Here is a 72089-nt window from a genome sequence, read left to right on the forward strand (position 1 = left end):
CAAAAACACTAAAAGTGGATAGTTCTGGGTGATGAACTAGCCAAAACTTGATATCTAGATCTTCCTAGTGATTGTCCTCGAGATGTGGCTTACCAAAGATGTGCAGAAGGACCAACACAAGCTTCTTGCTAGGTGATGTAGTTTGCTCAGCTAGTCCTTCTCATTCCCTATTGCTTCCCTTTTCTTGAAGTCTCCAACGCGGGCTTTTCTTGCTAGAGAGAGAGGGCCTCTCCTTCAAACCCTAGCAAGAAGAATCCTTCTCCTAGGCCTCCATGGTGGCTCCTCCTTGCTATTTTCCTCCTCCAAATGTCCACCTTTGGATGGTTTGGCTTCTAGAGATAGGATGAGCAAGAACAAGAGAGAGAGAGAGGAAATGTGAGAATTAGCACTAAATTCGAAACAAACCTCTACCCCCAATATACACAATCAACTCCAATAGCGAATAACATATGCACTTTAACTTTCAAAGCCAACATAAATCCATTTGACCATTTTAATTATCATGTAGTTTTATTATTGATGTGGCAATAGGGTCCCACATGTTATGTGGTCTGTTTCTTTCTCCTATATTAAAAAAATAATATTTTTATATAAAGTGAGGTAAATAACATTATATCAAAATAATCAAAATGAATGCAATCTACAACCTTTTTTCAAACAAAACCGCGGGGCAATGCCCCCGGTAACTCAACCATGACACAGGAACTTACAACAGAATCAGCACGCAGGAAACTGATTCAACACCGGCACCACACACACACACACAAAAAAAGAAGAAGAAACAATAAAGAAAGAAAGAAAGAAAGAAAAGGGCCAAAGGGCCGTAGAAAACAAAACCCTACACACTACCGAAGACTGCTGAGCCAAGCTGACAACCTTGTAGTTGTAAATTTTTATTTCAAATATTTAGAGACATACATATTTATTTAAACTATTAGATTTTCAAATTCATTTATTTGTATTTTTCAAACCACCACGAATGTTGATATGGTTTACATATCAACGTGACCTACACCTTTTTAGTTGGCAACCTTTTGAGATTGCTCAGATGCCAAATATTCATTATAAGATCTCACATTTTGAAATTGATTTTTTTACATTGGATGCTAACATGGTTTATACTAAATTTGTATCTACCAATCCAACTTACAACTTTGTAGTTCATAACCTTTTTATTTGAGATCGTTTGTAGGCCCAATGTTCATTAAAAGTTATATATCATGGAATTCAATTTTTTAATTTTTTTCAAATGAACTCTGATGGTTTAGCTGTCAACGCAACCTATAACTTTATAGTTAACAATGTTTTTATTTGAGATTGTTTACAAGGGAAAATATTTGTTTTATGCTCCCATATTTTGAGACAACTTTTAAAATTCTTGGATGGAACGACTTCCAATGGAGACGTGCTCTATACCATATTTGTAGTTCTAAACAAGGACTAAAACTTTTCTATTTATTTTTTCATTGCAGAATATTAGGACCCCAAATATTCTATAAATGATGACACGACTAATAAAATCGTCGACATGTGAGGAGTGGGGGGTTTGGAAAAAGTAGTAAGTTCAGGGGGGTGATGGACTTGACTCATAAATTTATGGGCGGAGGGCGTCGTGAAACATTGTTTTTATTATTAGTGAATAATGAGAAGTTGTAATAGTACATAATGGGAAGCAAGATAATTGGTTTGCAAACTAGAGGTTTACTTAAGGTTATTTTCATAGTGGCATAGGTGAAGAATTTAGATTAAAGTCAATGTTTCACTTCATATATTGATGGCTATTTCATAATGGTAAAGATGGTTATTTTTTCAAAAAAAAAATCTAATGGCTGTTGTTGTCAACTCATCAGGGTCTCTGCAGAATTGATGGCTATGTGTTATAGGCCATTTGTGAGATTGCTATCTCTCTTTTTCTTTTAGTGCGTTTCATAAGAATTAACAATGGTCTCATTAGTAATTAAGATTACCTAATTATGATGATGTAGGCTAGGAAAATTGCCCTGGCAACCTTGATAATCCTTGCAGAAGAAAAGTCAGCGCAAACATCAGTGTCGGTGCGATACTGCGAATTATTTTGGTACGGATAGAGCAAAGTCAGCAAGAGCAAAGATGAAGAGTATGTTTGAATGGGCTGGTATGTGAAGTCACCAGCAAGAACTGGAAACAACATCTAACTAATCAGACAAGTGGACAAAAGTCATGTGCTGAAAGTCAAACAATGGACATAGTCATGTAGCAGAAGTCACTGACAATTTCAGTGACGGAGGTGAATCAGAATTAAAGCCGACTGATAAGCCAGTTGAAGTTATTTTGTTGTAAGAGAAAAATACTGTAGATTCTAGTTGATAAGCCGGCTGATAAGTTCACGCGAACAGGCCAATGTGACGAGAAACTCACCGTAGTGGCAGACTGGAGCGGGGTGGGCAGGGCGAACGCGCCGAAGTGGGAGCGGAGGCGCCGGTACGGACTGGAATCTCGGGCACGCCGGGCAGGCCGGAGCGGTGGCGTTCGAGTCCGCCGGACGCAGGGGCCAACTACTGGAGCGGGGGCGTTGGGGTTGGGGGTGCAGGGGCAGAGTTGCCAATTCCTGGAAGGGAAGGAGAGACGCCGAATCCATCGACGGAGTCGCCGATTGCCGGTCATCACAGGGAAAAGAGACGATAAATAATGGTCGCATGCGTGGAGGAGATGCCGAAGTTCCCACGAGGTGGGGAGATGTTGGATAAGGTAGATAGAGAATAGAAAGAAAAGAAGAAAGAAGAAAAATAGAAGGACACTAAAGTCAGACGAAATTGTTTTACCCAACGTTTTTTTAAAATAGCTTTAGTTCCGGCAACAAATCTGCCCCATCACAGAAATCATAGCTACGGCTGTTTTGCCACAGCTGAAGCTCTATCAAACAGCCACATGCTACATACTACAACTTTCATGCCTAGTAATAAGATGGGAAGTTAAATCATAAATGAGAATATACAAAGACACTAGCTGCTTTCTTCTACCGTTTGAGCTACGGGTGCCTAGCACTCCTCTAGCTAGATCAGCATCCGGCAAAAGCTAGATCAGCATCCGGCAAAACATGGTGTTCAGAAACTTTTCAGACCAAGGGGGCCTGACGCCCAGTATCGAATCGATGAGGCTCTACCGGTGCACAGTTTAGGCCCCTTCCGGTAGGGATCCAGATTTTAGGAGAGACGTTTCAGATTTAGATTCTCTAAAAAACGTTTCTTCGAGAAACAGAATCACTTTCTGGAACCATTTGGCTAATTGTCTAGATTTAGATTCTGAATAGAGATGAATGTGGTGGAATAGACCAAATTGCCCTTCATATATGACGAGGTTTTCTTGAGTTACTACAGGGCGAAATAAATCATTTACAACCATGAGCAAAATAAATTGTTTTGTCTAGTACAACCTTCAACAAAATACATTTTTGTCATGCTTCCATGATTACAATACATCCAAACAGAGCTACACTCTAGATTGCATTATGGCCCTCACAATCGGTGCCTCCTCGTGTCATGGCGGTGTCGGGGGAGGGAGGCGCAGAGGAGTCAGCACTCTGGTGTCGCGGCGGCGTCAGGCTCCTAGGGCATGGTCTCCATCGCTCGGAGTCGGAGAGTATCGGTGGATTGGGAACTCCGTCGAATAGATAAGGGAGGCGGTGGTGGCAGTTGTTGTAATTCTAATGAAAGCATGTACGGTGGGCATTAGAAGGCAGATGGAATCGGTGCGAAACCAGGCATCGGCCATTCCAACTTTTTACGAAGGAAAGCGAAACGAAACGGTTCCGATTCTCCAGGCTAGGAACGTGTTCGGAACCGTTTCTGAGAATCCGAAACGTTTTTGTCATCCAAACAGGGCCTTAATCTATGCGCGAAATGTGACCAAACAACTATGGGTCGAACGCTTAGCTGTCAAGACAGGTGTACGAATGCTATAATTTCAGCTTCTAGTGCATTGTAAAGATACTGCACTCTCCCTCTTCCTGCAGTCACCATATCCCCGACGCAGTCCCTAATCACACCAAGCGGCAATTGATCAAGGAATTTCCAACCTTATCTTGGAAACTGATGCTTTGATGGTGAAACAAGCACTGCAATCTGAGGACTTCTCAAACTCGTTGGTGGGTGGTCTAGTGGAGGAACTGCGCTTCCTGGTGACTATGAATTTTAGCTGGTTTCGTTGTGTCTCAATTCCTAGAGAATGTAATAGAGTTGCCCATGAATTGGCAGCTGTTGGGGGTGTAATTGTGACGAAGGAGGTGAGACAATCATCGATTCACTTCCGGCGCACATTCATGTAATTGTTACTGAAGAATCTTCAGCTCATGAGTAATATGAAGTCATCCAATTTCAAAAAAAAAGGACAGGTGTACGAAGGAATTCACCAGCCTAAACTACAGAGATCGACGTGATCTTAATCGTTTTAAGTTATTAGATTAGATCGAAACTCAAGTTGTGTTCAATTTTTCAAACCAACTCGCATGTTGGTATTGTTTACACAAAAATTGTGGTTTTCAACGTGAACTACTACTTTTTAGTTGGCAACTTTTTATTTGAAATTGTTTAGAGGCCTAAACATTTATTTTCTATTGTCAGATCTTTTAAATTCAATTTTTTGAGTTTTTTAACAACCTCAGATGTTGACATAGTTTATACCAAAAATTCTAGTGCTCAACACAAATTACAATTTGTAGCTGGTAATGTTTTATTTGGGGAATATCTAGCACCCGGATGTCCGGCGCGCAGCGCGCGTCCGGATGCCCGCTCAGCCCACCTGCATCCGCCTTCGCCCCACACATAGACGAGCACGCCCCCAGTGCGCCCCCACGAACACAGCACCTCCGTCCATCGGCCCCAGTCCGTTAGCCCTTCGGCGTGCCACGCACCCCTAGCTCGCCGTGCAGCCCGCTATGTCCGCCTTCGCACCACCCCACGCGCGCGACGAGCATGCCCCAGCACCCCCTGACTGCAGCACCCCCATCCGCCGCCCCTAGCGTCCCCGTCCGCTAGCCCTTAAGCGAGCCGCGCGTCCCCGTCCACCGGCCCCCGGCTCGTCCCCGACCGAACAACATAAAACGTTCGAATAAAACACTTGCAACTTGCAACATGGAACAACCTGCTGCAACATAATACTGAAATAGCTGAAACATTTGGAACATATTACTGCAAAATTAATGTGAAGCATATGAAACATCCAGATCAGAATGATTGCAACATAGATCTAGAAACAGGTGAAACATTTTGAACAAATGCTTATAACATGCCTCTCAAACACTTGCAACATATGCAACATGTGCAATAAAACGCTCGAATAAAACACTTGCAACTTGCAACATGGAACAACTTGCTGTAAACATAAGACCGAAAGCTAAAACATTGGAAACATATTATTGCAACATTTGTGTGAAGCATATGACACATCCAGATAAGAACAATTGCAACATACATCTAGAAACAGGTGAAATATTTTGAACAAATGCTTGTAACATACATATGCAACATGTGCAATATCCCCCGATCTACTTTTGCAACATCAAGATGAAATAATTGCAACATACTTCTGAAACGTCGAAAACACTTGAACATGCATTTGCATCATATGGGTCCTCCCTGCCACGGTGTCTTTGGCCGACCGCGGGAGACGATGTCTCGGCTAGCAACTACCTTCTCCCATTGGCACCGGGGGTGGTGGTGGCGGTGCACACCGTGGCCACGACGGTTGAGTGCGGATTGGGCGCACAGTGGTGGCTGGCTGTGCAGAGGCATAGTATGGCGCGTGGAGTCCGAGTTGATGGCCGGCGGAAGATGGAGAGGATGGCCATGAAGAGGCGGAGTGGGTGAGGGGGCGCTGCATGGCGTAGGATGGGTGGGCACATGGGGGATGGCGGAGTGAGCGGCCGAGCATAGGATGGGGGTGCATGGTGGCGGAGTGAGGCAGCTAGGCGCGCGCGGGGATGGCTGCGGCGGCCAGCGGAGTGGACCGAGCAGGAATTTTTTTTGGAGGAGTCGTGCGGGGTGAGATGGGGGAATGGGATGAGTGTAGGAGTGGATGGCCATGGTGATCAACAGAGTGAGTCACTGAAAGCCCTAGTTTAGTTTTGGATAATTGATGAAACCTAGGATTTATTGATAATATGCTTGGACAAGCAACACGAATCTAAAAAGAATTTATTGAATATCTTTATAAATGGGTTGTCATCAATTACCAAAAAGGGGAGATAGAAAGCCCTAGTTTGGTTTTGGATAATTGATGAAACCTAGGACTAACCTTTGATCTAAGTGTGTGAATTAGAAAAGGTGGTCCAATCCAAGTGATGGAGCTAGATGATGGTCATGGTAAAAGTGATGGTCACAAAAAGATGGATCAAGTGCTTCACATTTGGAAAAGAAGAAAGAGAAAAACAAAAACCGAGATGATCAAGGCAAAGGTATATGATAGGTTTTTATTTTGCACTCAAGACACCATAGAGGGTGTGAGTGACTTAGGATCGATAGCCGTACTATAAAGAGGGGAGATCTTTGGCTAAACGGTATATCAAGTGCCACTAGGTGATATGATTCATGCATTGCATTTAGGGACCTAGTGTGCTAACTTCTAACCCTTGTAAAATGCTTTGGAAAATCCTAGCACACGTGGACACAAGTTCTACAATTTGTGGTTAGCAAGTTGGAAGCAATGGCGAAGCGGTTGAGGACTTAAAGAAAAGGAGCGGAAAGTCCTTGACCAGACGCTGGCCGCAGGGTGACCATACTCACCTCGGCGCGTTCGGACATTTATATCTAGGGAAGCAGTGACTGGCCAAGAGCGGGGAAGTGTGACTGAATGCTGCGACCTGACGCTAGGCGTGCGTCTGGTCATTGCGTGTAGTTGAGCTGTAGCGACCAGACTCACCAGTGTGTCCAGTCATCTATGATCTGACGTGTCCGGTCAAAGTTTAATGGCTTTGGAACCTCTCTATTCTTGACCTGACGCTGCATGGCTCACAGTCGATCAATCATGCAGTGAGTTCGGTCATAACTTAATGTTCCGTGCGACTGTGACTTGACCATTGGAGATGAATGGGTGAGGTTTGAAAGAGGACACATGGACGGCCAAGGGTGACTGGATGCTGGGTGACCGGACGCTGGGGTGCATCCGGTCAGTGCGTCCTGTCAGCCCGTGAGTAGAGCAATGGCTCTATTTCAAGGGGATGTCTATAAATAGTATCTGGCCAGCTTGGGGCTCTCTCTCTCGGCACTTTGACATACTTCACATCCTTGTGAGCCTAAGAAAACACCTCCCACTCATCTCAATCATTGATTCATCATCATAGTGAGATTGGGAGTGATTCCAAGTGCATTTGTTTGAGTGATTGCATCTAATGGCACTTCGGGATCGTTGTAGCTGTAGATTTATTGTTTCTCTTGGTGGTTGCCACCACCTAGATGGTTTGGAGTAGTGGAGGAGCTTCGGCATGTGTTGGTGATTGTTCATGGCCAGCTCTGGTGATTGTGAGGGGTCTTGCACCTTCCCCGGCGAAGAGCCTCAAGGTAGCTCTAGTAAATTACTCGTGTCATTGAGTTACCTCACTTGTGGGTAGGATCTTGTGGTGCCTCTTATGGTGGGCTAGGTGTGTGACACCTATTAGCCGCCGAACCGCCAAGTGTTAGTCGACACAATGGGGACTAGCGTGCCGGCAAGCTCGTGAACCTCGGGAGAAAAATTAATTGTCTCTTGCCCCTTGGTATTCTCCCGGTGATTGAATTGGTATTCATCTTATGATTGGTTCACTCCTCTACGTGGTGGTATAATCACTCTACTCACTCATTTACATTCCCGCAAACTAGTTGTAGCAAGCTCTTTAGTGTAGCTAGAATTAAGAGCTTGCTTTGTAGCTTAAGTTTATCTAGTGGAGCTTTTAGTGTAGCAAGTGTGAGAGCTCTTAGTGAGTAGTGACTTATCAAATTGTGTGCCTAGTGATTATAGTAACTAGAATTGTTGGATAGGTGGCTTGCAACCCTTGTAGAGTTAGAGCAAGTTTGCATTTTGCTATTTGTCATACTAATAAAATTGCTCTAGTGATCTTGTAGATTTTTAAATAGGCTATTCACCCCCCCCCCTCTAGCCATATTAGGACCTTTCAAGTGGTATTGGAGCCGTGGTCACCATTTGATTGAAGGCTTAACAACCTTGGTGTCAAATTATGGCTCAAATTGTGTTCAACCATGTGGGGGACAAACCACCGTTCTTTGATGGCACATGCTATGATTATTGGAAGAGAAAGATGAAGATGTATCTTGGTTCAATCAATGACCAAGTGTGGGATATGACCGAGAGTGACTATGTGATTCTTGATCCGGACAATCTCACCAACAACAACAAGGCCAACAAGCAATGCAATACAATGGCTCTCAACACTATCTCCAATGCTATTTATTTCAAGGTGTTTGAGCAAATAAAGGATTGTGAGAAAGCTAGTGAAGTGTGAAAGAGATTAGAGGAGACCTATGAGGGCACACCAATGGTGAAAAGTGCCAAGCTATACATCCTCAAGGACAAGTTGACAAGCTTCAAGATGAAGGATGATGAGAGCATTCTGGAGATGTTCTATAGATTGCAAGTAATTGTAAATGACTTGAAGGCTTTGGGAGAGAAGATCAATGATGATGATGTCTCTCATCGGTTCTTAATGTGCTTACCTCCTAGATTTGAGACATTAAGATTGATCATCATTAGTGGAGGATTGAAGTAACTCACCCCCAACCAAGTACTAGGTGATGTCATGACACAAGAGACATATCATGTGGAAAGGGAGAGGGTGACAAGGATGAGAAGAAGGAAGATGAAGACAAGAAAAAGAAGAGTGTAGCATTCAAGGCTAGCTCATTATCCAAGAACAAGGGCAAGTCAAAGAAGCAAGAATCAAGTGATGATGAAGATGCTAATGACATTGATGATGAGGCCATGGCTCTCTTTATGCGCAAGTTTGGAAAATTCATGAAGAAGAAGGGCTATGGTGCAAGAAAGAGAAGAGACAGCAACAAAAGCAAAGAATATGTAAGAAGATGCTACAATTGCAAGAACCTGAACCATATTGCGGTGGATTGTCCCTACAATAGTGACAATGATGAGGATAAGAAGAAGAAGCAAAAGAAGGAGAAGGAGAAAAAGATGACTTCCAAAAGAAGAAGGGTGGTAGCTGTGGTGACGTGGGATAGTGATGCTTCTTTGAAGGATGATGACTCAAGTGATCATGACAAGAAATCCAAGAAGAAAGTACTTGCAAGCATAGCCATCAACAACAAGCCTTTCATCTTCGATACTTCATCAACTTGCCTCATGGCAAATCCCACCAAGGTAAAATATGATGATAGTGATGATGATGCTTGTGAAAGTGATGATTGTAGGAGTGATGATGATGATAATGATGAGGAGGACTCCAAGGAGGCTCTCATGGACATGTTGGAGAATGCCCACACATGTCTTGAGATGAAGAGAAAGGAGTGCAAAGAATTGCGGAAAGAGCTCAAAGCTCTCAAGCGATCCTTTGATGAGCTAAATACTTCTCATGAGAGTCTAAGGGAAGACCATGAGGAGCTTGGCAATGCTCACACTAAGCTTGAAAGAGCTCACTCCTCTCTTCTCGAGCATGTTAAGAAGGAGGGAGCCAAGAAGGATCATGTGATTGTGACATGTGATGTGGGACTAACATGTGATATTATTGATGAATCTTTTTATAAATCCATTGTTGTTGCTCCCACTAACCCTTCTTGTAGCACCACCACTACTACTTCACCTTTGAGTGATGGTTTCACTTGTGATGCCTCACTAATGATAGAAAATGAGACCCTCAAGAAGGAGGTGAATGAGCTCACTCGTGCCTTAGGCAATGCCTATGGTAGAGATGCCCACATGTTTGGGTAGCCAAAGGTTCTCTCTCAACAAGGAGGGATTAGGCTATACCCCTAAGAAAGGTAAAGTGGCCTTTGTCACTCCTAGAGCTAGTTTTGTAAAGGATAATGGTCGGTTTTGCAATAGATGCAAGCAAGTTAGGTATATAAAGCAATATTGTAGGACTAACAAGAATAAGCAACTTAATGTATCCTCAATTAGATTTGATTCTTGTTACATGCTTGTTAAGGGTGCCAATGGTGTGAAGACTAAGTTCATTGGTACACCAATTATGGGCCCAAAGAAGAAGGTCATTTGGATACCAAAGACCTTGGTAACTAACCTTCAAGGACCCAAGCAAGTTTGGGTACCTAAAAAGAATTGATCTTCTTTTGTAGGTCAATTACAAAGCTGGAGGAAGGCATTGGGTGCTTGATAGTGGGTGCACACAACATATGACCGGTGATTCAAGAATGTTCAATTCAATCAATCAGAATGATAGCAATGGGATTGATAGTATCACATTTGATGACAATGGCAAAGGCAAGGTCAAAGGGCTTGGTAAGATTGCAATATCTAATGACTTGAGCATTTTCAATGTGCTACTAGTAGAGAGCTTGAACTTCAACCTATTATCGGTAGCTCAATTGTGTGATCTTGGTTTCAAGTGCATATTTGGAATTGATGGTGTAGAGATCATAAGTGTAGATGGCTCTAACTTGATATTCAAAGGTTTTAGACATGAGAATCTATACTTGGTTGATTTCAATGCTAGAGAAGCTAAATTATCAACATGTTTGCTCACTAAGTCTAGCATGGGTTGGGGGAGGCATAGAAGGCTTGGTCATGTTGGAATGAAATAATTAAACAAGATGATTAAGCATGATCTAGTCAGAGGCCTAAAAGATGTCACATTTGAGAAGGATAAGCTTTGTAGTGCATGTCAAGCCAGAAAGCAAGTTGGCAACACACACCCTAAGAAGAGCATAATGAGTACATCTAAGGTATTTGAGTTATTGCACATGGATTTATTTGGACCAACCACTTACACTAGCATTAGTCAAAACAAATATGGATTTGTGATTATGGATAATTTCACTAGATATACATCGGTGTTCTTTCTTGTTGACAAAAGTGATGTGTTTGCAACCTTCAAAACTTTCATCAAGAGAATCCGTAATGAGTTTGAAACAACCATCAAGAAAGTAAGAAGTGACAATGGAAGTGAATTTAAGAATACAAGAGTTGATGATTTGTGTGATGAGTTTGGGGTTAGGCATCAATTCTTGGCCAAGTACACTCCACAATCAAATGGCCTAGTTGAGAGGAAGAATAGAACCTTGATAGACATGGCAAGATCAATGTTGAGTGAGTACAATGTGAGTCGTTCATTTTGGGCCGAAGCAATCAACATGGCTTGCTACTATAGCAACCGACTCTATTGTCACCCTATGATGGAGAAGATGCCTTATGAGCTCTTGAATGGAAGAAAGCCCAATATTGCATACTTTTAGGTTTTTGGTTGCACATGGTATATATTGAATAAAAGCATAAGATTGAGCAAGTTTGAGAAGAAATGTGATGAAGGTTTTTTGCTTGGTTACTCAACTACTAGCAAGGCTTATAGAGTTTGGAATTTGGCTATTGATACTCTTGAGGAGGTTCATGATGTGGAATTTGATTAAATAAATAGTTCACAAGAGGAAGATGAGAATCTAGATGATGTAAGAGACACTCAATTGGTAAATGCAATGAAGAATATGGACATTGGTGATATAAGGCCTAGAGAGGTGATTGATGTTGAAGATGACAAGAATCAAGTGCTTTCTAACTCAAATATGCAAGCTAGTGGTTCTCATGATCAAAATCAAGCAAGTGCTAGTGATGACAAAGTGCAAGATCAACAATAAGTAGCTAGTTCATCATCTCAACCAAGTGATAAATCAAATGCAAGCAATCAAGTGCAAGTGCTCCAACCAACCAATGTTGCAAGAGATCATCCATTGGACTCTATAATTGGTGATATCTCTAGAGGTGTGCAAACAGGATCAAGATTGGCATCATTTTATGAACACTTCTCATTTGTCTCATCCATTGAATTAAAGAAGATAGATGAAGCTTTGAAGGATGTTGATTGGTAAATGTTATGCATGAAGAGCTTAACAACTTCACAACAAATCAAGTATTGGAGTTAGTTGAGAGGCCTAAGGATCATAATGTGATTGGAACAAAATGGGCCTTTTGGAACAAGCAAGATCAAGATGGGATAGTTGTAAGGAACAAAGCAAGATTAGTGGCTCAACGTTACACTCAAGTTGAAGGTCTTGACTTTGGAGAGATATATACCCCGGTTGCAAGATTGGAAGCAACTAGGATCTTATTAGCCTATGCTTGTGCCCACAACATCAAGTTGTACCAAATGGATGTGAAGAGTGCATTTCTCAATAGGTACATCAATGAGCTTATGTATGTTGAGCAACATCCTGGTTTAAGAAGCCCAACCATGTTTACAAGTTGAGAAAGGCTTTATATGGCTTGAAGCAAGCACCAAGAGTATGGTATGAAAGATTGAGGGATTTCCTACTCTCTAAGGGATTTAAGATGGGAAAGGTTGACACCACTCTTTTCATCAAGAAGCTAGGAAATGACTTGTTTGTGTTGCAAATCTATGTTAATAATATCATATTTGGATCAACCAATCAAGATTTTTGTGAGTTTAGAAAGATGATAGCAAGTGAATTTGAGATGTCCATGATTGGAGAGCTTAGTTACTTTCTTGGTCTTCAAATCAAGCAAATAAAGAATGACACATTTGTGAGTCAAGGCAAGTACATCAAAGTCATGCTCAAGAAGTTTGGCATGGATGAAAGCAAAGCTATTAGTACACCAATGGGGACAAATGGAAGCTTGGATAGTGATGCTAGTGGCAACATGGTGGATCAAACGATGTATCGGTCTATGATTGGAAGCCTACTCTATATGATCGCATCAAGGCCGGATGTGATGTTTAGTATATGCATATGTATAAGATTTTAAGCCTCATCAAGAGAAAGTCATTTGAAGGCAACAAAGAGAATATTGAGGTCCTTGAAGCATACACAAAATGTTAGATTGTGGTATACCAAAGGAGCAAGATTTGAGCTGATTGGATATTCGAACTCCGATTATGCGGGATGCAAAGTTGAGAGAAAGAGCACATCAGGCACATGTCAACTATTGGGAAGATCACTTGTGTCTTGGTCATCAAAGAAGTAAAATAGTGTAGCACTTTTAACCGCCGAAGCGGAATACATTTCGGCCGGTAGTTGTTGTGCACAATTACTTTAGATGAAGGCTACTTTGAGTGATTTTGAAATCAAGTTCAAGCAAGTGACATTGCTATGTGACAATGAGAGTGCAATCAAGCTTACCAACAATCTGGTTCGACATGTAAGAACAAAGCACATTGATGTCCGCCATCATTTTATAAGAGATCACCAACAAAAAGGGAATATTTGCATTGAGAGTGTGGGCACCGATGATCAACTTACCGATATCTTCACCAAGCCACTTGATGAGAAGAGGTTTTGCAAGCTAAGCAATAAATTGAACATACTTGACTCCTCAAATATGTGTTGACGCACCCCCATTATATGACATGCCTCTCCTTCGAGCAAAGCAAGGTAAAGTTGATTGACATGGCATTCATCAATTGAAGGACTTGTTTAGTGCATCTAGTGACTCTTCACAATTAAATAGGCTCATTCATGAAAATCAAATGAATTTGATGATTGTATGGTACCACTATTGCTTGTATGTTTGTGGGATTGTGAACCTAATGTTTGATCTAGAAAATGAGCTATAAGTGTTTAACTCAATATGGTGCATGATACCCCTTATTTGGAGGTGTGAAGAAGCTTGACCGTGGTTCAAACCGAGTGAAATATCTTTTGCAAGTGATCTAGATTGAACCATATTGGAAGATGGTCCTCACTTATCATGGTCTCACACAACTTATCTAAAATATAAGCTCACCTTTTTGTGGTCATTGATGACAAAGGGGGAGAAGTAATTCCCAAAGATAAGAAAAAGGAGGAGAGAAACCAAAGATTGTAAGATAGGAGAAAGGAAGGGGATCAATTAGAGAAACCAAAGATAGTAAGATAGGTGAAAGGAAGAGGATCAATTAAGACTTGAAGCACACAAGTAGGGGGAGCAAGCTCATAAACTTGTATGTTGCATTTGTATGTGCATTATATGTGTTTGCTTGCATGGCATAAGTTCAAAATTCCATATCCATGCTTGTGTGGTGTATGCTAGATCATAGAAAATGTTTGATGAAATGAAAAACTAGCATGCATAGGAAAGCTAGACACTTGAATTGTTCTTACAAGTAGTACTAGAACCTTGCTTATAATTTTGATCTCATGAGGTATCTAGTTCTTTGTTGTTCTTCAAGTGGTATCTAGAAAATCATGGTGCTAAGGATGGTGTTCAAATGGCAACTTCGATTGGTATCACACTTCAAAGATCCATCCTTTACACCTTAGCATCATTTGGTAGCTATTACTCTCCCGAACTTTCTATCCATGTATATGTGCAAACTCTAAAATCCAAACTCTTAGCACATATGTAGAGGGAGCTAATACTACCAATTTTAGTTGATGAAACTTGTCCATAATCTTTACACATGATAATATGCTTGGACAAGCGATATGAATCTAAAAAGAATTTATTGAATATCTTTATAAATGGGTTGTCATCAATTACCAAAAAGGGGAGATTGAAAGCCCTAGTTTGGTTTTAGATAATTGATGAAACCTAGGACTAACCTTTGATCTAAGTGTGTGAATTAGAAAAGGTGGTCCAATCCAAGTGATGGAGCTAGATGATGGTCATGGTGAAAGTGATGGTCACAAAAAGATGGATCAAGTGCTTCACATTTGGAAAAGAAGAAAGAGAAAAACAAAAACTGAGACGATCAAGGCAAAGGTATATGATAGGTTTTTGTTTTGCACTCAAGACACCATAGAGGGTGTGAGTGACTTAGGATCGATAGCCGTACTATAAAGAGGGGAGATCTTTAGCTAAATGGTTTATCAAGTGCCACTAGGTGACATGATTAATGCATTGCATTTAGGGACCTAGTGTACTAACTTCTAACCCATGTAAAATGCTTTGGAAAATCCTAGCAGTGGACACAAGTTCTATAATTTGTGGTTAGCAAGTTGGAAGCAAGGGCGAAGCGGTTGAGGAATTAGAAAAAGAAAATGAGCAGAAAGTCCTTGACCGGACGCTGGCCGCGGGGTGACCGGACTCACCCCGGTGCGTTCAGTCAATTATAGCCAGAGAAGCAGTGACTGGCCGAGAGCGCAGAAGCATGGCTAGACGCTGCGACCTGACGCTGGGCGTGCGTCCGGTCATCGCGCGTAATTGAGCTGTAGCGACCAGACTCACCGGCGTGTCCGGTCGTCTATGAATTGACGCGTCCAGTCAAAGTTTAACGACTCTAGAACCTCTCTATACTCGACCTAGCGCTGCGTGGCTCAGAGTTCGGTCGGTCATGCAGTGAGTCTGGTCATGACTTAACGTTTCGCATGACTGTGACTTGACTGTTGGAGATGAACGGGCGAGGTTTGAAAGAGGACACATGGACTGCCAAGGGTGACCGGACGCTGGCCGACCAGACGCTGGTGTGTGTCCGGTCAGCCCACGAGTAGAGCAACGGCTCTATTTCGAGGTGACGTCTATAAATAGTATTTGGCTGGCTTGGGGCTCTTTCTCTCTCTCGGTACTTTGATATACTTGACATTCTTGTGAGCCTAAGAAAACACCTCCCACTCATCTCCATCATTGATTCATCATCATAATGAGATTGGGAGTGATTCCAAATGTATTTGTTTGAGTGATTGCATCTAGTGGCACTTGAGGATCGTTGTAGCTACGGATTTCTTGTTTCTCTTGGTGGTTGCTGTCACCTAGACGGTTTGGAGCAGCGGAGGAGCTTTAGCATGTGTTGGTGATTATTCGTGGGCGACTCCGGTGATTTTGAGGGATCTTGCACCTTCCCCCACGAAGAGCCTCAAGGTAGCTCTAGTTAATTGCTCATGTCATTGAGTTACCTCACTTGTGGGTAGGATCTTGCTGCGCCTCTTGTGGTGGGCTAGGTGTGTGATACCTATTAGCCGCCGAACCACCAAGTGTTGGTCGACACAACGGAACTAGCGTGCCAGCAAGCACGTGAATCTCAAGAGAAAAATTGATTGTCTCTTGCCCCTTGGTATTCTCCTGGTGATTGAATTGGTATTCATCTTGTGATTGATTCACTCCTCTGTGCGGCGGTATAATCACCCTACTCACTTATTTATATTCCCACAAACTAGTTGTAGCAAGCTCTTTAGTGTAGCTAGAATTGAGAGCTTGCTTTGTAGCTTAAGTTTATCTACTGGAGCTCTTTAGTGTAGCAAGTGTGAGAGCTCTTAGTGAGCAGTGACTTATCAAATTGTGTGCCTAGTGATTATAGTAATTAGAATTGTTGGATAGGTGGCTTGCAACCCTTGTAGAGCTAGAGCAAGTTTGCATTTCGTTATTTGTCATACTAATCAAATTGCTCTAGTGATCTTGTAGATTTTTAATAGGCTATTCACCCCCTCTAGCCATATTAGGACCTTTCAGTCGTTCGGCGTCCGGATGGGGGCGGACGCCCGTGACGAAGCATTATAGTTTTATTTGACATTGTTTATAGACCCAAGTAATTAAAGTTCTTATATTTTGAAATTCAACATTTTCCATTCTTCAAACAACATCAAATCTTGACACTGTTTACACCAATGTTGTAGCTTGCAACGCGACATACAAATTTCAGTCGATAATTTTTTTTAATTTGAGATCATTTAAAAGCCTATATATTCATTTTTTATTTTATATTTTAAAATTGAAATGCTGAATATTTGAAATGACTTTAGGTAGAAACACACTCCATATTAAACTTATAGTGCTTGATGAGATCTAAAAGTTTTCAGTTGAATTTTTCATTTAAGATCACTTATTAGCCCAAATATTCAATAAATGATGATATGGCTACACTACCGTTGATGACATGAAGGGCCCACATGTCTTGTATTTGCCACACTAGCTAGGTCAAGCACCTCAGAAACCACTCCAAATTATTTTGTCGGGTATTAGAGAGGGTAATAGCAAATATTGGGAACCTAAATTTGTGTACAAATTAGAGTGTTAATTTATTTTTTGTAGTGGCATAAGTGAATAATTTAGATTAAAAATCAAAAGTCTTCATTTTTTTCATGACCATATATAGGAGTTGGTAACTAAGATATATTGTCTATGTTCTGAAATAAAAGGATTCGAGTTTGTTAAGTCAAACTATACTAAGGTGCTGTTTGGTTCAAAAATAATTAATGCAAACGTAAAGGGAATCAATCACAGCTGTAAAGGGAATGAAACGGTTGTTTCCTCAATTTGTTTGGTTCCATAAACGACCTCGCAAAGATGAGTCATGTGGCAACGGAATCAAATAAAACCCTCACTGGTGGGTGGGATCGACTTTACATACCGCCGTATCCGATCACGCTGTGACTTGATTACACCCGACACCAGCCAAACGCGATTTACGTAATCAGGTGGCGGTGTGAACTTTTAATGGGGCAAAATGACCCAACCAAACAGCATCAAAGTTTGACATAGTTTATACCGAAAACTATGAATATGTACAGCAACAAGATGTATATTATGATAATATAATTCATATTAGGACGACAACAAGGCATGACCGGTCGTGCGACCCTGCCGTTCGCGTCCCCGTCCTCACCTCGTCGTCGTCTTCGACCTCGCCCTCGCCCCATCACCGGTGGCCGGCGGCTCCCGCCACCTCGCCATGCCTCCAACCTCCCACCTTAGCCCCTCGACCCCGTCCTCCCCTAACCTCCGCCATCCTCCTCCTCAGCCCAGCCCCTACCATCGGTGGCCGGCGCCTCCCACCGCGCGCCGTGCCGCGCCACCCGCCTCTTGCCTCTGCCCCCGCCCCTCAACCCTGCCCTCCCATAATACCAAGGCGGGTCGCTGACGACCTCTGCCGCGACGCTTTCGCCACTAGCCCCGCTCAACCGCCTTCTCCCACCGCCCCCGCATGCGGCGCCCCCTCCGTCCCGTGCTAGCTGCTATCTCGCCCACCTCCACTGCCTTCTCGCGGCTGCTGCCCCAAAACCTCCTTTTAAGCCCACCGAGAGCAGATCCCCTACCCCCCCCCCCCCGGCCTCCCCGCCGGGACTTTAGCTGCCACCGTCGATCTTCTTCTTCGTCTCCGGTGGGGCACGGGCATGGTGGGAGCGAGGTCGTGTGGGCATGGGCGCATGGGAGTGGAGTCGTGCTAGAGGCGATGGTCACGTGTTCGATTTAGTGTTCATATTATATCCCATGATGCTAATTTGATGTTGTAACTACAATTCTCAATTTCTATAGATTTGGTAAACTCAGCACCGTTTGACTTTTACTCTGCCTGTAGTCCAACTGTCATGGGGCCAACTGGCCAAGAGAAGTCACAGTTAAATCGAAGCGCGTAATATAATGAGGCGGAATTCATAACTTAATCAGACGCTTCGTTGTCAAGACAGGTGTACATGCGTCCTGTTCGCTTGAGCTTATTCAGAACTACTTTTTAGCTATATAACAGTAGTTTTCTCTCACAATATTTCAGCATAAGCATCAGCATAAGCGAATAGGGTGCAAGTCAGCGGCCTAAATTGAAGTGTTCTTGCAGGAAGGAATGTTTCGTGTCAACTCTGAAACCAGGGATGATACAGCAGACATGCTCTCTCTTTCTACGTCATACTTAGGCCTTATTTAGTTTCTCCTCTAAAAGTTTACTCTCTATCCAATCGAATATTTGGACATGGACACATGCATGAAGTATTAAATATAGACTAAAAATTACTAATTGCATAGTTTACGACTAATTTACGAGACGAATCTTTTAAGCCTAATTAGAACATAATTTGACAACGATGTGCTACAGTAACACATGCACTAATGACGAATTAATTAGGCTTAATAAATTCGTCTCGTGGATTACTGACGGATTCTATTTTTTTATTAGTATCAAACACCCCATACGACACCTTAATAGAACACTCGATATGACACCTAAAACCTTTACACCCTAGATATAAACAAGGCCTTACCACTAATCATTTAGCAGCAGCATTGACTGGCAACACCCAAGGCCTTATCACCACAGCGATAAAACCACGCAGAGTGTCCCTGTGCGCATGTACGTGCAGCTGAGCCGAGACGAGCGAGCATGGCCGCGGCGCCACGAACTGGAGCGCACGCGCTGCATCTGCATCTGCTGCTGCTGATCATGTTCCGGTCAGCGGCAGGCGCGCAGGGATCCGAGTCCAACATGGAGCGGGACGCGCTGCTTGCGTTCAGGGACGGCGTGTCGGACGGCGGCGCGCTCCGGTCGTGGAACAGCACAACGCATTTCTGCCGGTGGCGTGGCGTGACCTGCGTCACGGACGGTGGGCGCGTCACGTCGCTGAACGTCTCGGACCTCGGGCTCACCGGCACGATCTCCCCGGTCGTCGGCAACCTCACGCACCTCGAGCGCCTAGTCCTCGACAGGAACGCGTTCTCCGGGGCCATCCCAGCGAGCATCGGCAGGCTGCGGCGCCTGCGGCACCTCGGCCTGTGCGGCAACGGCGGCATCAGCGGGGAGATTCCGGGCAGCCTCCGCAACTGCACCAGCCTCAGGGTGGCCTACCTCAATGACAACAGCCTCACCGGTGGCATCCCGGCCTGGCTCGGGGCGACGTCGTTTCCCAACCTCACGTACCTGTACCTGCACCGGAACTCGCTGTCCGGCGAGATCCCACCGTCGCTCGGCAGCCTGACAAAGGTCCGGGGCCTCAGGCTAGACGAGAACCGCCTGCAAGGCAGCCTGCCCGCCGGCCTCGCGGACCTCCCGTCGCTGGAGGAGTTCACCGCGTACGGGAACCTCCTGCGCGGAGAGATCCCGCCCGGCTTCTTCAGCATGTCCTCGCTCCAGGTTCTTGCCCTCACCGACAACTCGTTCCAGGGCCACCTCCCGCCCGACGCCGGCGAGCGCATGCCCAGCCTTATGTATCTGTACCTCGGCGGCAACAATCTGACGGGTCCCATCCCGGCGGCGCTTGCCAAGGCCTCCAATCTGACGCTGCTCAGCCTAGCCAACAACAGCTTCACCGGGCAGGTGCCCCCCGAGATCGGCACGCTCTGCCCACAGTGGATGTACATGTCGGGCAACGAGCTGACCGCCGGCGACGAGCAAGGCGGCTGGGAGTTCCTGGACCACCTTGCCAACTGCACCAGCCTGCAGGTCCTGGACCTTGAAAAGAACAAGCTCAGTGGCACGTTGCCAAGCTCCATTGGCGACCTCCCGAGGGAGATCCAGGAACTCTACCTCGGGCACAACCGCATATCTGGGTCCATCCCACCGGGCATCGGCAACCTCGTCGGGCTGCAATCGTTGGGGCTCGAATCCAATCTCCTCGACGGCACCATCCCGGAAGGGATTGGGAATATCAAGAACCTGACAGAGCTGCGGTTGCAGGGGAACAGGTTGACGGGGCCAATCCCTGCCTCCATTGGCGACCTCACCCAGCTGCTCAAGCTTGATCTGAGCGGCAACACGCTGAGTGGATCCATTCCTCGCACTCTAGGCAGCCTGAGGCAGCTGACCTGGCTCAACCTCTCCGGCAACGCCCTCACCGGCCGCATCCCACGGGAAATCTTCAGCCTGCTGTCCTTGTCGTCGGCGATGGACCTGTCTCACAACCAGCTGGACGGCCCACTGCCCTCTGACGTCTCCGGCCTCGTCCACCTTGCGCAGTTAGTACTGTCCGGGAACCAATTCTCCGGTCAGCTGCCAAAAGAGCTGGACCAGTGCGAGAGCCTAGAGTTTCTTGACCTGGATCGTAACTTGTTCGACGGAAGCATCCCGCCGTCGCTGAGCAGGCTCAAGGGTCTCAGGAGGCTCAACCTGACGAGCAACAGGTTGTCCGGGACCATCCCGCCTGAGCTCGGCGACGTGTCCGGCCTGCAAGAGCTGTACCTGTCCAGAAACGACCTGACAGGAACGATTCCAGAGGAACTGGATAAGCTCAGCTCCCTGATCGAGCTAGACTTGTCATACAACCATCTCGACGGCGGCGTGCCGCTGCACGGCGTGTTCGCCAACGCTACCGAGTTCAACATCGCAGGGAACGCCGCCGGGATCTGTGGTGGCGTCCCGGAGCTGGACTTGCCCCGGTGTCTGACAGCCAGGGACACGCGCCGCCACCGTACTAGTGGCCTGCTTCTTCTCCAGGTAGTGGTGGTGCCTGTACTAGGCGTAGCTCTTCTTTCCATGGCCATACTGCTCGGCATGTTCTGGTTCAAGAAAAGCAGGCCGGGACAAGCAAAAACAGCCGACGACGATGCAACGCGGGATGATGTCCTCGACGGCATGAGCTACCAGAGGATATCGTATGCTGAATTGGCCAAAGCTACCAACGGCTTCGCGGGTCCGTGTACCTGGGCACGCTGCCCCTGGTACTGAAGGGTGCTTCGGCGCCCAAGAACGTCGCCGTGGCGGTGAAGGTGCTCGACCTCTGTCAGGTCGGCGCGTCCAGGACATTCCTGTCGGAGTGCGAGGCGCTGCGGAACGTCCGGCACCGGAACCTCATCAGGATAATCACCTGTTGTGCGGGCGTAGACGCGAGCGGCAACGAATTCAGAGCTCTGTTGTTCGAGTTCATGCCGAACTACAGCCTAGATAGGTGGGTGAACATGAAGAGCCTGAGTGTGATCCAGAGGCTCAACATCGCCGTGGACATCGCCGACGCGCTGTACTACCTCCACAACAACTCCGTACCACCGATCATCCACTGTGATGTCAAGCCCAGCAACGTTCTCCTCGGCGCGGACATGAGGGCGGTGGTGGCTGACTTCGGTCTCGCAAAGCTGCTCCATGAGCCCGGGAGCCACGACGGCACTTGCAGCACCACAAGCACTGGTGCCTTGAGAGGCACGATTGGATACGTCCCGCCAGGTGCTAGTAACTCCAAGTCTCCAGCATCCAGTGTGCCAGACTGACATACATGTATCTGTATTATTCTATATACTCCAGCATAGCAATGTTCACATGTCTGAACCCTACATTATTAATTAATTTGTGTGTTGAGCAGAGTACGGTACCACAGGGAAGGTGTCGACGCACGGCGACGTCTATAGCTTTGGGATCACACTGCTGGAGATCTTTACTGGGAGATCACCGACGGACGACTCGTTCAAGGACGGGCTGACCATGCTGGACTTCGTAGCCGCGTCGGTCCCAGACAAGATCGATCAGGTCCTCGACCTGGCCCTGCTGCCGGTGGAAGGGTCTGATGATGGCCAAATGTCCTGTAGCTCCGACGACGGCGGTGCGCATATCTTGGAACACGATTGCCTGGTCTCTGCTGTGAGGGTGGGGCTCAGCTGCACGCGCGGAGTGCCGTTCCAGAGGCTCAGCATGAAGGATGCGGCTGCCGAGTTGCGCTTCATCAGGGACGCTTGTGCCCGTCCCGCTGAGAAGTCCCGGCCGCAGGCCGCTCGACACGCAAGCCCTGAACGTCTTTAGCGCGTCCCGCTCGATGTCGGAGTCGGACCGCTGCGCGCGCGCCTGCCACTGACGGCAACATGATGATCAGCAGCAGGAGGTGTGCTTGTCTGAGATTCTGCGTGGTTTCTCGTGTGTCGTAAGGCGGTAAGGCGTCGCCATGTGCAAGCTTATAAGCGTGTTGCCGCGGGGGCAGGAAGCTGCTGCAGTCATGGTTTCTAATGTTGACCGAAATCTTCTGATATTTCCGATATATCCTCTTTATCCGTAGGTGTCGATAAGGAAATATCTATCTTTTTCGTACAAATTTTGTTTAAATTTTCTTAAATTCAAATTAAATTTATTTGAATTTGGTCCGATATATCCTGTTTATCCTCTTTATCTATGACCCCCGATAAATTTTAAGTTCCGATATTTCCGATTTATCTGTTTATCCTCATGTATGGTGTCTGCTGCTGATTATAGTGCTAGTGCAGTAGAAACACAGAGCTTGCATGTATGGTGTCTGCTCCGGTTTTCAAGGTTGTGCCGAACAGTACTGCAAGAACACTTGAGTTTAGGCCGGTGACTTCGTCGTACACTTGTCTTGACAGCGATCATTCGCGTAGACTAGACGAGTGACTTTTGCCACATGAGCAGGAGTAGTTGACTTGACTACAGCTAGATTCTTCTTGCTATCCAATGTTTGACCGTTATTATATATTCTTCCTGGTGATTTTACTATTTCACATACCAGCCGGTCCAGCCCATTCAAACACACTATCGCATCGACACTGACTGAAACAGAGCTCGGATTGGATGACACTGACAGAATTCGGTTCTGATCATTTGGTCCTTCTTGCTGATTTGCGCTTTACATGCCAACCGATGATTGACTGACTGACTTTATCAAGGTTTGCGCTGACTTTTGCTCTGGAAGGATTATCAAGGTTGCCGAGACAATTTCATAGGATACATCATTATAATGTAATCACTAATTGGTCTAACATGTTTAATGTAATCTGTCTCCCCTGCCATCCTGTAACTCGAATTTGCTAACCGCATGCCTGCCGGTCGCCAGCCCTCCACAATACCAAGATATCTCTGTATCCATGGTTAATATACCAGGTGGAGGCTTTTCGGCTCCCCTCGTAATCGATTACCATAAAAAAATTCTTGGGATATCTTAACCAACTGTTACTAATTAGGCATTTTTAATTCTTGTTATCAGACAGATAGACGCTCTAGAAAGCCAAAAAGGAGATAAATTTCTCACAAAAATCCTAAAACACATAGCCATCAATCCCATATGCTCTAATGAACCGACAAGAATAGCTATTAGATCATTCTATTTTTGGAAAAGAAAATAACTCCCTTTGCCATTATGAAAGGGCTTAAAGGAGCCTCTAAATCTATATCTTAATTTCCCACCCCTATAGATATGAAAAAATATATGAAGTGAAACCCTAACTTCAAATCTGAACAAGTCATCTATGCCACTATGAAAATAACATAAAGTAACACTCAGATTTCCATACAAATTGCCAGCTTCTCATTATTCACTATTACTAGGGATGAATTGAAACTGGTGATTGGATGTTACGGATAACGAATGCGGGTAGTCGTTTCTTTCTACAATTTAGAGTTGGATATGGATAGTGTTAAGAAAATATTCAACTTCTTCCATTATGAAAAACATATATAACATCGTAAATGTACACATGTGATTACGAAAGATGGTATAAAGTAACACTTCTAATTTACATCTAAATTACTCACCTCTACCATTTTATATCATAACTTATAATATGTTTGTAAACTACCCAGTTTTGCCAATGTTAAATTCAGAGTAAACATAAATATCATGTGTCACCATGTATAATTTTATAGTTTTTGGTCAAGAAAAAAATGTTCACATAACAAACTAAACCTTATACCAAACTGTATATATGTTCCTAAATCACCCGATTCTACCAATGTTAAATTAAGAATAAACATAAATGCTATTTGTCACCATATATAGTTTTATAGTTTTTCAATCAAGAAAAAAAATCTTCGCTTAACAAATTACACCATTTACCAAAATAGCCGTTAATTTTAATAGATTATATTAATAATCTGTGTTAATAAATTACAAATGTAAGTTTATACATTTTGATTGAAACATATGATATATCAATACTAGGAATTTAGTTCTAAGACTACTTTTCATAGAATAGTATTATATACTTATAGTACTTTGATAGAGGAAACTCACCGTCTTGAGCACTATGGTCATAGGGTGTGAGCTGAAATGACTGTTTATACCATTAAATTAACAAAGAGCATGGTCTATGACACACAGTCCAATTTTTCACTAAAAATATAAAAGAAGTTTTAAATAGAAAATACAACAATAATCGGTGTCTGAACTCACACAAATATAAACTAACTAAGAAATCAAAAAATACAAACCAATATATGGACTTATGATGTCACAAAAATAACGCAACAAGACCAATATAATTTAAGCTATGTTTTTCAACTAAATATATATAAAACTAACGAAGTTGTAATAGAAATGATCAATACATAACATATAGTAGTTGGTAAAACTATCACAAATGGATAGAATTTATAGTGTATAAAATGGGTATTGTTTAAAATATGAATTGAGAGTGTAAACATAATTGATTTCGTCTACTTATGCAACGATTCATATAGGCTGACCGACCCGCAGGTTTCAGGAGTTCTTGGGCTGGGGCAGACTGGTCCATCTCCACTCCGCCGTGGGCCAACGTCCCATTGGCCCATCAAGCGGGGGCGCTCCCTGGCGGCCCAGCCTCCCCCACACAGCACCTCGGCAAGGGCGCTAGGCCGAGCGTGGAAGTGTGGAACGCAGGCGGCGGCGGCGGCGCTCGCAGGCTCGGCGCCTCGTTGGTTCGCTGGCTCCCTCAGCCTCCCAGTCCCGCCTTCCCAGTTGATATTTTCCTCAATCCGCTTCCACCCCACCACACTTCGCCTCCCTTGATCTGCTATGTTTGGCTCCGCTGCCATGCCGCCGTCAGTCTGTCACCGTGCGCCCATGTCTTCGTTCTTAAGTTGGGAGGGCCGTAGGAGCATGTCGTCACAAGATCAGCAAGTCCGCCGGCGTTCAGGCCACGCCCCACTCTTCTGCCTTTGCGTGGCCCTTCTAAAGAGGTGCGTTGTCCTATAGCTAATTAGCTTCTCCCGTACTTAGCAGGTGATGTGATGTGTCATGGCGCTCTCTAGGTGTTTGCTGAATTGCCTGTGAGTAAAAAAGGTGTATCCACTGTCTTGCCTGTGAGTAAATCCTACCCTGTATAGCAACGATGTGGCGCAGTCTAAGTTCACCCTAGCTCAATTATTGGGCAGGGTCCCCCACTGATGCAATGTAAGAGTTTAAACAGTGGTAGAGCACAGGTTGATGAATTAATTTCTCCATTTAAAAAAAAAACAGTCTGAAACCACGTGCCAAATGCATATATAGTTTTGTTGAACACCAAATATTTTTCATGTAGGAATTAGTTCACATTTAGCTAACAAGATATGAAGAGCACTTTCTCCACTCTTCAAGGCACATTTGTTCCCAACAAACATATAGGGATACATTGAGTGCAACGAAAAAACATTGACATAAATAATAAATCTTTTTAAAAAAGCACCATGATCACTCTTTCAACGCAGCAATGCGCTATGATTCCTAAGGATCTGTTTGGCTGAGCTCCCAAAGTAGGTTTCTGGCTGAATTCAGGAAGCTTTGCTAAACAGTATTTGTAGGTTGTAAGTTTAAAAATACTCACTTCTCCTGACTCACTTATCACATATAATCATTTTTTTTACATATAGTTTATCATATAGAGAGAATACAATGTAAACTTTCAGGTATAGAATTACTTCTCTGAAAGCATAGAATTAGGAGCATTGGAAGCTCTATCAAAACAGGCACTAAAAGTTATTGAACGATACGATCGCATACCGTTCCACCTCCATTGTTACCTTCACCCAGCCGAACGGACACAAGCGTCAATGATGGAGCGTAACTCGGTGGCCGCATCCTTCATGCTGAGCCTCTGGAACAGCACTCCCCACGTGCAGCTGAGCCCCACCCTCACAGCGGAGACCAGGCAATCGCGTTCCGAGATATGCGCACCACCGTCAACGGAGCCACAGGACACTTGGCCATCAAACCCTTTGACCTGCAGCAGGGCTGGGTCGAGGACCTGCTCGATCTTGCCTGGGAACAACGCGGTGACGAACTCCAGCAGCGTCAGCCCGTCCTTGAACGCGTCGTCGGTCGGTGACCTCCCCGTGATGATCTCCAGTAGTGTGATCCCAAAGCTGTAGACGTCGCCGTGCATAGATACCTTCCCTGTCGTGCCATACTCTGCACAGCACACAAATTAAAGGAGGGTTCAGACATGTGCCATGTCACATTGCTATGCTATATATAGAATATAGATACATATGTTGGAGACTTGGAGTTACCTGGTGGGACGTATTCAATCGTGCCTCTCAAGCCAATTGTGCTTGTGGCGTTTGAAGTGTCATGGCTCCCGGGCTCAAGGATCAATTTTGCGAGGCCAAAGTCGGCCAGCACCGCCCTCATGTCCTCGTCGAGGAGAATGTTGCTGGGCTTAACATCACAATGGATGATCGGTGGAACGGAGTTGGTGTGGAGGTAGCACAGCGCGTTGGCGATGTCCACGGAGATGTTGAGCCTCTAGATTACACTCAGGGTTTTCATGATCTTCATCTCTTCAGACTTGGGGTTCATGTTCAACCACGTGTCTAGGCTGTAATTGGGCATAAACTCAAACACCAGGCCTCTGAAGTCGTTACCTGTCACGTCCACGCTGACACAACAGGTGATTATCTTGACGAGGTTGCGGTGCCGGGTGTTCCGCAGCTTCTCGCACTCCGATACAAATGTCTTGGAGGCACCAACCTGACAGAGGTCGAACACCTTGACCGCCACGGCGACCTTCTCGGGCGCTGAAGCACCCTTCGGTAGCAGGGGCAGGGTGCCCAGGTACACGGACCCGAACTTCCCTACACCGATCAGGTTGGTGTCCGCGAAGCCGTTGGTCGCTTTGTCCAGTTCAGCGTATGATATTCTCTGATAGTTCATGCCATCGAGGACATCATCCAGCATTGCATCATCAGTTTTATTTGCTTGTCTCGGCCTTCTCCTGTACCACTGGAACATGCTGAGGAGTATGGACAAGAAGAGAGCGATGCTTAGGACTGGCACCACTATCTGGAGAAGCCAGTGAGTAGGGCGTGTGTTCCTGGCTGCTGGACACCGGGGCAGGTTGAGCTCCGGGACGCCACCGCAGAGGTCGGCGTTCCCTGCGATCTTCAAGCCGGAAATGTTGGCGAATATGCCGTGCAGCAGTACAGTGCCGTCAAGGTGGTTGTAAGATAAGTCCAGCTCAATCAGGGAGCTCAGGTTCTCCAGTTCCTCCGGGACTGTTCCTGTCAAGTTGTTTCGGGACAGGTACAGCTCCTGCAGACCGGACATCTGGCTGAGCTCCTGTGGGATGCTCCCGGTCAGCTTGTTGCTCGCTAAGTTGAGCCTCCTAAGACCCTTGAGCTTGCTCAGTGATGTTGGGATGCTTCCGTGGAAGAAATTACGATCCAGATCAAGAAACTCCAGGCTCTGGCAGTTGTCCACCTCTTTTGGCAGCTGACCGGAGAATTGGTTCCCGGTCAGTACTAGCTGCGCAAGGTTGGTGAGGCCGGAGACATCAGGTGGAAGTGGGCTGTCCAACCGGTTGTCAGACAAATCCACCGCCAAGGACAAGGACACCAGGCTGAAGATTTCCCTTGTGACGTGGCCGGTGAGGGCGTTGCCCGAGAGGTTGAGCGATGTTAGGCGGTTCAGGTTGGCTAGAGTGTGAGGGATGGATCCACTCAACGTGTTACTGCTTAGATCAAGTTTGACCAGCTGGGTTAGGTCGCCAATGGAGGATGGGATTGGCCCGGTTAACCTGTTCCCCTGCAACCCCAACTCTATGAGGTTCTTGATATTCCCAATCCCTTCCGGGATGGTGCCGTTGAGGAGAAAGGATTCAAGGTCCAACGATTGCAGCCCGACGAGGTTGCCGATACCCGGTGGAATCGCCCCGGAAATACGGTTGTTCGCGAGGTGCAGCGCTTGAATCTCCGTCGAGAGGCGGCCAATGGAGCTTGGCAACTCTCCACCGAGCTTGTTGTTGTCAAGGGCAAGGACCTGCAGGCTGGTGCAGTTGGCAAGATGGTCCAGGAACTCCCAGCCTTGCTCGTCGCTAGCCATTAGCTGGTTACCCGACATGTACAGCCACTGTGGGCAGAGCATACCGATCTCCGGAGGCACCTGCCCAGTGAAGCTGTTATTTGCTAGGCTGTGAGCCACGTTAGATTGGAGGCCTTGGCAAGTGCTGCGGGGATGGGGCCTGTCAGATTGTTGCCACCAAGGTATAGGCCCCTGAGATTGGACATGCGCGCGCCAGCGTAGGGCGGGAGGACACCATGGAACGCGTTGTTGGTGAGGGCAAGAAACTGGAGCGATGACATGTTGAAGAAGCCGGGTGGGATCTCTCCCTACAGAAGGTTCTGGTACGCGCTGAACGTCTCAAGGGAAGGAAGATCCGTGAGGCCAGGGGGCAGGCTACCTCGCAGGTAGTTCTCATCGAGCCTGAGGGCCTGGAGCTTCGTGAGGCTGCCGAGCGACTGCGGGATCTCGCCGGACAGCGAGTTGAGGTGCAGATACAGGTAGGTGAGGTTGGGAAACGTGCCGAGCCAGCCCGGGATGGCGCCGGTGAGGCTGTTGTTGTTAAGGTACAGCAACCCAAGGCTGGTGCAGCTGCGGAAGCTGTCCGGAATCTCCCCGCTGATGCCGATGTTGTCGCAGAGGTTGAGGTACCCTAGGCGCCGCAGCCTGCCGATGCTGGCCGGGATGGTCCCGGAGAGCTGGTTCTTCTCGAGGACGAGGTACTCCAGGTACGTGAGGTTGCCAACGGCAGGGTAGATGGTGCCGGTGAGCCCAAGGCTGGACACATTCAGCGACGTGACATGCCCGCCCGTGCACGCCACACCGCGCCACCGGCAGAAGTGCGACGTGCTGCTGTTCCATGACTGGAGGGCACCAGACGACGACACGTCCGACAGGCTGGCCCTGAACGCCCGCAGCGCGTCCTGCTCCATGTGGGAGTCGGACCGTTGCGCGCTTGCCATTAACTGCAACATGATCAGCAGCAGCAGCAGATGCAGATACAGCTGCAGTGCGTGCGGTCCAGCCGGTGGCGCTGCCGCCATGCTCGTCACGGCTCAGATGCACAGGCGTAGGTGTTCTTGTCTGAGATTCTGCGTGGTTTCTCCTTTCTCGTGCGTGCCAATGGCAAGGCCTTGGCATGTGCAGGCTTATAAGGGTGTTGCCGCGGGAAGCTGCCATTGCTGAGTGCTGATTAGTACAAACAGAGAGCATGCATGCATGGTGTCTGCTGCTCTGGTTTCAGAGTTGTGCCGAACAGTCCTGCAAGAAGTGTTCAATTTAGGCAGTGTCGTACACTTGTCTTGACAGCGATCATGAATTGTGATCATTACGTGCGTAGACTTCACTGTGAGTGACTTTTGCCACATGAGTAGCGGACTAAAGCTAGACTGTTGGTGTCCATTGTTTGACCACTTTTGTTCCTGGTGATTTCACATACCAGCCAATTCAAACACAGTATGACACCGACACTGACTGAAACCAACCGCAGAATTCGGTTATGATGATATCGTCCTTGATTGTTCTTGATGACTTTTCTCTTTACGTAACAACCCAGAGGGCTGACTGGCTGAGCGTGTATGCTGCACGTGTTTCAATATTTGTGCTGACTTTTCCTCTGCTGGGATTATCAAGGCTGCTGCCTGCTGTGGCAATTTCTTGCGCTAATCATTAAGGCCTCATTTGGCACAGCTCAGTTTCACGTCAAGCTTAGCTGTTAACACAGCTTTTTCTACACTATATGCCACTGTTGTCCATTTGACCCATCCATCTGTTAGTTGACTTTTTTTCACCATGCTAGTTTTTTCTCCGTATAACCAACATACCCTTTTGTTACTCGCGCATCCAAACTTTTCACCCCGACTCCCGCGACCTTCTTCCTTGAGCGGTCGAGCGCACTCGCGACCTTCTTCCCCAAAAAAACCTAACCCTAGATCGATGAAAGGCGGAGGAGAGGATGGAGCAGAGGACCCCACAGCCGGTGGCACCCAGCACCAACTACGTGCATCCTCTGGCGGGGCGGCCTCACCCAGCGGAGCAAGGCCGCGGCACGATCGCGGCGGCGGGGCGGGCTCATGGGCCAGCGCTCCGGCCAACCCGTGGCATGGTGGAGGCAGTGCGGCCCCTCTATTCAGCACACGCCGTGGCGGAGGCAGCACGGCATCCTTGCCGGCCGGTGGTGGCGGCTCCTGGTGCGCAGGCCACAAGGCCCCCTCCCTAGGCCACGGTTCGTCGAGCAGAGGCTGGGGGCGGCCTCCCCTGTCTGCGGTTCATCGCGCAGAGGCCATGTTCAGTTCTCTACTCCAAATATTTAACTTGTGCTGATTACTAATTACATTCTTTGATAACATAGTCAAAACTTGGGAACTACAACTAAGAAGTCTCCAACATAGAAGATAACACAACTAAGAAGAAGGAAAAAAAAAGCTTACTCTACATCTAGACCTTCAGAGAGTTCAAACTGGTATTAAGATCTCTTTTGTGTTCTATTGAATGAAACATGGTTTCCAGTCTGCTCCGTCTGTTCCAAATTGTAAGTCGTTTTGGCTTTTCTAGGTGCATAGCCTTTGCTATGTATCTAGATATACACTTATGTCTAGATACATAATCAAACTTATGAATCTAGAGAAGCCAAAACGACTTACATTTTGAAATAGATTGAGTAGTATTCTAGTTACCTTACCCCTTCTCTCACCATTGCCAAAGCATGGAGATTACAAGCAAGAAAAAATTGAAACATGGTAACTCTACCTCTCGAGCATAAAAAAGGTAACATGTTACAATTGATTATTTATTTGCAGTCTTTCATTATCAAAATCTCAAGTTTTAGTTCACAAGTATATTTATGATTTTCTTATTTGTCAACATGTCCATTTATTCATTCCTTATTTGGCACGAAGAACTTCTACTACAAACAAGTGCATTCATGTTATTTTGCAAGCCGCTTAACATCATTATTGGCCCAAATGGACGACTGTGTTATTTATGGAAGGAAATTTTAACTCGGTGCCAGATAAGTGTCGACAGAAGATGCTCGACAGTCCACCGAGGGTATCCCGCGATGGTAGATTTGTCGTAGAGGTGAGCGAGATGGTAATACAAGCACCAATACACAAGATTTAGACAGGTTCGGCCGTCAGTATGACGTAATACCTACATCATGTGTTCTGATGTATTGCATTGAGATGTATGGATCGTTGTGTCCACTAGGGGACCCCTGCCTCTCCTTATATACTCTAGAGGGGCAGGGTTACAAGGAAAGTAGCATATTTGGTACTATACAATATCTTGCGGTGCACACCGTGCATGCCTTCAACTTATGGGCTGGGCCACCTCCGATGGTGCGGCCCATGTCTTGTCTTGTGGATACCGAGGGCCATACCCCCACAACTAGTGCCCGAGCCTGACAGTAGGTGACATAGTCACGTGGTGCCAGGGTCAGAAAGTAGAAGACCAGCCGAGCAGGCAGCCAGTCCCCGGGCGTAGCCACGAGATGAGAAAAGCGCACATTTACCGCAAGGTGAAGTGTGCCCACTTTGTCCCTGAGCCTGCTAGAAGATGAAGAATGAATCTTGTAGCAGGGTCAAAAAAAAGAAGTCTGAAAGCTTGCCGACGTCGTCTGACATGCGCGTATCAAGACCCCAGACGTGTTACCCAAGATCAACACCCTGATCTGAACAGCATGGAGTAGCTAGATAGCACACCGATGAGACGTAGCAAGATCCGAGCAATGAGGAGTCCTCGGCGTAGCTGGCGATGTACGAGCACCGAGGAGCGAGGAGTCCTTGGCGTCGCTGGCGACGACCGAGCACCGAGGAGCGAGGAGTCCCCGACGTCGCTGGCAATGACCGAGCACCGAGGAGCGAGTCCCGACGTCGCTGGCGATGTCCGAGCATCGAGGAGCGAGGAGTCCCCGGCGTCGTTGGCGATATCCGAGCACCGAGGAGCGAGGAGTCCCCGACGTCGCTGGCGATGACCGAGCATCGAGGAGCGAGGAGTCCCCGGCGTCGCTAGTGATGACCGAGCACCGAGGAGCGAGGAGTCCCGGGCGTCCCTCACGATGACCGAGCACTGATGAGCGAGGAGTCCCCGACGTCGCTGGCGATGACTGAGCACCTTGAAGCGAGGAGTCCCCGACGTCGTTGGCGATGATCGAGCACCGATGAGTGAGGAGTCCTCGGCGTCACTGGCGATGACCGAGCACCGAGGAGCGAGAAGTCCCCGGCGTCGCTGGCGATGTCCGAGCACCAAGGAGCGAGGAGTCCTCGGCGTCGCTAGCGATGATCGAGCACCGAGGAGTCCCCGGCGTCGCTGGCGAGGTCCGAGTACCGAGGAGCGGGGAGTCCTCGACGTTGCTGGCGATGTCCGAGCACCAAGGAGCGAGGAGTCCCCGACGTCGCTGGTGTTGACCGAGCATCGAGGAGCGAGGAGTCCCCGGGGTCGCTGGCGATGTCTGAGCACCGAGGAGCGAGGAGTCTCCAGCGTCGCTGGCGATGTTCGAGCATTGAGGAGCGAGGAGTCCCCAACGTCGCTGGCGATGACCGAGCACCTTAGAGCGAGGAGTCCCCGTCGTCGTTGGCGATGTCCGAGCACCGAGGAGCGAGGAGTCCCCGACGTCGCTGGCAATGACCGAGCATCGAGGAGTCCTCAGCGTCGCTGGCGGTGACCGATCACCGAGGAGCGAGGAGTCCTCGGTATCGTTGGCGATGTTCGAGCACCGAGGGAGGAGTCCGCGGCGTCACTGGCAATATCCAAGCACTGAGGAGCGAGGAGTCTCCGACGTCGCTGGCGATGTTCGTGCACGGAGGAGTCCCAAGCGTCGCTGGCTATGACCGAGCACCGAAGAGCGTGGAGTCCCCGGCGTCGCTGACGATGACCGAGCACCGTAGAGCGAGGAGTCCCCAGCGTTGCTGGCGATGACCGAGCACCGAGGAGCGAGGAGTCCCCGGCGTCGCTGGTGATGTCCGAGCACCGAGGAGCGAGGAGTCCCCGGCGTCGCTGGCGATGTCCGAGCACCGAGGAGCGAGGAGTCCCCGACGTCGCTGGCAATGACTGAGCATTGAGGAGCGAGGAGTCCCCGTTGTCGCTGGCGGTGACTGAGCACCGAGGGGCGAGGAGTCCCCGGTGTTGCTGGCGATGTCTGAGCACTGAGGAGTCCCCAACGTCGCTGGCGATGTCCGAGCACCGAGGAGTCCCCGACGTCGCTGGCTACCGAGGAGCGAGGAGTCCCCGGCGTCGCTGGCGATGACCGAGCACCGAGGAGCGAGGAGTCCCTGACGTCACTAGCGATGTCCGAGCACCGAGGAGCGAGGAGTCCCCGACGTCGCTGGCGATGACTGAGCATCGAGGAGCGATGAGTCCCTGGCGTCGCTGGCGGTGACCGAGCACCGAGGAGTCCCCGGCGTCACTGGCGATGTCCGAGCACCGAGGAGGGAGGAGTCCCCGACGTCGCTGGCGATGTCCGAACACCGAGGAGGGAGGAGTCCTCGATGTCGCTGGCGATGTTCGAGCACCGAGGAGTTCCCGGCGTCGCTGGCAATGACCGAGCACCGAGGAGTGAGGAGTCCCCGACGTCGCTGGCGACGACCGAGCATCGAGGAGCGAGGAGTCCCCGGCGTCGCAGGCGTTGACCGAGCAGCAAGGAGTCCTCGGCGTCGCTGGCGATGTTCGAGCACCGAGGAGCGAGGAGTCCTCGACGTCGCTGGCGATGATCGAGCACCGAGGAGCGAGGAGTCCCCGACGTCGCTGGCGATGATCGAGCACCGAGGAGCGAGGAGTCCCTGGCGCCGCTGGCGATGTCCGAGCACCGAGGAGCGAGGATTCCCCGGCGTCGCTAGCGATGACCGAGCATCGAGGAGCGAGGAGACCCCGGCGTCGCTGGCGATGACCGAGCATCGAGGAGCGAGGAGTCACCGACGTCGCTGGCGAGGTTCGAGCACTGAGAAGTCTTCGGCGCAGCTGGCGACGTCCGAGCATCGAGGAGTTCCCGGCGTTGCTGGCGACGTCCGACCACTGAGGAGTCTTCGACGTAGCTGGCGACGTCCGAGCAGCGAGTTCCCGGCGTAGCTGGTGATGTCCGACCACCGAGTCCTCGGCGCAGCTGGCGACGTCCGAGCAGCGAGGAGTTCCCAGCGTCGTTGGCGATGACCGAGCACCGAGGAGCGAGTCCCTGGCCTAGCTGGCGATGTCCGAGCACCAAGGAGTCCCTGACGTAGCTGGTGATGAAGCACGAGCGACGAACAGTCTGGTCAACTGGTCGGCGGCGAAGTGAGCATTGACTAGAAACGACCGGCGAATAGTCCGATCAACTGGTTGGCGACGAAGTCGATGAACCAAGCGGTCCGACCAATTGATTGGTGGAGAAGTCCGAGCACCAGGTGGTCCGATCTTCTGGACGATGACCCTGCAATACAAACATGTAGAACGGGTAGTACATAATGTAAAAATATATGAACTCCGGAGAAAAAATAGCGTATGTAGCTTGGCGATCAGTTGGAGCGAAGATGTATTTAATATAAACCGCCCGAATAGTTAGTGTGTAGCTGAGTCTCCAGCCTTAGCTAGCCTGTTAACCATAACGCGGAGCGCGGAGCCCGTGCACGTGTAGGAGGAACAGGCGTCGCTAAGGAGCCGCTGCCGACCATCCATAACGCAGAGGGCAGATGCTCGTGCACGTGTAGGGAGGAGCCGGAGACAGGGCCGTCTTTGGAGGCGTCCAAGCATCAACAGGGCTTCTCGGGGGTTCGGAAAATCGTTTGGAGAGCAAACATGGAGAAAACAGCTTGGAGAAACATCATGGCGATTAAGGAAGATTGGAGAATATTTAGAAAAATATTAAAGTGTGACTTAGCTTTAGGCCGAATGACTGGTCGGCGGCGTATGGTGCTATCTGGTCGGCGAGAGGATGGATGTTTTCAACTTAGTCGGCGAATCTGCCCCTCAGGGCATGTTGGTAAGCGGCGGCGATGTTGGTGAACCCAAAGGGTAGGGTCGTAACCCCTGGAGTTTTCCGAGCAGCCTCCGATAGATCTGGATCAGAGGGTGGTCGGCGCTGAATTAGAGTGTCCAGAGCCGATTCGACGATGGAGAGGCAATCGACGAGCTTCAGACCGACTCGATCGATGGATACGATCAGATCGTCGTTGTTGATCTGCCTCATCTAGTAGTAAAGAAGCGGGCGGCGAGTTGTTGATGAAGGTGACCTCGGAGGTGGTTCCAAGATCGGATCTGCTGTCGCGGGGGCTGATGTAGCTAGCGATGAATCGTCGCCGTAGACCGGCATGGATCTCCACGAGATTGATGACGGGAACGCGCTGTTGATTTGAGGTTCATCTTGCTCGCCATGGATCAAGCGCACACCCCTACCTGGCGCGCCAACTATCGACAGAAGATGCTCGGCAGTCTACCGAGGGGTATCCCGCGATGGTAGATTTGTCGTAGAGGTGAGCGAGATCAGGAGCGAGATGATAATATAAGCACCAAGACACAAGATTTAGACAGGTTCAACCGTCAGTATGACGTAATACCTACATCCCTGTGTTCTGATGTATTGCATTGAGATGTATGGATCGTTGTGTCCACTAGGGGACCCCTGTCTGTCCTTATATACTCTGGAGGGGTAGGGTTACAAGAAAAGTAGCCTATTTGGTACTATACAATATCTTACGGTGCACGCCGAGCAGCGTCGTGCACGCCTTGAACTTATGGGCTGAGGCACCTCTGATGGTGCGGCCCATGTCTTGTCTTGTGGATACCGGGGGCCATACCCCCACAATAAGAAAGTTTAAATTTTTCAGTGCCAAATTGATAATTCTCTGTTAATCTATAGTGAATAGTATATGTGTCCAATTAGAGTTACTATGAAAGTATATTTTACAAATAATTTTATACTCCCTTCGTGCCTTAATATAAGCCATATAGATTTTTAAAGAAAATTCCAAAATATAGGTACGTATCAGCTTCCACGCCGATTAGTTTGAAAACCTTCCCACCGTACATAGCACATGCCCCAACCAATCCCTTAGATTTAGGAAGTAATCTGATTGGAAGAGAGAAGATGGTCTGATTTTCCTTTTTTTTCCTCGATCTCACATCCTTCCCCAAGCCGTGCGTTAATATTAATGCTAAAAATTATATGACTTATATTAAAGAACGGAGAGAGTATTATTTTGGATAATAAATGTTAACACTTTTTTATATAACTTTAGTCGAACTTCTAATCGTTTTATTTGTCAAAAAGTAACAATTGCATCGAACTACCCATGTATTCGTTTGTGTCGTACAACTGGACACACGCAAAAAAAAAAAAAAAAAACATAAGCGCCGTCTCCTATCACGACTCACGAGTTGACACAAACCCGTCCATGTGAGTTTCCCAATTTACCGGCACGGACGAACCGGCGTCGACTAGTAGTGAGGCTACATCTGGATCACGTGTATAGAATGTTGCACGCATTGACGGACTTGTTCCAAAATATCAGGCTGTTCGATCTAATTTCACACATTCAGCAAGATTCTAGCGTTGGCTAGAAAACTTATTGACTATTGACGAATATACATGGATGTTTGGTTGCTAGCTACAATATTTTGCCACACTTCATCTTATTAGTCAAATTTGATCAAGTTGTATTGACAAGTGTTTGGTTGGCTACTAAATTTATGTAAAAGTTTTTTAGACCAGTAAAAAAAGTGCGACAAGATTTCTCTAAGCATGACCGTACAAATTGGTGGCTCTTAGGAGTTGTATGGTTTACTGCCATAATTTACCACAACTAAACTTGACTAGTGTAGTGAGCCACAAATAGCATGGTTAGAAAATTTGAATGCACATTGCCATGCCTAAGGAAACTTTGCTATAGTTTTTTTTGCTCTATTGCATGTGAAGGCCAAAAGAAATCCTTCCTTGCTAACAGAACATGTACTAATTTGATTAAACTTATCTAAGATGAGATGTGTAAAGTGTGCCTATCAATCAAATAACATTCAAGTTTTGTATTCACACTTTCTATGGCTTGCCATACTTGTCTCACAACACATGGCGATGGCGATGGCGAAGTATATACGGTCAGCATGCACAGCTTGACCTAGCTAGGTCGCTCGTGGTTTCGTGTTAGGTAGCTCAACAACAATAACGCACGCGTATATATAAATAAGAGTGTTGCCCGCTGGAGCAATGGCCACGGCAACAACAGGTGAATCAATATAAGGCTGCCCTCTATCGGCTCACAAGTCACAACACATGGCGATGGCGAGCAGATCAGTAACCAGAACGGCGCCGGCGGTGCTGTGCTTTCTTGTGGCGTCTCTCTTGCTGGCGTCCTGCTTCGTTGCTGCAACTGAAGCAGCAGCCTACGGTACGGACTACGTAGTCGACTAGTCGTGGTGTACAGTCCCTCAGCTTTCACCGAACACAGGTTATGATCTGAACGCTGCTGCATCTATCTATATACTAGTAGAAACCGCGCGCACTCGCGCGCGAGGAAACAAAGCTTTTAGGCTAGCGTTACAGGGGCTGCATGAGGAAGGAATACGTAAAAGTTTGTTGCTACGTTTTTTTTATGCGAACAGTATAGTCTGCGCGCCCAGATAGGTGACCATTGAGGTTTCATGAGTGGGTTCTGTGTGAAGTGAAACAATTTGCGAGATAATTCACATGAACATTAGAAAAGGTTCATAGTTCTAATTATACATAGGCCGCGCCCCCACGCGCGAGCGCAAATGAATATCTTTAGGTTTATAAGATACAGTCAGTTGCAATTATATTGTAATATATAAATTGCAAATCAACTTCCAGATAGAAGATGCACCTCAGCAGACATTGTCATTCAAAGACACTGTGCAACAGGTTACAATTTCCAAACACTTGAACCAGCAGATCGGAACAGTGATCCAAGTGTTCAATGTAAAGTACAGGTTCATGATGCTAAAAAGAAGCAGCAAATTCAGCTTGCAGCAAAAAAACTCCGAAAAGCCATTTAGGCTATTAACAGCAGCAACTTTCTTGAATGGGTCAGTCTATTGACTGCAAAGCAGTTTAGAGAATCATAGTTGTGGCAAAGGTCACACACATATAGCAGCTCAAAAGGTAATGAGAGTTTCTCATTACCTTTAACGCATTGAGGTTGTTCTCCAAAGTACAGTGCGGCAGCTTTGCAAATAATTCTGCTTGTGTCTCCATTATTTTTACTGCGAAGGGAGAAACAAGCCATCTTAGTGCAACACAGCTGCACGACTGAGCTGTTGTTGTAGGTCTTTTAGAAACATGGTTACCTGTTGTGCAGGGACCTGTTGTGGTGGCTGTTGCTTGTAATTTCCATCTCCTGGATATCTTGTGTAAGCGTACATGGCAGGATCTTGAGGGGGCCGAGCATAAAGTCATGGATCAAAATAGCTACCATTCCACTGTGTCAGCTCTTAGGAAGGGTGGAACATAATTTCATCAAAGGGGATGTCAACTCAAGCACTAATTAAAGGGCACACAAATTAGAGGTAAAAACTTATGTGTGAGTGTACGATCCCATGCCTCCATTTAGCACCCTTACTGTCTCCTCAACTGTTGTCCTGAAGAAGCAGTTTTATGAAGCAAGATAAAATCCATCAGTTTTATTAAGCAAGATAAAATCCATACAATAGTATTTGTTTGCGAAAGTTGTGGAAGCATTTTTTTCAGGTATACTAAGCAATTGTTCCGGATATACAATAAATTTCATGTAATATGTAAATTAAGCAATTGTGCAAGTAGACAAGATAGCTACTTTGAAAGGCACAAACTGAGACTATAAGCAAGGGTACCATCCTACTGATTTTGCATAGTAGCTAATCAGGTATAACAAATAGATTTCAGGCTTATTAATTATGCCCAAGCATGAGATGTAAACTCGTGGTCTTTTTTGCAATAAAAAATAGCTACAAAATTCCTACTGTAAATGGATAGCAAGGCAGCTGCAAACCTGTAAATAAACCAGGCGAAGTTTGCTGTAGAATAGAGCTTTGCTTATGGCAGCCTACATAATAATTGCTGAAAAAATCATTTAATGGGGTAGTTGATCCATAGGACATCATGTAATGGAATAGAAATTCGCTTTTAGCAGTCTATAGAAGCAAATGAGCTCACCAGTTCACTTTCTAATCTAGTTGCTCCACAGGACCTTAGTTGAAGTTGTTTCAGACCTGCAAGAAAGTAGACAGAGATGAATAGAAATAGATACATCAATAGATACATCATCAGGTTTGGGGTGTGGTCAGTAATTGAACGACCAACAAATCATGTGAAGACATCATTTTTCAGTCATAGGATTGTGAAAACAGAATTGAGTTAAAAATGGCTCCCTCAATATTCTTGGACCAGTTTCGCTGTACAAATACGCTGCAAGTAGAACACCTAGCAAATCCGAACCCCATTAGCAAAATATTTTGTACTGGCTCTCATTATTAAGTGGACCATTTTTTCATATACTATTTATACCTAGACATTGTCAACCAATGTCGTTGCATATACATGAGAACAATGGGAGATGACAACACTAAACTTTAAAAACACTGATTTGAAGACATCAGCTTTAATGTGGTAACAAACTTATTATTTTCGAACAGAGCAACGACAGGCATCATATACCAGCTGAAGGCTTCTTCTATGTCTGAATGGACTATTAATGATGCACAAACCCGAAATCATTCTTTTGTAATTTCCATCCAACTTTGGCCATGACGAAAAATTAAGTTAATTGTGAGCAACCTAAATCATGCATTGAATCCTTGCTGTTGCTGAACTAAAAAAAATTGAATTATGGTTTGTAACCGTTACAGTATCAGTCATTAAGAAAACTCTATATTTCGAATCTGATAAAGATCTGACATCATGTTTGTTGGCTCAGCAATGAACTGGATAAGCAGGAAATCTAACTGAACAAAAAAAGGCTAAAAAATAGGTAGAAGTAATTAAGTGAATTTAATTTCTAACAAAACCACATAGAAATAATTGAGGAATTTGTAATGGATTTTACCAAGCACCAACTGGCCATGGACATAGTCAAATCACTAAATTTCATTGATCCGTTCTATTCTATCTTAACAACTAAACACATTTAAGATCTAAGACCATTGCTTTATAAAGGAATCAAGCTTTGACATCATTGCATATAAAATAATTGTACTATAAAAATAGAGCACCATTATTCGGAGGTAGCATCATACCTTCTATGGAGTAGGGGACCGTATGAAACATGGCAACGTTAGTGTTTATACACTGGGCTGCAACAAATAAAGCAAAATTCTGAAACAATATGATTCATTTTGCAAATCAGGAGATAGGAGAATTTACATAAGAATCCATTCAGCTGGTTTCTAATCTGATTGCAGTGGACAGAATGTGCAAACACTTCACAAGCAGAGTCACAAGAACTGACCAAAATGATATCTCAAAAATTAGCCGAACCCCTCCTCTTTCTTCAGGACCTCAGGAGGCCGAACCGGCAATTGGACAATATATAGCTAGGGTTAGTGCATATAGCATGATTAACAATACAGGTATTTAGCAAAGGTTAACCAATAGACATGTCTATCAGCATGACTAAAAGCACAAGCGGTAGGTATCATTGTAGTAAGTGAACCTTACACCATCATGGTAGAACCGAGGTTTGAAAGATTGGTAAGCCCAAGATGCGATGATAAATGTTAGGCACTGGCAAATGTGATGTGATTGTCATCAAACCAGTTCAGTTGTGATGGTGAATTGAATCATCAAAGAGGTAGAAGTGTGTACTGGCGGTCTAAGCCATGGTTCAAACAAGGAATTTGTGCAAAAGAAAATGGAAAAGGAAATGTATAAATATCGGCTTGCCAACCTCTTTTGGGAGGGGATAACTATATATAATAAGTAAGTAGGCAATCATACACTGGTATTAGAAACTATAATAAATTAGCAGGCAATCATGTAATGATATTGATATTAATTCTTAACATAATAAATTTCTGCAATTACTTGAGCAAAATGCTCAAATAATATAGTGACTGCTACCTAGAACACTACCTTTAAGAGTTTTTTTTTCCAGAGCAGCAACCCTACGTATAATAAAAATAATTACGTACCCAGAAAAAATGAATTAAAGGGATCAGAGGCATAATCAAATAAAAATCTTAGGGAGGAAGAAATAGAACAGAGCATTGTATTTACAGAGCTGTTTTCCATTTACAGATGTATGGATATGGAAAACAAATATGGAGATGGGGATGGGGATTAATGGGAACAATCAGGTGATCAAATTTAGGGAAAGAACAACATATTTTGCCAATCGAAGACACACATGTGTTCCCATTGCAAGAAAACGAATGGATCTGTTATGGACAATATATAGTGTGCAGCTTTCCCATTTAAAAAGAACAATGAATTTAGTGGAATCAGGTGGAATAAGGTCATGTTCATTAGGTTAATCTAAAATGACTTATCGGAGTGTCATTGCTTTGATGGATAGCCAAAAAAAAACTGAATCTAATATGAAGAAAGCTACAGACTATATAGTAGTGTCTCAATCTACATGCATGATAGTCTCAAATTTGGATCTGGAGCGCATGACCTAGAGCAAGCATAGAAAGAAAATGAGTGTGCAGAGATAAAAATTGGAGAGTACTTGTACCCCCTATTGTTGCAGTCTGCTATCAGTCCAAAGGATTGCAAGAGGATCGATAGTTACCTCAGAAAGGATAAGGTGAAGACGCAAAGTGGATACATTGGCCCATGGTGTTTGAAGAGCAATACTCTGAGGCACCCACCTAGTTTATAGAGGTTGTGAATGCATCCATTCAGTGCAGCATTCTGTTATGTATTCACAAATTAAATTGCAGCCTGTAAAATCAAAGAGATGCCAAGCAAAATAATGAGAAAAGCACTCAAAATCTGTAAGGACAAATTCCACACGAACATACTGAAAGTTTGGCTGTGCAGGAAACATACATTAAGCACCCAATGATTGGAAGAAGTAACATATGCATGCCTGAACGCAGCGAGCATGAGAACAAAGTAATGCTCTAGTGCAAATCAAGTAGACTAAGTTGGAACTATTGAAGATGTAGTTGTAAGGAATATATATAGTTTTTTTTTCTACTTGTAACCACAAAGACGTAGTTCTAAATAAATAGCAATAATTGTCCAGAATATATCAAAAATAGAGTATGGAAAAAATTGATGTATGTGTTTGTTGCACTCATATCACTATTAGAAATTAACACATTGCCTTCATATTATCTACGACCTTTACAAATTTTAGAGGCCTCAGAAATATATGAATCATCATTTAACCATGATCATGGGCACAGGCACAACCACAAAGGCGAAAAACAGGGTGCAAGGCAAAGGCCGCAGATAATATGATGAAGGAAACCTTGGTAAACTGTAGCGGCCTCAAAAATCTATGAATCATCATTTAACCATGATCCTGGAGTATGAAGGCACCAAAGTAAATGGAAAATGGCAAGTCTCTCACAGGATCTTGATGGGCAAGGTGTACCAATCAGGAAAGCAGGTGGTGACATGTCGCTGAAGCGGTCCAATGAAAGAATTCTAGGAGACGTGGATGGGCTAGCCGCCGAGTTCATTTTCATCACAGGCCATACGGGGAAAAAATATTTCCATCACGTGCATAGAGCAGCAGGCTAAAAACAGTAGCTTCAACATAAACGAAACAAAATATCTCAAATCCCAGGGAGGGCTTCGCATCTGTAAGGTTAAAGAAGAGTTCATTTTCATCACAGGCCATACAACAAAAAAAATATTTCCATCACGTGCACCGAGCATCAGGGTAAAAATAGATGTATATATAAGCGAAAACAAATTCCAAGGACAGATAGCAGGTTTGATACACTGTAAGCAGGCAAACATCACAGCAGTAGGCATAGGCCAAACCCTAGAGAATGTATTCATGGCAATATGGTGAGAAATCATGGAGACAAAAGCAAAATTAGAGAATAAGAGGAAACGGGAACACCTGAGTGTGCTGCGTGCTAACCGCGGCACCGCCAAGGCCGACCAGCACCTGGGGCGCCCACCATAGGAAGCCGCATCGGGAGAAGAGAGAGGGTGCGCAAAGGAGAGCGCACCGGCTGCTCCCAGCAGCGAGGCCCAGCCGACGGCGGCAACGAAGCTGGGGAGGCTCGACGCCGGCATGGGTAGGGGCGTGACGCCATGGCCAGGCGGTCTCGCCTCGCCCGCCGCTAGGGCCCATGGACGCGCGCGACGCAGATAAGCTGGCGCGGTCGGGGCCTGCTGCAGCGCTGGCACCCCAGGAGAGAGAGGGAGAGGGAGAGGAAGAGAGGAAGAGGAGGTACGCCGCAGCCGGCAGCGGCCGTGAAGAGGCAGCTAGGGTTTCGCGTGGAGGGCGCCGACGCCGCAGCCACCGCGCGATGACGAGGCCGAAGTCTGACCCGTCCAGCACGCCGCAACGCTGGAGGAGAGGGAAGGAGAGAGGGGAAGGGCGGCCGTGGGCGGCACCGCCGCCGCAGGTACCGCCGCGTCGGGTGCCGGGAGGAGCGACGGGGTGGGGAGGAGAGACGAGCGGATTGTTTTTTTTTGTTTTTTTTTTGCTGAGAAGGGAGGGGCCAATTTATTGGAAAGGTAATGGTTTTGGGGCGACGTGGCCCATCTGGCCATCCGGGAGCCCCCCGCCGTTCGTAGCTGATCGGACGGACGAGGCTATTTTGGGCGACGTGGATGGCGCCCCTGCTGGAGGAGTTGGCCATCTTTGTTTGTTTTGAATTCTTATGATCTGAATATATGGGTCGTGCCTCTCGTGCAGGTGAAGGCAGGAAGATGAAGCAGACAGCTGCCGGAGCTATGGAAACGAAGCAGGATAATAACTACGGCTACCCTGGGACTAATCAATTACCACCGGGATACCCGACGGCGCCTGGAATGAATTAGTTGCCTCTCTTGATCTGACGGCTAGCTAGCTGCCTCGGCCGAGGCAGGCTGCAGCTATATACTATACGTCATGTGCATGATGCAGAATTACCATTTCTGAATACAGATACAGAGATACTACAGAAATTAGCTTTTTATACAATCTAGCCTCATGAGTCATGTCTCGCACTCTTGCTACGTGACTAGCAGCTAAGCGCCTGCTTGTTATACTGTGCTATTCTGCAACTGTGTGTATGCTTGTATGCTAATGTTGTTTGAAATAAAGACCTGCTTGGGGCACCGGGCACCAATATTCTCAATCTTCTGAAATTATATATACTTGTCTTTTCGTGAAATCCTGAAAGTTTATTAAGTCATTTAACTTTTTTTTTTGAGAATTACACACGCTTTCTTTTTCTTTTTCTGTTCTTTTCTCTCGCTCATTCCTGGCTTGTTTGTAACTGCACCTTGTTTTGTTTAATGCATTTATAGTAGGAGCCTCTGGCTCCTCTTGATTCTTAAAAAAAACAATGTAAACGCCCACAACACGCACGCACACTCACCCCTATGAACATCTCCGAAGGACTGCACTAGCAGATCTTGAAATTCACGAAATCACCACAAGCGTCTCGTTGTAGACGGGGACGTCGCGTACCACTGAAAGCATAGCGCCGTTAAATCCTGGAATAAATCCAGAAAAATACGAGCACCTGTGCTAAGTCGAGAACTTGAACCTAGGTGGATAGATTTCACCACACGGAACCTAACCAACTGATTTATGACCAGTTCGCTATTAAGTCACTTAACTGAGTGCTAAAAGTTTAGCATATTTTGGTTCCTGTGCTTGCCGAAACGGATCAGCTGAATAATATTCAGTGAACTGCAAGAGCTACTCCCTTTTGGGTTCGAGGTGCGCCCTGAACTCAGCTTACTCCATGTACCAGCAAAAACCAAAACGACAGGTACAGGGCTCCGTGACAGGCTTGGAGCCCATGGCCTATACGTCCCCGTCCTACCGGAAAACCGGGGCCTGTAGAGGATATGACTGTCGCCCAGCTCTCCTCGCGCGCTGAACATGACCAGGTGATCTTGAAGAACCGATCCAGGGCAGTGCAGCTGGTGGTTTGGAGGTGTCCACCGTGCAGGAGCTGGGCATCTCTCTACAGTCGAGCTGAGCAATAGGATCCGCTTCCCCGGTTCGAGCTTAGGACGACAAGGCATCGTCTTGAGGATTTCTTGGTCCGCGCTGGTAGGAAAAAAATTATGGGCGATAAAGTTCCAAGATAATCCCGTTTATCGTTGAGATTTGGTAAAATTTTCTTTGTCACCAAGATTACAAGTTTACTACTCCACCTTTATGCAGTGCTGGTCCTGAAACTATTCTGGCCTAGAGCCAAACTGAAATGTTTGTAATGCATTAATCTCTTTCCCTCCCCCGACCTTTTATGTGCCCCGGCACCCTCCATCCACCAGTTTGCCAGAATCAATTGAAAAAAAATTCAGATGGGGCTCTCACCACTCCGGTGACATCTTGAAAAAATTAATTATTATATATACTATATAAAGAGAGACTATTATATAGGGAAAAATTTATCGGACTTGCTGGTGCCTGGACGTGCGTCTAGACGGGGCCCGTGCCTGCAGCTGTTTTCTACGCCATTTTGTGCGCCCACATGGGACCCACGCTATCCCGAATGTCACCAGCATCGAGAAAGAGGAGGAGAGGGCGGCAGATGCCCAACCGGCGCTGGGAGGAGGCGGAGACACCAAGGCGAGGCACTAGAAAGCGAGGGAGGGAGATGCAACCCCCGATTTACTTTTAAACATCGAGATGCAACAATTGCAACATACGTCTGAAGGCTGATGAAACACTTAAACATGCATATAAAACACTTGCAAAAACACATGAAAAAACACTTAAAAACCATTGTAAAACATAAGCAGCATCCAGACAAAATACTTGCAACATATGTGTGAAACTTATGCAACAAACACACCTGCAACGTACACTGAAAAAACAGATGAAATAGTGGGAACAGAAACTTCCAACATGCGTGTACAACCATTGCAACATTCTGATCTACTTTTGCAACATCCGCGTGAAACACTCGCAACATACCTTTGAAACAACAGAAACACTTAAAACATACGCTTTGTAACATGTGCGTTAAGCGCAACGTCACCTTGCAGCTTGAACGAATGGAGGCTCGTCATTGCGGAGCTCGATGCCAGCGCCGGCGACGAGCTCGCGGCGGCGCAGAGGTCACCGGTGTAGAGCTTGTCGATGGCGCGGAGCTCGCCGCTCCAATGGAGAAGGCCGCGGTAGATCCGGTGGAGAAGATCAGCCGCGGCGGGCGAGAGGCGTGGTGGAGAGGGAGAAAGACGGGCTGCCGCGCTCTGGCGCGGTGGAGAAGTTGAGAGCACGGTCACCGAGGCAGCGTGGGCGCGTGGTGGAGCATGGCACTGCGGTGAGGTGAGTTTTTTTTTTGAACAGTTGGGGGCGAGTGGATCAGTCGTTGGACCGGCGCGGATGGTCCACCATTGGGAGCATCTGGTGCGGACGAACGCCCTATACCAAGAATTACTGAAAATTTATTAGACAAGCAATGTTCATCTCCAATAGTTTCTATTCCAAAGCTATTATAAATAAAAAAATTAAATTAAAAGTACAAATTATTATATATATATAACTCATAAATCATAACAAATTATTATATCTACCAATTTATCGCTAAGCGACACTAATGCATCTCCTCAAACATAGATACACACAACTTTGCACACACACTCCTATGAAGGCACACATGTACATCCTACTCCAACTCCTATGACCTACCAAAAGCTCTGGTTTTCAGGTTTTCCGTTCGTGTGTTGGACTTTGGAGGCAATCACTCGATATCTTATTCATTGGTTAGAGCCGTGTCTGAAAATCTTTGAGGTGACTGCTATAGGTACTTGTGTTTTATTTCATCTCAGGGTTTCAAGTAGAAATATCAATACTATTAATCAATGGAATGAGCGTATGTTTCATCGTGAACACATTGAAAAAACTGACAACTTCGGTTGATATTCTCAGTTAACAAGTCATCGCCAATAATCTTAATTTAAAAGGAACTGTAACAACATAGGTGTTTATTGAATTTCTCAAATGTGCACTGTTAACGATTAAAACCCAAGCTCAACTTATTCTTTCCCTGCAGAAACTTGGGGAAACAAAGATGTAAATGGAGTGTACGTTGATGTGGACTGCCTTGACCCAGCGGTTTCAAAGTCAAGGGAACAAACTTCTGTTCCCATGACTTATAAGTAGTTGTGTCGTTTTTCTTGTCACAGTTGATGTGTGGAGCTTAAATGCATGTATGTATAGGATTCTGATTTTTCACATGATGACTCTCTCGCTTTGGCTTTCACATAATGGTTATCTCTTGAGTTGGTAGTTGCTATGGCACACTATCTTAAGTTGTGGTTAACACAGTTCAATGGCTATGAAAAACTATTTGTCTTTTACCTCTGAATATTTTTTCCTATTCAAAATATTTACCCTAATGAAAAATGATCTTTTGCAAGAAGCTTTGGCATTTTCTAGTTTATGCATCAACTAATAAATTTGGCTGCTTCATGTACCAAATAGTTAGATCTACAATGCGTAAAGAATTGCTGGGTGACGGGGCCATTCGCCGAGATTCGGCCGTATGTGTAAGGGTTCCTACCTGCCCTCTACCTCTCTACATATTGTATTGTACTGATGTCTCAAAAATATAGATTCTAGAAAGAAACGAATACATGTTTTCAGTATTCATGACACCCAATCATATTAGATCCAGTTTCATCCCTAGCACTAAAGTGGCTATTAATCGAGTTAATATGGTGGCTAATGACATCATAAGCCCAACTCAAATGGCTTCCATGAGAGGACGCAACATCCTTGAAGGGGTTGTTATCATGCATGAGACAATTCATCACGAACTCCACCAGAAGAATCAAAATGGGGTCATTTTTAAAATTGATCGATTTTGAGAAAACCCATTACAATGTTAGATGGCGTTTTTGTTACAAACTCTGCACATGAAAGGTCTTTCGCCCAAATGGATCAAATAGGTTGAAACTTTTATCACAGGTGGGAGTGTAGCAATTAATGTAAACGATGAGATTAGACACCTTTTCAAACAAAGAAAGACCTTCATTAAGGGGACCTTATCTCCATTTTGTTCAATATTGTTGCTGACATGTTAATGGTCCTCATCAATAGAGCCAAAGAGTATGGGCAGTTAAGTGGAGTGGTGCTGCATCTAGTGGATGGTGGTTTATCAATTCTCCAATATGTTGATGACACTATTCTCTTTATGGAACATGACCTAGAGCAAGCTTGAAACATGAAGATAATACTTTATGCTTTTGAAAAAGTATCAAGTCTTAAGATTAATTTACATAAAAGTGAAGTGTACTGCTTTGGCGAGGCCTGGGAAGTAGCAGACCAATATACTCAACCTTTTGGTTATAAACCTAGAGATCTTCCTATGACATATTTAGGGACTCCGATTCATTTTAGAAAGCTGAGGAATAAAGATTAGCAAAAGTTGGTGGAGCACTTCGAAAAGAGGTTAAGCAGCTGGAAAGGAAAACAACTATCAACAGGGGGACGTCTAACTGTGATAAATTCAGTGCTTAATAGTTAACCATTGTACATGATGTCCTTTTTACAATTCCAAGAGAGGTGCTGAAGAAATTAGTCTACTTTCGCTCTAGATTTTTTTGGCAAAGTAACAACCAAAAGAAGAAGCATCGTCTTGTCAAATGGAGCATACTTTGTCAGCCAGAAGATCAACAGGGGTAAAAAATTCATGAGCTAGTAGTCTTATGAAGGTGAAACAAGATTTTCTCGGTTTTGGATCTTTCACAATCAAAGATGGGTCCCAAGTGAGATTTTCGAAGGATGAATGGTTGGGAAACTCAACTTTGAGGGAAGAATATCTGTGCTGATATAATATAGCTAGACGCACAACCATATTATGGTAGTCGAGGTCTTTAGTACATCACCTCTAAACATTTCGAGGAGACAGGATTTGATTGGACCCAAATTAGTAGTCTAGAATGAACTTTTTCCTCGCATTGCTAATATCAGGCTTACAAACAAGCAAGATTTGTTTCACTGGATTTGGATCCAAAGGGTCAGTTCTCGGTAAAATCCCTTTATTCGGCTTTGAATCACTTAGATGTTCCCAACTTAAACAAAATCATTTGGAAATTAAAGGATCCACTTAAAATAAAAAAAAATCTTTGGTATCTTCGTAGAGAAGTGATTCTGACAAAAGATAAGCTAGCTAAACCTAATTGGCAAGGCAGTATAGATTGTTGCTTTTGCCACAAAAATGAGACAACTAAGCACCTCTTCTTCGAATGTCATTATGTCCGCCTGGTTTGGGGCTACATACATATTGCTTTAAGCCCTCTACCGTATAGTATTCACATATGTTGGGGAGTTGCTTTGAGGGTTTGGAAGGGATTTAAAACTTTTAGTTCTCTTGGGGAGGCAACCACTTGTTGGTCGCAATAGTTATGCAGAAATGATTTGGTGATTAAAAAGAAACATATATACTTGTTCTCCTCTGCAGGTGATACATTCAGCTATCCATTAACTCCGCACATGGGTTGTCCTCCAAAAGGCTTTGGTTGCACCTGCATTGCAACAATTGGCCCAGACAGTCACAATGTTTTTCTCCCGGGTGGCGATCTATTCTTAGGATTGATAGTCATAAGAGTGTCAGGATCTTGTTTTTTTAGGCTGTGTGCTTTTATGCAAAGGCCAAAAGTGGTTCACAATTATTGTATCAACTCGATGTTATGATCGTGGATTATAATAAAATCCTTCCTTTATTAAAAAAAAGTGAATAATGAGAGGCTAGGTAATTTGCATGCAAATCGAAGTGTTACTTTATAGGTTATTTTCATAGTGGCACAGATGAGTAGTTTAGATTAAAAGTCAGGGTTTCACTTCATATATTTTTCATAACTATAAGGTTGGGAAATTAAGATACAGATTTAGAGGGCTCGTTTACGCTATTCCATAATGGGAAAGGTAGTGATTTTTTTTCCAAAAATAGAATAATCTAATAGCTATTGTTGACGGTTCATTTAGAGTATTCTTCATTTGCCTTTGTAGAGCTTCTATCTTATGTGATAAGAATTCAAAATGAAGGTCTAATTAGTAATAGTAGGTTAAGATTACCTAATTATAATGATGTATCCCGGGCCCCTTGCTGGGACAGTCTCGGCCTTATCATTCATCAGCATAGTGACCCGTTTGTTACTCTTTCATCCTTCAGAGATCAACTGCAGTTACCTTTCTTTATGGAAGTGCTAATTACACTGTGTTGGTCCACTGGAGTTCTGGACAGTACGCCATGATAAAATTTCCAGAAATGTTCAACCATCAGTTCAGAATTGCAAATCAATCTTCAGGAAAGAGTTTGCTCATTATCCTTCAAGCAAATCAAATTTATGAGCCCCTCATTAGTCATCTGGACGTTTTCCACTTTTTTTTTAATAAATTCCTAATAGGGGGAAACCTCTCCTGTTTCCCTAAAAATAATAAGGATGTATCCTATGAAATTGTCCTAGCAACCTTGATAATCCTTCGAGAGGAAAAGTCAGCACAAAGATAGAAACGTGTGCAGCACACATGCTCAGCCAGTCAGTCCACTGTGTTGGTATGTAAAGGGCAAAGTCAGCAAGCAGGTTGCTGCTAGGACGTGGTCAGTGGTTGCGGAGCCTATTAGGGCAATGCTTTGTCCAGGAGGATGGCTTTTTGGTGGGCCGTGATGATCACGAGGCTTTCTGATCCGCTCATATATTTACTCTCCTTCAGGCACTGTAATTTCTAAAAAAAAATATCACCACAGCACTACGAGTCCGTGACTGCGCTCAGCCGTGCCTCCCATCCGCCTTCCACTCCACCGCCGCACCCGGCCACATCCCGCGTTGCTCTGCGCTCCGCGCCATGCCCCATCCACCTCGCTCGTCGCAGAAGGAGGAGCAGGGGAGGCTCGCGCCTGCACCCCCATCCAGGTGCCTGTCGGCAGGAAGGGGAGGCCTGCGTGCTGTGCCTGGGGCGTATGCTGGACCGTTGCTCTCGATATCCCCCTAAGTCGAGCTTGCTGGCTACCGAAGTTCCCCACCAGGTAGGTTCTCGGTTCAAAATTTCGGCGAAATTTCGCGAAATTCGGTAATTTCGGTGGTGGCCGAAAGAAAAATCCAAAATTTTGTAATACACTAATACATGTGTTATATAACTTTAGACTCAATTTTTTATTGTTTATATTGCATATTTTTGTATTCAATAGATGTGTAGTCATAAATCATACTAATAGTTGTTTAGATTTAAATGTTTTTTTTAGAAAAAACATACTTCATGTGCTAGTCTCTAAAAAAATTTCGCTGAAATTTCGGCCGAATTTCGCGAAATTCGGTAGTTTCGGTGGTGGCCAAAATTTTTGCAATACCGAAATTGAAAACCCTGTTGTGGCCGTCGACGACGCTATGTTTCAAAGTGTTTCGGACGTTTCACACTTATGTTTCAAGGGTTTCAGCTGGATGCTGCAAAAGTAGATCTGTGATGTTTCATATGTTGCAATGATAATATACGCATGTTTCGAGCCAATGTTTAAAGTGTTTCAGTTGTTTCAGACGCATGTTTCAAGTGTTTTCATCTGGATGTTATATATGTTTGCTATGGCTGCACACGCATGTTTGTGTTTGTTTTCATATGTTGCCGATATTTTAGACTTATGTTGCAAAAGTGAATCTGGATGTTGCGTATGTTGTTATGGCTATATACGCATGTTTCAAGAGTATATTTTAAATGTTTTATCTGTTTCAGTGGTACGTTGCAAATGTTTTATCTTTATGTTCAAAAGTAGATCGGGTTTTGCATATGTTGCAATGCGCGCTGGTGGCTGGCAGACAGCGGCCTGCTGCTGCTACCGGGGCGCCGTCGTGGTTCACGTGCGGGCATGGGATGGGCGCTACAGGCCTGGTGTTGCTGCCGGGGAGCCGCCGCGGTTCATGTGCGGGCGTGGGGGCGCGCTTCCCGACACTGGCGCGCGATGCGGGCAGGCACGGGGCGTGAGATGCGATGCGGACAGACAGTGCCTCCGTAGCGGGATTGGGCACAGGGGCGAAGGGAGTTGCATGCGTGGGCCGAGGGTATGGAAGCTACGTCAGATGGACGCCGCGTTCCAGACGTGTAGGCTCTAGTGGTCCGTTTAATTTAGGCCTATGTGAAGTACGGAGGAGGGCCACTGCCCAACGGCCAGGAGTCCAGACGTGCCTTTACCTGTTCTTCTCATTCCGTCGTTAGGCATGGCCGCCGCACAAAGGGAGCCAGGCAGTCCGTCGTGCTACAAGTGAACTTCATGATGAGTGTCGTGTATAAGATCTTCACATATTTGAGGACAAGTACCCTCTAATATATGTATCTGACAGATAATAACATATACCATTCACAATATTTATTGTCCAAAAAATTGTAGACAGAGATCCAACTGAAGCTGATCAAAGAAGCCATGAATGTCAGTTTCGTCAATCAATTTATTGTAGAACGGTGGTGCTACTTGGCAACGGTGGTCTAATTATACAATTATCTTAGACCAATGGTTATTTGTACTATAATTTTATGGTGTTAATCAAGACTCGATATTTATGTTTCTTCACATCAAAACTTGAATGATAATCTAATTGTTAAGAGAAATTTTACAATGGTCGAAAAAAACATGAGCCATCCATTAGATGAGATCGGATGATGCAAAAATAGAAGGTACTAAGTACCTAGAGATACTAAATAGGTGAGGACAGTATCAAAATTAGGTGGGACAAGTACTAAATACGTGGGTCCAAGTTTATTGTTTATTTTTTGTTATTTTTTTTGTTATGGGCAAATAGTAATTTTAGCACCTTCGCTAGCTAAAGGGCAAAGATGGTAATTTGTTTTGGTTCCGAGGAGCTGGGCCGCCTGGTGCTTGGCGGCGGCCGCGGGCACGATGAAGAGGAGGAGGCGTGGTTCGGGCCGGCGGAGTCCAAGACGGAGGAGGACGACGCGGACAGGGAGCCAACAACGTTCTACATCCTCTGCTTCTCCCCTGGGTCTGACCTGTCGGCGCTGTTCGTCGGCGCCGGGCAAGGGGGCAAGGAGCGGGGGTTAGTGAGCGACCCCGCCGCGGCCGTGTTGGCCCGCGTGGACCGAGCAGGGTCGTGTGACATGTCCGCCGCGAGCAACCTGTGCAGCAGGCTCCCGTGCCGGCGAGGCTCGACTCCATGGCCTGCGCGCAGCTCACCAGCAGCGTGCGCATGTCCACCTGCTGCTGGAGAAGAAGTCAAGAAGAGGCACGAGAGCTTCTTGCATGGCGACGTGGACAAGGCAATTGATCATTATACCGAAGCTGTGCCCACCTGAGTAGGAGTGAGCGGCTGGTGCTGCACAGCAGCTACAAGCAGTGCCGGCTCGCGCGGCGCGAGGCCGACGCGGCGGTGAGCGACGCGACACGCAGGCTCGTCCTGGCGTGGCCGGCGAACGTTCATGCCAGGAGCCTGTGGCGCCGCGTGCAGGCATACGACATGAAGGGCACCAGGAGAGCCTCCTGGACTGTGTGGACTTCACTGGAGCAAGGCGCGACGGCTGGAAACACCCTCGGAGTGCGGCGCGCGGCGCGAACCCGAAGCTGCCGTACTGCGTCGCTCGGATGATCAGCAAGCAGACTCGGTTACGAAACTACCCTCAATAGTACAAATTATATTTAATAAATAATGTTTCTCAATTAGTTAGCTAAAAAATAGAAAAATAAAATAAAAGTACCTCGAGGTACCATGGTACTTTCCCAACCATTGTAAAACATCTCAATTGTTAATGCTTCGTGAAAACCCATGTAAAATTGATGATCGGATACAAACGGAATGTCACAAACATAGCGCTAAAAAGTATCGCTTTTTAACAATACAACCCTTTCAAACTTGAATTATCATGTCATTATTTCTTCCTATTGCAAAGCACGAGCATGATGTAGTAATAAAAACATTGTTTTCGATAGCCTGTTGGTTCAGTATTATTTTTTACTGTATCTCATTTCAATGTGTCACTTGAACTTCACTGTTTTAAGATGACCGTAAGCAAAACGTGCATAGTTGACTTCTTAGTAACATCATGAAAAATACTTAATGCTAATCTATTGTTACGAAATTTAGTAGTGCTACTGTTTTTACTTCTTCCTCAAAGCTCTACAAATAACAAAGAAAAGCACCGGGACACGCAAACTTTGTACCTTTAAGCAGGATAACACATTTTTTCTTTTGAATAAAAAGAAAATACATAGATGTAATGAAAGCAAAGTTCTAATGAAAACAAACTTTGTGTTGAAATGTCTTCAGCTTTGTAGTTCTAATGGAAACACATTTCTTGATCAACAGTGTATTTTTTAGGAAATGGATATTGCCATATTGCTAGTCTCTGGCAATGTCGGGTGCACCAAGCCAGGTTCAGTTTGGCCGCAGACTGTGTGTCTGAATACATGAATAGAGTGCAACATGTCCCCTAACAGTTATATTACTTAAATTACTTAATTGTTTGCCCTTGTTAGGTCTGCGAGATAGCAGTCCCTTATCTTGCGCATCTCAGCTGCAGCATCACTCATGGGCTCTCTCTCTGATGGTGTTAGCTTGGTGCAGGACAGCGCAAGTTTAGTGACTGAAGTTATGGCATTTTCAATCTCTTCCCCTCCATTGCTTCTGTGTTGTGGCTTTCTTGCATACGTCTCATCAGTGGACAGCAGTATCAACAATGTCCATCAGCTTCTCTGGAAATGCTATCTCAACAAAGCCCTGTAAGGTCAATCCATCCACAAACATGGCATCGGTTGGGGACTTCCCTGTAAACATCTCAAGGAGCAGAACTCCAAAGCTGAAGACATCTCCACACAAGGAGACCTGGCCGCCTTCCCCATATTCTAAAGTGCAAAGAACAAGAAAAAATGGAGTACCTGTAAGAGAATGATGCAGTTACATATTTTCAGTTACCTGGAGCCACATATCCAACTGTTCCTCTTATTCCGGTGAAGGTATTCGAATTGATCACAGGATCACCTTCTGAATCAGAAAGAATCTTTGGAATGCCAAAATCTCCAACACAGGCAACAAAGTCCTCATTCAGAAGAATATTGCTTGGCTTCAGGTCACAGTGGACTATCGGGGGCTCGCAATTGTTATGCAAATAGTCCATAGCATCGGCAACATTGACAGCAATGTTTAATCTTTGCAGTAGTGTCAGGCCTGGTATAGGTCTGGACACATCTGAATCAGGATTAATCTCATGTAGCCACTTGTCAAGGCTTTGGTTTGGCATGAACTCGAACACAATGGCTTCGAAATTATTCTGTTTGGAATCAGAACTAGAGCAGCAGGTTATGTTGAAACAAGCCCTTAATGAGCCAGTTAGGGTTTCGGCCCAGGGAAATGTGCCAGATGGGCCAGCCCAGGTAGGCAAGCGGCATGCCTAGCGGCGCTCCACGGCAGGTGGCGCGTGGCGGCGCGGGGTCCGACGGCACAGGAAGAGCACGGGAGGAGCAGGTGAGATGCAGACCTCGGTGGTGCGCGCGCGGTAGAGGCGGGCGGGGCTCCGACATGGATGGGGCTCCGAGGCGGCAGGGCTCTGAGACGTGGGCCTCCGGCACGGGCAGGGCTCTGAGGTGGGCGGGGCTTCGGCGCAGGCAGAGACGGTGGGGCTCCGAGGCGGGGCTCCGGCGCCGCTCCGAGCTAGGCGGGGCTCCAGCGTGGCTCCGAGGCGAGGCTCTGAGACAGGGCTCTGGCGCGGCGAGACGGCATAGCTCCAAGACGGGGCTCCGGCGCGGCCGAGACGGCGTGACTCTAAGGCGGGTGGGGCTATGGCCGAGACGGCGGGCCTCCGAGGTGGGCTCCGGTGGCGCAGGCGGGACGGCGCGCAGCACAGGCGGGAATGGCGCGGCGGCGATGGAAAATTTGGGCAGCCTAACGGCATCTCGGGGAAGAAAATGCGCCACCAGACTCGCGGCTATATATAGCAGGCATTTGTACTTAGCAACCACCTGTACAAATGATTTTCACAGGCGGATTTTTATACTAACCGCCAGTGGAGATAGATTTCCACCGGCTATTTGTTTCATCCACCTCTAGTGGAAATAAAAACAAAATAAAAAAGGGTGTCCCAACCGGGAATCGAAACCGCAACCTGAGGATTACAAGGCCCGGGTGTGACCACTATGCTATGCTTATGAGTTCGACATTGTTGGTTTCGGAATTGTTTTAACCATAAAATTATTTCAAGAAATGACAGTTGTAAGCTTGATTTTGAGATACCAAATGATTTCTACTGAAAAAGTCATGAAAATAAAAGTTGTAGAACTCATCAAGCTCTACAACTTTTGTTATGGTCATCTTTTCATGTCACTAAATTTGAACCATTCAAATTTTGAATTTCAACAGATGACAGCTTCAAATAAGAATTTGACACACTAAATGATTTGAACTCAAAAAGTCATGAACTAGAATTCATCAAGCTCTACAACTTTTATTTTGGTTATCTTTTTATGTTACTAAATTTGAACCATTTTAATTTTGAATTTCAACAAATAACAGCTTCAAACAAGAATTTGACACACCAAATGATTTGAACTCAAAATGTCATGAACATAAAAGTTGTAGTACTCATCGAGCTCTACAACTCTTATTTTGGTCATTTCATCATCCGACAAACTTTTACTAAACATTTTTCATAAATCCAAAGATCTCTCACATAGTTTGAGCAGACATGTGCATGCTTGCGCATTGCGGGCATGTTAGACAAAACCTTACGATGGAAGCTTTTTCCCTTCTCTTTGACGGGAAGAGCTAAACGTCGGTACAATCTCACCATAGGGAGTAGACAAGGAGATTGGGAAGCCTTGTGTTCTAGCTTCTGCTTGCAATTCTTTTCCATCTCTAGGGTAGTCAGACTTTATTCAGAGGTTTTATCTTTTAAACAAAAGAAAAAAGAATCTCTAGGCAAGGCACAGGAACGCTTTAATACTATTATTAATATTGTCCCTGACCTTCTATTCAAGACCCCATTCTTCTTCAACACTTCTATATAGGTCTTGATAAAAAAACCTCGAAGCTTCTTAATATGGCCTCAGGAGGCTCGTTCTTGTATGTCTCCGCCAATGCGGGGAGAAGCATTCTTACAAAAATCTTAGAGAACATCCTAGAGAAAGTAGAAGAGAAACCATTAGAGAAAGAATCCCAAATAGCTGAACCCGAATCTTTACCAGACTCGTCACCAACTTTAGCTATCCCAAATCCTGAACCACTGAAAAGGAGGAAACTCCGATTTTGGACTTCATGCTTGAATTCGAGGATGAACTTTTTGATGAATATGGAAATACGTCAAATTACCATACTATGAGGAGACCACAGAAGTCTAGAAAATCATTGCATGAAGAACCTCTAGATCCTTCTAAGGAAGCTTTCCTTAAAAAGACTACAAAAGAGCTAGTGTCTGTTATAAGCAATGAATGGTTAGAAGAATCAGAGCTCTTCTCTGATGTGATTCGTTTAGATTCACCTTCTATATTCATTGAAAATCTTTCAAGACACATTCTCTCGAGTTTGGGAGTTTTATATGTCCTCCCTATCCAGGTAAAAGAAACCAAAGTTCATTTGAGCTTCTATATCTTTGATATTATAGAGTTTGACCTATTGATAGGACAACCAATTGAAAGACTTATCCAAGAAGAACAAACGGGGAAGTTAAATATAAGACTTGGGAAAAACTTTAAGCTTTTTATACCCATTACTCATTCTCTAAATGCTGAGAGTGAGCCAATTCCTGAGAAAGACCCAATGGAAGAGGTTAAGGTTGCATCTCTTGATTATTTGATCGAACCCAACCTTGAAGATGATGCTCAGTTCTTCATCGAGGAAGAAGAGGAAAATTCTACGAGTCTGAACCTCTAGATGAATTATTAGAACCACCTAAGCCCACCATTGAGCTTAAACACTGCCTGCTGGTCTTAGATATGCTTTTCTCAATAATGATCAGGATTCTTCTGTGATCATAAGTGATAAACTCTCTCAGGAAGAATCCCTACGCTTCATAACTGTCTTAGAAAAGCATCATTCTGCCTTTGGCTACTCACTCAAAAACTTTAAGGGAATTAGCCCTGCTCTTTGCAACCACCGTATCCCTACAGATCCTGATTCTATACCTTCTAGGGAGCCCCAGCGTAGGATTAATAATACGATAAGAGAGGTTGTTAGGAAAGAGGTTTTGAAACTCTTGCACATTAGGATCATCTATCATGTGCCGCATAGTGAGTGGGTTAGCCCTATTCAAGTTGTGCCTAAAAAGGAAGGCATGACTGTTGTTAAAAATGAAAAGAATGAATTAATTCCCCAAACCGTCACTGGATGACGGATGTGTATTGATTACCGAAAACTTAACAAGGCAACAAAGAAAGATCACTTTCCTTTGCCCTTCATTGATGAAATGTTGGAGCGACTAGCAAATCACTCTTTCTTCTGTTTCCTTGATGGGTATTCAAGTTATCACCAGATATCGATCCATCTAGATGACCAAAGCAAAACCACCTTTACATGTCCATATGGAACTTATGCTTATCGTAAAATGTCTTTTGGGCTATGTAATGCTCCAACTTCTTTTCAAAGATGCATGATGTCTATATTTTCTGATATGATTGAAGAAATCATGGAAGTCTTCAAGGATGACTTTTCTGTTTATGGAAAAACTTTTGATGATTGTCTTGAAAATTTAGACAAGGTTTTGCAAAGATGTGAAGAAAAGCACTTAGTCCTTAATTGGGAAAAATGTCATTTAATGGTTAGAGAAGGAATAGTGTTTGGACATTTGGTGTCTGAAAGAGGAATTGAGGTAGATAGAGCTAAAATTGAAGTAACTGCACAGTTACCTCTTCCCGTAAATATTAGAGGGATCCATAGTTTCCTTGGCCAAGCGGGGTTTTAACGCCGCTTTATAAAAGATTTTTCACATATTGCTAGACCACTTACAAATCTTTTGGCTAACGATGTTCTCTTTAAATTTGATGATGCATGTTTGAAATCTTTTAACATTCTTAAGAAAGCACTCATCTCTACACCAATCATTCAACCCTCTGATTGGTCGCTACCTTTTGAAAATATGTGTGATGCTAGTGATTATGCTATGGGGGCAGTTTTGGGACAAACTAAAGATAAAAAGCATCATGCAGTTGCTTAAGCTAGCAAAACTCTGACAGGACCTCAACTTAATTATGCAACAACTGAAAAAGAACTCCTGGCTATTGTTTTTGCTATTGATAAGTTTAGATCTTACTTAGTAGGAGCTAAGGTGATTGTTTATACTGATCATGCTGCTTTGAAATTCCTGCTCACTAAGAAAGATGCTAAACCCATATCAATAAGATGGATTTTATTACTCCAAGAATTTGACTTAGAAATAAAAGATAAAAAGGGAGTAGAAAATTATGTTGCCGATCACTTGACCATAATGCAGTTTGAAAATTCACAGGAATTGCCCATCAATGATTCACTGTGGGATGACATGCTCTTCAAGGTCACGAAATCCGACCCCTGGTACGCAAATATTGTTAACTTTATGGTTGCAGGTTATGTGCCACCAGGGGAGAACAAAAGGAAGCTTATCTACGAAAGTCGTCTCCACATATGGGATGAACCGTACCTCTTTAGAGTCTGCTCTGACGGCCTACTCAGAAGGTGTGTACCGGTGGAAGAAGGCATTAAGATCATCGAGCGATGCCACTCATCACCATATGGAGGACATTATGGTGCATTCCGCACTCATTCAAAAATCTAGCAAAGTGGATTCTTTTGGCCAACCATGTATGAAGACATGAAAGACTTCATTCGAAGGTGTGGAGCGTGTCAAAGGCATAGGAATATCAATTCAAGAGATGCCATGCCACTCACCAACAACCTCCAGATTGAGCTCTTCGATGTCTACGGAATCGACTACATGGGACCATTTCCAAAATCAAAGAACTGTGAATACATCTTGGTCGCAGTTGACTATGTCTCCAAGTGGGTTGAAGCCATGCCATGCAAAGCTGTTGATGCAAGGAACTCCAAGAAAATGTTTGAAGAAACAATATTTCCAAGATTCGGAGTTTCAAGGATGGTGATTAGTGATGGAGGAACTCACTTCACTGACAAGAATTTTCACAATTACATGTCGAAGCATGGGATCCATCACAAATGTTGCTACTCCATACCACCCTTAGACAAGTGGCCAAGCAGAAACATCAAATAAACAAATCAAGAACATTCTGCAAAAGATGGTCAATGAGATGGGAACTGCATGGAAGGATCAACTACCCAATGCACTATGGGCTTACAGAACGGCCTATAAAACACCACTTGGAATGTCACCATATCAACTGGTCTACGGGAAGACCTGTCATCTACCTATTGAGCTAGAATTCAAAGCTCACTAGGCCATCAAGTGATGGAACATGGACTTTAAAGCCGTAGGAACTAAGAGAAAGATGCAACTCTCTGAGCTTGATGAATGGCGTGAAAAAGCATATCACAACTCCAAGATTTATAAGGAGAGAACAAAAAGATAGCATGACAAGAGGATCAAGCAGAAGGAGTTCGCCCCAGGAGATAAGGTATTACTTTTTAATTCTAGGGTTAAATTATTCAGACATGGAAAACTTCAGAGCAAATGGGAAGGACCATTCAAGGTGATAAGCACTTCATCTCATGGAGCGGTAACACTTCAAAATGACGAAGGTACGTTATTCAAGGTAAATGGCCACCGTCTCAAGATCTTTCTAGAACCTAAAAACCACCTGAGGATTTGGATGAGATAGATTTCCTGATTTTATCATAGATTTACACCTCTACCATCCTCCATACGTTTCGTAACGCGAAAATATACTTGTCGGGATTAGATAGGGATAAGAAAACACCGCGAGAAAAACCCGCACGAGATGATGACGTGTGGGGCCACCCGGCCCCACCTAGTGGCTGCCTAGCCCACTTGTCATCCACCTCACGCCCGGTCAACTCTCTCGTATCTTCTAGATCCTTCCTCTCCGCAATCCCGCAGTTTTTCGATGCATTCGGTTTTTCCTCGTTACGAGACCCCATATGGATAGATCTTGACCCCAGCTGCAAGTTTTCCCCCCTATATAAGCGTGCCTCTGCCTCCTCACATCAAAGCCTTATCTCTCCAACAGCAACAAAGCTCTCCACCTTTCTAGTTCCCATGGCCAACAAAGAGATCGTCCCCTATGGTTTTAATCCTAGCAAGAAGCTCGACGCGCTTACGCTGACCGCCGTTCCTCCTAAAGTTACCCCCATTAGCTCAAGCCAATCTTACTTCACCCAAGCCATCCATCATCTGGTCCTAGTTTCGCCGCCACCGTGTCCACTTCTTGAAGACAAGCCATGTCAACAAGAGCCTCGTCTAGATCTCTAGAAGTTGATCAAGGTGATGAAGGAGATCATTCTCCTTCCTCTAAAGGGACACGAGGTGCAGACTGAAGTGAAGACCAACAAATTTGGAGACATTACATGTGCAAAATATAAATCGGTCACCCCTCGTACCACCATTGATAGAGTTCGTGCTATGCCGGATCTGATCAAGGTTGTTCCGCCGAAGGAGAAGAAGAGGAAGGTGCCACCACCACCTATCCTAGAGGCTAAGAAGCGTCCAACGATGACTATTGCTCTTAGAGAAGAAGATTGAAGACCTCTCCGATGTTATCTATACCTTAGAGCAAAGGATCGACGAAGAACATGTCTACTGCAAGAGCCTACAACATGACCTAAATGCTTTAAATCATTTTGTTGTTAAGATAAAGAAGTGAGAATTAGGTAGTTAATAATAAGGCATGAGTGGTTAGGTCAAGTGTTTAAAGATAGTATGTTTAGGTTACTCGCTTAGCTCAGATCGTTAGAATATTGAAGTTTGTGCTAGGTAGTCAAAAGTTTGTGTTTAGTTTGTGCTTGTGTAATAAAGTGCCTTATAATGTTAATGGAGTGTTATTATTATTTGCTCTCTATTTCTTTTGGATATGTGTTTGTCTCCACATGTTGTACATAAAGGTATACAGGAAAACAAGTGTGGGGGAGGCACACTGCAACATCAAGACAGAATTCGATAGCGAAAATCACAAAATTCAGAAAGCAACGGAACAAAAACCACGCACGCCAAAGTTGGACAGAAACAGACCTGAGACTGGGCCACCTTGCCTCCAACATGGGCCGGACGGCCCATCACAGCACTACCTCGCCTCGAGCTTCGTCCATAGTCAGGTTTGAGCCCAATATGTTCTATTTTCATATGTTTTGCTTTTGGCTTCGAACCAAATTGGAAATCACTTAATAAAACAACTTTAAAACATGAGGAAAGATTATTTCAGTCATGACTTAAGGATAGACTCACATAATACTTTTTCTAGAAGTCATGCTACTATTGGGAACTTATTATTAGGGACCCCATGTTACTTAAGTTGTTGTGGAATGAGATATAGTAGAATAATGAGAACTTGATTCTTGACGTCTTGTTATTGGAGAATTTTATTTCAAAAAGTAAAAATAATAGCTACACCCCTCCTTTGTGGTAAGCAATGTCCTACCAGAGCCAAATATAGACAAGATAAACCTTCTACATACACTACTTGTCATTGTATTGAGTTTGGTCAACCCTTGTGACCCTTGTTGAGAAACTTATCATGCTCTTAAGATCAAGATCATGTACACTCCACATATACCTGCTGCTCCTACACTAGGGGTACGCAACAACATGTTTTCCATCCACCTAAAATGTTCTACTCCTATATTGGGAATAGACACAAAAATATGTTTGATAGAATAAATGCTCCAAGTTTATGTAAATGTCTCTCTTGAAAAGTTTCAATTGCAGAAAGAGTGGCATGGGCTATGAAAAAGTTATTCATAAAAAAAGAAAGAAAAAAAGTATTGAAAAAAATGGACAAGTGTCTGAAATATTAAAAACAATGGGTACTCAGATGCCTGGCATAAAAAGAGAGAGATGAATAAGATAGCCCATGTTTTCTTGCAAAAGTTTTTCATATTTCAAACAAGAGAGATATGTTTCAATGAGGTAGAATTAGGTTAGCCACTATATATATATATATATGCATGGAAATCTTGATCTAATAGTATGACATCTTTCTCCTTGGATCCTTGTTTTGACTTTACAATATATGTAATGCAAGTATGTTTTCATATTTATCCCTACCTGAGCTCTACATAAGCTTTTAGAAGTATGTAAAAAGAAGGCAAAGTCATCAATGCCTTGGTTAGGATCCAAAAATACCACATATACAGAGAGATTTGAGAGTACTACAAAAGGAGAAGGTAAGCTATGTTTTTATTTTCAAAAATCTTAAAATGTTCTCCAATTGACTTGACTGAAGGAAGATGGTGATCTATTTCAAGCTGTTCTGCTCTTCAATCGCCCAAAGTTTCATGGTAGACACTTTGAATACTACAATGCATGCATGACTGGGAATAGTTTTATATTGACGTCTTGTCTCAAGGTTATGTCTTGAATAATCCATCCTTTTATCGAGGACGAATAAAATCCTAAGTATGGGGGAGATTGTTGATGGTAGTTAACATTCATCACAAACCGTCAATATAACTTGAATAAATGGCTAAAATAGACCACTAATGTAGACTTAGGGGTTTAAACTGACAAATTTCACGAGTTTTGGTGAATCTATGTTTTCAGCAGGATTAAATCAGAAAACCGCCAAGGAGGACCTATTCGTAAGAAGAAATCACAGAGTTTCACCACGTAAACAGTGTGGGAAGACTCTAGAAGACTCCAGAAGGCGAATCACCAAAGCAGGACACATGTCTCTGACACATGGGGCCGCCCAGCCCCACCTCCCCTATGGGCCCCACCTATTAGCCTCTTTGTTATGTCGGTTCTCCACCGCCTTAAGGATTGCATCTCCACCGTTCTTTAAGTCGGTTTGATCCAAGGGCTCATGTTGGACACTCTAGGCTATATATACTAGCCTGCACCCCTTCTCAGGGCATGTCTCATTTGATCCTGAGAGCTAAGAAGCCAGAAACCCTAATTCATATGTCCACTAGGATCAGGGCTAGTAATCAAGAGAAGATTAGTCCTCAGTAGGATCTAGTCTTGTATTAGAGATAGTGAGATGGAGTGAGAGGAAAGAGTTTGGAGGAGTCCTGGCCTATCGGAGCTCTCTCTACGGCTTGTACCCTAGTGGAATCAAGTTCTTCTTGAGCTTGCTTCTAAGATTTCTCTAGTAATCAACTTCTAATTCAAGTAAGCATCTTGTTTATATTGTTCTTCAGGTTACTCATGAATGTACCCTATTTTCCGAATCGGTGGTAGCTCGCGAGGGTGACTCTTATAGCCTCATTGAATCCTTTGTAGTCCACCTCCTGTTAGTAAGCCTAGCAGGATGACGAAGACATCACTCCATCACATACAAGCCAAGGATAGGAGGAGGTCCAGCATGGATGTCCAATTCATCTTTCTCACGGTAGAGGCCCAGTCCAACTGAAGTTGGAGCCCATCTCGGGTTTCAGGACCAGTCTATCATAAAAATAGTCACACGGGCGCGTCCGGGCTCCATTTTTGACGATCCACATATGGATGGAAAGCCAATTAGATAAGGAAGCCAATGCAAGTGGTCTCACGTTAAAAACCTTTCGGAATCAACGGGAATCGTCGAAACAAGTCAGCGTCCAGAATCTGCTAGGATGCTGTGACACCGTCTTTTGTTCCATTGGACCGTGTATCATGTTTGGACCCATTAGGGGTGCGTCCAGGGGGGTGATGCCCAAGACTCTATATTATACCACCGTCACTCTTGTTAGGGTTTTGGGGGGTTTTGTTTAGTTCTTGATTTCCTCATGAAACAGACGTCGTTTGCTGCAATTGTGCCGCCAAGGCCGCTTGCTGTGAAACAGGGCCCTGGTTCTTGATCTTGTTCGTCTGTGGTGATTAGTCCTTTCGAATAAAGACCTAAACTCCTTCTCGTTATCATAAGCCTCATATTTATTTGTAATTTTAGATTGCCTTCATTCCGTTCTTGCTTGTGTTCTCGATTCGCTTGTAGGAAAGCCTTCTTGGCGAGGTCAATCGCATTCGCGTGGTTGATAACCAACGAAGCAGTGGTGTAACGATTGCGAGGGTCTGAATCAGTCTTGGTTCGAAGCCTAGATCATGAATGTTGAGTCTCCACTAATCGACACTATCGTACCTATCGAAAGATCGGGCCTTGTCTACATTACATGACATTGTTGCTATAGGAAACATACTCTGCCTGTGTTTTCTCTAGTAATATCCCCAGAATTGAACAATAGAAGACAAAGCTTACCGAAGTTCGAACTAGAAGACTTTAGTAGTCTCCTCTATGCTCCTATTATCTAGCCTTGATTATGAAGTTAGGATAAGTTAGATTTGGTTATTCTCACACACGTTTCCTCGAGTTCGATATAAAACTTGGTACTCCCGGTGAAGTGCTACATCGGTATAATATCCGTGTGCTTGCGGATTATTCTATGTGCATTAATTTATACCAACACCGTCAGTGGGCTGACTGCCAAAAACAAATCTCAGGATTTCATGACAATTGCTATAAGAGATACGAGACCAAAGATGAAGCCATCATGGCATTTGGTGCATACATGAAAGATGGCACATGTGAGAAAAAGGTTGAGCATGGGGTTTACAAGCAGGAGGCCGAGGTTTTGAAGCAAGACAAGGGTGGAAATCCAATAACGCCCAGCATGATTATCATTGCTATTCAGTTTGTTGTCATTATTGTTCTCTGCTACGTGGTACTGCAGTTGATAGATTAGTTTAGGTTTATTTTTCAAGATTATGCTTGTAATTGTATTTTTCAAACAATTGTTTGAATATTTGTTAACTCCTCAATGCATGTGAGGAATATTTGTCTACACTTTGACTTTGAATTCAGTAGTTGTATGGCTAGTAGCAAAGCACGGGTCAACACACCTTGTTCGTGCATAAGTTATAAAGTTACTAATAACTTTTTTTCTTCCTTGACACAAATTTAGGAGAAGAGATGGCCGAACTCCCTTCGTTGGATCTACCATATAATTATGCATATGATCTGGGCTTCTGACCAATATTGGCGAGGGCAAACCACCCATATCCAAGCATAGTAAGTAACATGTTTTAAGGACACCTCTATAGAAATTTTGTTCTGATATATATAATTATTAAATATAGACAATTCATCCTATACCATGGTTCAAAGAGACATCAATGTGGGTACATTCCCTGTAGATGGTGAACTCAAGCAATGTCGACTTGGCTTTTCTATTCTCGCTAGGGCGGATAACCAACAAGGTATGGTTTTATACATCGAGAGGACGGGCCGCACAGATTATCATGACATTAGTGTGCAAAAATATGTTGTGCTGGAATGTTTAAGGGCACTTCAAAATATTGGGTACAATATTCCTACATACTCCTCCATGAGGATAGGAGCTCTGAATGTGGGCCTCCACCATGATATTGGGGGATTTTGTGCAAAGCTAGCTGAGAACAACATAAATGATGTGGTCAGTCTCATAACTTATATTCAGATTAATTGTTATGTCTATATATATGCATGGTTCTGTGGTAACCATATTTTCTCAACACTTGCAGGTTGAGTAGGACGTGACATACGCTTGTTGTAGCTTTGAAGCCATTATAAACCAGGCCCTGCATCAATTGGGTCGTTATAATTGGAAATATGGTGGCCCTGTGAAAACTTCTGAGGAAATCTATCTGATCATCGTCAGTAGGCCTTGTGAACGATCTTGTGAAGCAAGGGAGAGTGCACTAGTGAATACATTGTGTTACATCACTCACATTTCGGCATATGAAATCAATGATCTATATTTCTCCGAATACGTGGTACAACATTGGGAAGATCTAGGAATTTAAATTACTATTGGTTGTATAAATTATTACGGTTTGTAATGAAGAAATTTAAATTATTATGTGTTTGTAATGAACTGATCTAAATTATTATGGTTTGTACTGAATAATTTATTTATTTGGATTGTGGAAACTTTGGAAACTATGGAAGCATGAGCACAATCTCCGTACATTGTTAGATACATGATATATGATAAATGACATCAAGCACAGAGTTTACATGATAAACCATTCATACAAGCTGATACATGAATTACTTGATAAATGACATCAAGCACAGAGTTTAGCCAGCTACTGTTCTTTCATGTCCATCGGGGCGCAAATAGGGCAATGAATTTGCTGGGATGCTTCGATCTACATTAATTATCTTCTCCAGCAGGTCTATAAAGAGAGGCATTTCGCTGAACTGGTTAAAATCCTCAGGATCAAGCACACCGTCAACTCCTATAATTTGTTGTTTCCTAGAGACAAGTACAAGATCTTTCTTTCCTACTTTTTTGTTCTCAATGCTTAGGTCCTGTGCATAGAAAACCTATGCAACACGGTTACCAAGGACCCACGGGTCATCCTTGTAACCTACTTTACTGAGGTCAACAATTCTCAACCCTTAGTTGTCCACACTGACACCTCGTTAGCCTTCAACCCCATGGCATCGAAAAATAGGAAATCTGAAAATTGACACCGTACTCTAGTTCCCATATTTCATAAACGAAGCCATAATATGTAATATATTCACAATTTTCATCTAAAGCATCACAGTGAATCCCACTGTTTTGTGCCACACTCTTTTTGTCCTTCGAATTGACACAAAACGTGAAGCCATTAATGTCATACGTCTGCCATGTAGTGATCTGGCGTAATGATCCAGATGCCAGCTTCTTGATGGTTTTTTCCTCCATTGTTTCCCCATCTGGAATGTTCTGATCCTGTAGCCATGTGGTGAACGTACGCTTGTGCTCCTTCATGACCCAATCTTCTATGTGCCCATTGTTTTGTTCGCGAAGCTCATTCGTGTGTTGCTCGATCAATGGCTCCATTATCGAGAGTTGATGTAGGATGTTGTGGTGTGCCTCTAGGACTGTGTTGTAATCCTTCGGGATGAATGACTTCCGTCCCATTTGTCCTTTTCCATACAACCTACCCTCGTGCTGAGACGGAGGCAAACCAATTGCAATCTGGTCTTTTAGGCATTTATTGCAGAATGGACCTCCAGACTCAATGGCCTCTATGGTAGTGTAGGCCTCTATGATGGACCCCTCTAGGTGAGCACGATTTGATACATACCCATTCAGAATTGACATGAAACACTCATGCGTCCACATTTCATGCAAATACATGGGATCCAATGCCTCTATTTGAGCCACCAAGTGAACAACCAAATGTACCATGATGTCAAAGAACGATGGTGGGAAGCACATCTCCAACTGTGATAATGTTTCTGTAGCAAATTCCTACAGTGACTTCAATTTATCACGGTCAATTACCTTCTATGAGACCTTGTTGAAGAAGTAGCACAATCTTGTGATTGCCATCTTTACAAACACTAGCTTTATAGTACAGATGGCAATAGGGAGGAAAGTGGTCAGCATGACATGACAATCATGGGAGTTGTAGTTGGTGAGTGTAAGGTCTTTCATTGACACATAGCTCCTGATGTTGGAGCAGAATCCGGACGGAACTTTCAAAGTCTTCAGCCACACACAAATCTCATGTTTCTCTTCTAGGTTGAGGTTGTAGCTTGCTGCCGGGAGCAGGTACTTTCCATTTGGTTGAGGTATAGGGTGAAGTTCTTTTCTGATGTCTAAATTGATCAGGTCCAAACGTGAATTGAGTCCTTCCTTTGTCTTACCCTTTACGTTGAGCAAGATCCCAATTATGCTATCGAAAACATTCTTCTGGACGTGCATACCATCGATCGTGTGTCGTATGTCTAAGTCTTTCCAGTATGGCAAATACTTGAAAAAAATTGACATCTTCTGGAATGTGTCCCCTTCCTATGCCTTGACATCCTTTCTTTTCTTTCCATCTTTGGTCTTCTTCCCGAAAACAAATGTGACTTTGCTGACTATTAAGAACACTCTTTTACCTGCACTTGTACCTGATGGAGCAGTAGATTTTGATTCATCCCTATTGTTGAAGTACTTGTCCATCCTTTTCAACCGGTACTTGTGTCCTCTCGGTAAGAAGCATCTGTGCCTCATGTACACTAGCTTGTTAGATGTAGTGAGGTACACGTGTGCGGTTTCGTTAAGGCATACTACACAACCAACCTTTCCTTTGAACTGCCCTGATAATGAAAAGAGACCTAGGTAATCATTTATGGTAACAAAAATCATTGCTTTTAGTGTGAATGGCTCCTTGCAAAACTCATCCCACATGGCCACGCCCTCTTCCCATAGTTTTTCCATTTCCTCCATTAAGGGCTCTAGTTTAAGCTAGATCCCACATGAACCTCTCTCTCTAGCTAGATCTAGTTTAAGCTCAAAGTGAGAAGCACTAATGCAAAAAGATCTATGAGAGGCATTAACTAACCTTCTTAAGCCACCTCCTCCGAAGAAATGAAGAGCAAAACCTCACCCCTTGTATTTTGCAATTTTTGGACCTCCAAGTTCGCCACCAATGGAAGGTGGCTCGGCTGAACAGTGCTGGTCGGGGGAGGAAGAAGGAGTATTTATAGCAGATGTATTAGTGGCAGTTCACATAAAAAACGCCACTGAAAATGAGTATCACAGGCGGTTCACATAGTTCAACCGCCAGTGTAAATGTCTTCTATTTACACTGACCGTTTATGTAAGCAAGCCGCCAGTGTAAATAGGCCGTTAACACTGGCAGTTTTCTTACACGAACCGCCAGTGTAAAGGCTTTTACACATGCGGTCCTTGAGGCTGGCCCACACATTTCTCTCTACTGGCACCACCTCTTTCCCAACCGCCAGTGGAAAAAAAGGGTGGCGCCAAGAGAAATCACTGGTGTACTAGTGGAAGAAGATGCAGTAGGTGGGGAGTACATGTATGTCGACATGCCTTTCTTTTGTTTTTTTCACAAACCGTCACAAATTACGGCTTTCTATGACAATTTCTCATAATGTCACCTCTGATTCGTCATGTATCACCCATTTTTTGTAGTGTATCTATTATATGTATATCTATATCTATCCATAATATCTCTATCTATCTAATATATTTATATCTATCTATCCAAAATATCTCAATCTATCTATCTGTCTACTAACCTCCTTTCCAAAATACTTGGCAAAGCTTAGTTCAGACAAAATTGGGCCATGGCCCTCCTGTCCAACATGTTCTGCACTGAGTAAATAGTAAATATGGTATTGTTCATTTCTGTAGGGTTTCTAAAAGGGCTCTGGCTTCTCAATAAACCCTACTAAATGGGGTAAAAAACTGTCTTCATCTCCGAAACCACCAAGGAGCCGGTGTCCATTTTAAACTAGAACTCGAAGCTAAAATCTGTAGCTCATATCGGCTCAACCTCTCGAAAATACTCTCTAGAGCAGTTTTGTCAATCTTTTTTTTACAAAGTACTTCAGCTCCATCAGAGCCGGAGTTATTTTAGAAAGAGTTGGAACTCTACCAAACTGACCTCAATATATATGTATTGTAAGCACTTCCTTCGTCGTTGAGATATATATATATATATATATATATATATATATATATATATATATATATATATATATATATATATATATATATGACAACCCTATTTGGTACCGGGGTACTGAATAGTTATTCGGTACCCAGTCCCACCAACGGCCCGCTCACAGACACCGACCATAGGCGTAGGTTTTTTTTCCCTCCGTATGGGTGTTTGCCGTGCCAGTTTCTTTTTTTCCGTTGACTGAATGCTTATTCGTATACTTGTATAAGTTAAAACTAAAAAAAACAAAGAAAAATCAATAATCTCCTTCCATCATTGTTCACAAAATCTATCCTTTTTAAATTGCAGAACTAAAAAAACACATTATTAAACAATAGGTTTCTTTGATTAACTGCGAGGATCAGCAATTAGTGTAAGAATTATTTTTGCTAATTCTCATAGGCCTGTTTTCTTGTTATAAATAACTCGACTAACATGGGGTCATGGACAATGGGTCGTGCACAGATTTGATGTGTTTTCAGTAGATGTAGGATGAAATAAGAAATCTAATTTGTGTTAAAGGGAAAAAAGACTAAATGTCAGAACAAATTAAGTGGACGGACAAGGCTTAAGCTGGTATGCAAATGATCATATTGATTTGATGAGTCAGACAAACATCCCAATAGCTATTGGCGTCGTCGACATTGGGGAAGCTGGCGACCGACTGCTGGCTGCTGCAAAATCCATAGGGCACATCGTGAATGCAGCAAAAACTTGGTCCTCTGATGCGTCAACTTGATCACTGACCCATAGGTTATCTATCCACAAATGGGCTAAACAGTCATATCACCCATCCAATTGACTAAGCACGACGGTGGTG

General features: G+C 44.8%; 2 protein-coding genes, 1 long non-coding RNA gene and 2 pseudogenes across 3 annotated transcripts; 2 read left to right on the forward strand and 3 right to left on the reverse strand.

Moving 5' to 3' along the window:
- Positions 1–8946: 8946 nt before the first annotated feature.
- On the forward strand, positions 8947–9906 carry LOC136480240 (uncharacterized). Its single transcript, XM_066477844.1, has 2 exons — positions 8947–9583; positions 9821–9906. The coding sequence occupies exons 1-2, from the start codon at positions 8947–8949 to the stop codon at positions 9904–9906; spliced, it is 723 nt and encodes a 240-aa protein (XP_066333941.1).
- A 9262-nt stretch (positions 9907–19168) lies between these two features.
- Positions 19169–22507, forward strand: LOC136480241 (putative receptor-like protein kinase At3g47110; annotated as a pseudogene).
- A 3959-nt stretch (positions 22508–26466) lies between these two features.
- On the reverse strand, positions 26467–29764 carry LOC136483880 (putative receptor-like protein kinase At3g47110; annotated as a pseudogene).
- A 9021-nt stretch (positions 29765–38785) lies between these two features.
- Positions 38786–39705, reverse strand: LOC136482335 (uncharacterized). The gene is made up of 3 exons (XR_010765039.1): positions 39668–39705; positions 38988–39278; positions 38786–38903 (listed from the first exon to the last, which is right to left on the reverse strand). It is a non-coding gene; the product is annotated as an uncharacterized lncRNA (long non-coding RNA).
- Positions 39706–55410: 15705 nt separating this feature from the next.
- On the reverse strand, positions 55411–55993 carry LOC136480242 (probable LRR receptor-like serine/threonine-protein kinase At3g47570). The gene is made up of 2 exons (XM_066477846.1): positions 55669–55993; positions 55411–55598 (listed from the first exon to the last, which is right to left on the reverse strand). Exons 1-2 carry the CDS (start codon positions 55991–55993, stop codon positions 55411–55413), a joined length of 513 nt encoding a protein of 170 aa, XP_066333943.1.
- Positions 55994–72089: the final 16096 nt, after the last annotated feature.

This window comes from Miscanthus floridulus, chromosome 9, assembly GCF_019320115.1.
Source record: "Miscanthus floridulus cultivar M001 chromosome 9, ASM1932011v1, whole genome shotgun sequence".
Lineage (NCBI taxonomy): Eukaryota > Viridiplantae > Streptophyta > Magnoliopsida > Poales > Poaceae > Miscanthus > Miscanthus floridulus.

Excerpts from the sequence above, each read along its gene's own strand:
- LOC136480242 (XM_066477846.1), bottom strand. The coding sequence starts at position 55,993 with ATGCCAAACCAAAGCCTTGACAAGTGGCTACATGAGATTAATCCTGAT. Across the intron at positions 55,599-55,668 it reads AGTTGGATATGTGGCTCCAG|AATATGGGGAAGGCGGCCAG; the intron begins GTAACTGAAAAT and ends TTTGCACTTTAG.
- LOC136480240 (XM_066477844.1), top strand. The coding sequence starts at position 8,947 with ATGGCTCTCTTTATGCGCAAGTTTGGAAAATTCATGAAGAAGAAGGGC. Across the intron at positions 9,584-9,820 it reads GGAAGACCATGAGGAGCTTG|AAAATGAGACCCTCAAGAAG; the intron begins GCAATGCTCACA and ends CACTAATGATAG.